Raw genomic sequence first — 72,089 nt, forward strand, 5'->3', positions numbered from 1 at the left:
GTGGTGGTACAGATCTGGGCCACACCCTCTGCTAGAAACCTACCTAAAGACAGTGGAAGAAGGAAGACTCAATCACAATTGTTCCACAGCTTGCATGACTTGCCAGCAAATCTGTTGGAACCTCCTCCAACAGAAGACCCTTTGAAACAACTAGTGTTTTGTGACCGAGAAACTAGTTACTGGATTCTTGGACTTCCCATTCACAGCTATCCTTTGAGGGGATATCTGGACTACAGACCGGTGGATGGCTGCCACACTTGACACTCAAAGAACTGCCAAGCCTAGAGGGCCTTTCAGTCAGGGCACCTGTGCGCTGAGAATATTTTCCATTGTGTTCCTCCTTACTACAAAGACTTGCCCTCTGGAAGCTGTGACCTCTTCTTGAAGAAGCAGAAGAAGATGTCGTTCGCCAGCTTTTTACCTGCACCTACTCAGCTATCTCAGGACCAACTTGGCGTTGAAGAAAGGGCAAGATCGCAGAAATCACTGCAGACCTCTATGGTTTCCTCTAGAAGGGAGCCTCGCTCCTATGGATCCAGGAAAGGCTGGATTCCTTGGTCGCTGGAGGATATCGGAAATGGAGATACTTTCCCTGAAATTCATGTGCCCCAGTTTCCTCTGGATATGGGGCAACAGAAAAAGGGGTCCAATGCTCTGGACATTCAGTTGGATGAGGAAGGGAAAGTTAACTATGGCGCCATTGCTCGACAGGGACATCCCAAAGACAAGGTCATTTATACCAAATATACTGACCTAGTTCCAAAGGAGGTTATGAATCCAGAGGACCTGGAACTGCAAAGGCCCGATGAAGAGACCATTAAAGCAACAACAGAAAGGACAAGAAGCGCTTTGGAGAAGATCTCTTCAAGGAAGATCGTTGCGGCCAAGCTTGTCCCTGCAGCTGAGAAGCTGCCTCCCGTTCAACATTTTCTCTACATGCTATCTCAGCGAGGAGGAGCATTCAGTTCAGGAGCTAAACAGGGTTGTTCGGTTCGTAGAAATGCAGAGAGACCCTATGGAGCCTCCAGGATTCAATAAGAAGATTCCCCAGAGACCACCCTGTCCTCCTGTCCCTGTGATGCACTCTCTTCCTTCGAAGAGAATGTAAAGGAACAGCAGGCGTGGAAGATCCTGCCATATATATCCAAGTGGAAGAACTCCAAGAGTTATACCATCCCACTGGATAAACGGCTGGCTGCCGATGGAAGGGGACTTCAGAGTGTCCGCATCAATGGAAATTTTGCCAAACTGGCCGAAGCGCTACACCTCACTGGAAGGAGTGTCCTTGAGGGGGTGGAACTGCGAGCCCAACTGGAGCAAAAGAGGGCTCAAAAAGAAAAGGAGAAACACGAGGAGAAACTCAGAGAAATGGCCCGGACAGCCAGAGAAAGGAGAGCTGGGATCTGAACTTAAGTGAAAGAAGAAGATGGAGAGATGAAATCCGTCATGACAGGCAGAAAGAGAGGCATGACCGGAACTTTTTCGGGGCAGCTCCTGACAAGAGGTCAAATCTACAGAGGAATGAAAACCGAGATATCAGTGAAGTCATTGCTCTTGATGTGCCCAAGCCTCTACCTTCCAAGTAAGTTCAGTATGACCAAAGGCTCTTTAACCAGTCCCAGGGAATGGACAGTGGGTTTGCAGGTGGAGAAGACAAAATTAACAATGTTTATGACCAGGCCTGGAGAGGTGGCAAAGGTATGGCTCAGAGTATCTACAGACCCAGTCCAAACCTGGACAAGGACATGGATGGCAATGACCTCCAAAACAGGATCAAGACCAACTGGTTTGTTCCCGGGAAGGCCTTTGCTGGTTCAGACCAGAGACAGAGAGGCCGAGGAGGAAAAGTTCAGTTTGAGGAAGATCCTTTTGGATTGCACAAGTGTTTGGAAGAAGCCAAACAGCACCAAGGCTCTAAAAGCCGCTCTGCTGGCAGTAGTCACCCCAAGGAATTAGAACATGAAAGCAAGAAGCAGAGGAAGGTGCAGAGGGACCACTTGAAACTCAATCTGACATATGTGACACATGACAGCCTGCTCTGGTCTCAGAGAGAGAAGCTGTAGCTAACCCTCCAGACACTTGAGACCCCAGGGAGAGGGGCCATCCTCTTGAAGCTTGGGGAGAGGGGCAAGAAGAATTGAGTGAGAGGAACCTACAGAGGGGAATGTGGGGGTGTGTGGACTAAGACTGGACTATGAAAAAAACTAAAAAGAAAAAAATTAAAAGAAAAGAAAAGAAAAAAATAAATAGTGATGGCCTAGAAACGCTAAGGAACAAGAAGAGCTTTAATGATAACACATGGGTCTCTAGGTAGTGAGAAAATAGAATAGATTTTGCAGGTGGACTGGGGGCAGGTTAAGATGGGACTGGCTTACAGGTTCAGAGTTTCAGTCCATTATCATCAATGTGGGAGCATGGCAGCATCTAGGCAGACACTATGTAGGAGGAGCTGAGAGTTCTACATCTTAATCTGAAGGCTGCTAGTGGAAGACTCGCTTCCAGGCAGGTAGAATTAGAAACTTATAAACCACATCCACAGTGACACACCTACTCCAATAGGACCAGGTCTTCTAATCCTGCCACTCCATGCAATGAGCTTATACAAACCATCACATCTTTTTTAACCAAATTTATAGCAACCTTTTTCAAGTACAGTAAGTCTAAATGTTTACATACATACAGTTGTAACAATAAGAAACCAAATGTATTTTTCTTATTCTTTTTTCCCTTTTATTGGATACAGATTTCTTTTCTCACATGATATATCTGAATATATCTCATAGTAGAGGGTGGTTGTCACTCCCTTTGTTCCTCTGAGTTACTCCCCACCACCTTTCCATCCAAATCTACTCAAGTGTAGTCTCTCTTTAGAAAAGGAAAGAGGCTCCTAAGGTAAAATAATATGATTTTTTATAAAATAATATGAAGTATATATAAATAATATATATAAAATACAATAATTAACCAATTTAATTTGATAAAACTAAATGATCAGAATTAGAAAAAATACAACCAAAGAAAAAAAAAATCCCAAGAGAAGACACAGAAAACAGAGTCCTCTTTTTCTGCACTAATGAATCCCATAAAACACTAACCTGGATGCGATAATCTATAAACAGAGGACCTTTTTATATCTGTGCATGTCTTGTCTCTATACTGATTTAATCTCTGTGAATTCATATGAGCTTTGTTAATGTTGATTTAGAGGGCCTTGTATTTCAGTGTCCTCCATCTCCTCTGCCTTCTCTTCCACGTGGTTCGCTAATTGCTGAGAGGAGGGATTTGAGAGAGACATGACATTTAGAGCAGAGTGTGTCTCTTCTGCTGCAGGAGTTTTCTTTTGTTGAACATGAATTGATCTAAGAGCTTATGATCATTATAAGTCATTTCATTACAATGAAATTTCTTAAGAACAGTAGTACTCAGTTTTATGCTAAGTCTCTGGGTTACACAGATTCGAGTTAAGGTCACCCAAATCAGTCTCTTATATAGGTTCTATTTCCTAGAGTGGGCCTTAAGTCAAATGAGATATTGGCTGGTTACTCCCATAAGATTTGTGCCATCATTGCTCTAGCATATCCTTGCAGAGTGATCCCCATTGGAGATCTAAGATTCTGTGACTGGAAAGGTGTTTATATTTCTCCTTCTGTAGCATGTAGTGTATCTTCCTATGCCTAAGAAGCAGCAATGTAGGGATGAAGACTGTATGTAGGAACCATCTAGATTTCTCCCTATGAATTAATTATATAGGTGTTGCCCTCAGGAATAGGGCCTTATAGTAAGTTTGCAGAGAGCAACCTGTAATTATGATAACAGCCAGGATTATTTAGAGATTCCCATGGAACCCATAGACCAACAACTCAACTACACGTAACCAATTATTAGTATGGGAAGCTTCATTTGATGCTAAAGATGACCAGTTGTGGCTCTGCATTTCTCATTATGTGGTGATTTCACTTACATTATGCTCATATATGTTTAGGGAGCTCATACTTTATTAAATTTCCATATGACACTTCAAATTGCCATATTTTTAGTTGTCCCTCTCTACATTCTCTCTATCATCTACAGCATGCCTCCTCCTCTCTGCTTGGTCTTCTGATCACAGCCCCCATTGCCCATCAACTAATAACTATTTGTTTTTTTTTTCTATTGAAATCTGTATGACTCTTTTAATCACTGACTCTATATCTAACCAGTGGCATTTTCTGAATTATAGCATGATTAACATTGAGATGTCGGCTAATATCCATATATAAGCAAATGCATACTATATTTGTCTTTCTGGATCTGGACTACCTCACTTACAAATATTTTTTTTCTAGTTCCATCTATTTATCCTCAAATTTCATCATTTCACTTTTTTTAATGCTTTAGAGATTCACCTATATATCAATTTACTACAATGTCTTTATTAATTTTTTTGGTTAGGGTACCCTAGTAGTTGTTTCCAATTACTGATCTTTATGAGGACAAGAGCAATGGCCATGTTTAAGCAAGTGCCTCTGTAGTTAAATGAAGAATTCTTTGGGTATATTCCCAAGAGGGATGTCGTAGTCATGGTTTCTATTCCTGCACTAACATCATGACCAAGAAGCAAGTTGGGGAGGAAAGGGTTTATTCAGCTTACACTTCACACTGCTGTTCATCACCAAAGGAAGTCAGGACTGGAACTCAAGCAGGTCAGGAAGCAGGAGCCGATGCAGAAGCCATGGAGGGATGTTACTTAATGGTTTGCTTCCCCGGCTTGCTCAGCCTGCTCTCTTATAGAACCCAAGATGACCAGCCCAGGTATGACACCACCCACAATGGACCCTCCCACACTTGACCACTAATTGAAAAAAATGCCTGTCTGCTGGATCTCATGGAGTCATTTCCTCATCCGGAGCTCCTTTCTCTGTGATAACTCCAGGTTTGCAAAGTTGACACATAAAACCAACCAGTATAAGTGATATAGTTGGATCCTGAGGTGAATAGTTTTCCATCTCCCTTCAAAACCACCATGTGGGACTGAAAATAACTCCAGGAGGTTTGGTAAGGTAGAACAGCTTGAGACTCAGAGACTCAGTGGGCGCATACCTGAGGCTTAGGTGATTCCCAGTGCCCTGCCAGACTCCTGACTTGGAAGACATGCCATGCTTCCTGTATGAAAGAGACATGACCTTTGGTCACATAGCCTCAAGACAGAGTTCGCCATGCTAATGAGGTACCTAGAGGCCTAAGCTTCCCTTCCCAGATATTTCTTCCTGTAAAAGGTTTTTAATCTCAGGCCCACTTCTGAAAATGGTGTACGATTTTATGCATCTATTTTTCACCATGCCAATAAAATGTTTGGAATCACAGACTGTCTCTTTGTTTGTTTGTTTGTTTGTTTTCCTTTGTTGTATATTTTCTTTATTTACATTTCAAATGTTATCCCCTTTCCAAGTCTCCACTCCAGAAACTCTCTATCTTATGCCCCCCTCACCCTGCCTTTATGAGGGTGCTCCCACCACCCACCCTGCCTGACTGTCTTTCACCAAGATCCACTGGGGGAGCCACAAGAAAGGCCTTCACCCACAGAGCCAAGCCTAATCTCCTGCAGAAGGCCTCTCTGTGCTCTCAGCCTCAACCATCGCCAAGCCTGCCTCCATCGAGATAAAGACTGTCATCTCCTTGAGATATGCTGGGTGGGGCTCCTCTTTCCCCCCTCCCCCAGCCCTAAGCTAGATGCTGTCCCCAGCCTGAGAACAGACTCAGTTGTCTGCTTTTCCACAACTCTCAGTGGCACCTGGATGTCTAAGAATCTGAGAACACCATGGTTCCGACCTTGTCACAGTCTCAGGGACTCTGGAACCAGCTCTCAGACAATGCTTTCCCACCCCTGGAGCAGTGTCTCAGAGCTTCCCTACAGCCCAGCACTTATCCTGGCAGAGATATGGGATAAACACAGTCAAACTACCTGAGTTTGTCTTTCCTAGTGGCTGTGCCCACTAGCAGATCTGATGTGGGCCAACAACCCTACACCACCACACTGGTATCCATAGTGACTGTATACATCTGATACCCACCAGAAATATATGATTGCCCCCCTTACTCCACATCAATGCCAGCATAACCTGTCATTGGTTTTATTGATCATATGCATTCTGATGGGTGCCAGATGAAAGCCTAAAGTCGTTTTGATTTGCATTTCTTTGATGGCTAAGTGTCTTGAACATTTCTTTAAGTGCTTCTCAGTCATTTAAGAGAAACACTCTGAATTGTAATAATTAAGAAAAATATCTCCTGCTAAGTGCCTTTCAGGATCTGCTGCATTTCTTCATCTTGTCTTTCATTGTGCTTATATGTGCCAAGAGAAAATAAATTTGTATTTGAATAATGTTCTGCATTTTATGCTTAAAAATGTGACATTTTCTCCATTATCCTGTAGAGATGCAACTATTTCTACAACACAACCTGATTACTCATCGAAATAACTTTGAATCAAGTCACTAACTTTTATTTCACAGAAAAAAGTAGGAAGTAGGGGAAAAACTGAATTGTAATAGAACCAGGTATTTTGGCAGTTTAGTGATGTTTAAACCATACTTAACCTTATTTTCGTTAGATATACACAAAAACTACACCTGTGTAGACACAGTAAAAAAGATGTTAATTCATGTTACTCAAAGACAAAAATTTGCTCCATCACTACAATAACATTCATCCAGCCATCTTCTACCCATTTCAATATTCAATTTCAATGATTATTCTTGACTTTTAAAGAATTATATAGATTAATACAGCTAGAAATTAGTGCTTGTTATTTTCTTCATATATTTATAAGAAATTCAGAGATTGTATTCACTTAAAAAAACAAATGCAAAATAGTTTTAACTTTAAGTCTAGAAAAGGAACTAAATTCTTGCTTATCAGTGTATATTCATAGATCGTAAATGTTGATACTTCTCCCAAACTGAAGAGACAGTAACTCAATAGTATCAACACCTAGAAAACCTATCCTAACTTATTTTTGTACTATCTTAAAATTTTATTCCAAAGACCAATAGAGCTCATTTGCAATACATTGTCTCATGTATGACATATCACCATCAATAATGCTTCCCTTAGATTTGCATTATACATTGTGAATTAACACTTATTTATTTAGCATTTACTTACCTAGTAGATGCTTCTGCTTTTGTTTAAATAAATTTTATTTAAATACTCAGTGTCATTTTATCTTATTTTATTTTTATATTCAAAATTTTTGTTCATTTTTATTTATTTTTTAGTTATTTTATTTACATATCAAATTTTATCCCTCTTCCTAGTTTCCCCCACAAGCCCCCATCAACTCCTCCTTCTCACCTGTCTCTATGAGGGTGCTTGCCCACAGCCCACAAACTCCTAACTCAGCATCCTAGAATTCCCCTGTCCTGGGCCATCAAGCCTCCAAAGGACCAAGGGGCTCCCCTCCTAGTGATGCCAGATAAGGCAATTCTCTGCTACATATGTGGCTGGAGCCCTGGGTACCGACTGTGTACTCTTTGGTTGGTGGTTTATTCCTTGGGAACTTTGAGGGGTCTGGTTGGTTGATATTGTTGTTCTTCCTATGAGGTTGCAAACCCCTTCAGCTCCTTCAGTCCTTGCCCTAACTTCTCCACTGGGGCCCCCATGCTCAGTACAATGTTTGGCTGTAGACCTCTACCTCTATAGATCTGGCTTTGGCAGATGCTTCTTAATCCTGTGCTTCTTAACTCACTTGGTGATTCACAGGATGCATAAAGGGCTGGGATGGGCTAACCAGAGCCATAATAGAAATAGTGGAAGACTTCTTTTTTGTTTTTTTTTTTTTTTTTTTTTTTCTTTTTTTTTTTTTATTTGATATAATTTATTTACATTTCAAATGATTTCCCCTTTTCTAGCCCCCCCCCACTCCCCGAAAGTCCCGTAAGCCCCCTTCTCTTCCCCTGTCCTCCCTCCCACCCCTTCCCAGTTCCCCGTTCTGGTTTTGCCAAATACTGTTTCACTGAGTCTTTCCAGAACCAGGGACCACTCCTGCTTTCTTCTTGTATCTCATTTGATGTGTGGATTATGTTTTGGGTATTCCAGTTTTCTAGGTTAATAACCACTTATTAGTGAGTGCATACCATGATTCACCTTTTGAGTCTGGGTTACCTCACTTAGTATGATGTTCTCTAGCTCCATCCATTTGCCTAAGAATTTCATGAATTCATTGTTTCTAATGGCTGAATAGTACTCCATTGTGTAGATATACCACATTTTTTGTATCCACTCTTCTGTTGAGGGATACCTGGGTTCTTTCCAGCATCTGGCAATTATAAATAGGGCTGCTATGAACATAGTAGAGCATGTATCCTTATTACATGGTGGGGAATCCTCTGGGTATATGCCCAGGAGTGGTATAGCAGGATCTTCTGGAAGTGAGGTGCCCAGTTTTCGGAGGAACCGCCAGACTGATTTCCAGAGTGGTTGTACCAATTTGCAACCCCACCAGCAGTGGAGGAGTGTTCCTCTTTCTCCGCACCCTCTCCAACACCTGCTGTCTCCTGAATTTTTAATCTTAGCCATTCTGACTGGTGTAAGATGAAATCTTAGGGTTGTTTTGATTTGCATTTCCCTAATGACTAATGAAGTGGAGCATTTTTTAAGATGCTTCTCCGCCATCCGAAGTTCTTCAGGTGAGAATTCTTTGTTTAACTCTGTACCCCATTTTTTAATAGGGTTGTTCGGTTTTCTGGAGTCTAACTTCTTGAGTTCTTTATATATATTGGATATTAGCCCTCTATCTGATGTAGGATTGGTGAAGATCTTTTCCCAATTTGTTGGTTGCCGATCTGTCCTCTTGATGGTGTCCTTTGCCTTACAGAAACTCTGTAACCTTATGAGGTCCCATTTGTCAATTCTTGCTCTTAGAGCATACGCTATTGGTGTTCTGTTCAGAAACTTTCTCCCTGTACCGATGTCCTCAAGGGTCTTCCCCAGTTTCTTTTCTATTAGCTTCAGAGTGTCTGGCTTTATGTGGAGGTCCTTGATCCATTTGGATTTGAGCTTAGTACAAGGAGACAAGGATGGATCAATTCGCATTCTTCTGCATGCTGACCTCCAGTTGAACCAGCACCATTTGTTGAAAAGGCTATCTTTTTTCCATTGGATGTTTTCAGCCTCTTTGTCGAGGATCAAGTGGCCATAGGTGTGTGGGTTCATTTCTGGATCTTCAATCCTGTTCCATTGATCCTCCTGCCTGTCACTGTACCAATACCATGCAGTTTTTAACACTATTGCTCTGTAGTATTGCTTGAGGTCAGGGATACTGATTCCCCCAGATTTTCTTTTGTTGCTGAGAATAATTTTAGCTATCCTGGGTTTTTTGTTGTTCCAGATGAATTTGATAATTGCTCTTTCTAACTCTGTGAAGAATTGAGTTGGGATTTTGATGGGTATTGCATTGAATCTGTATAGTGCTTTAGGCAAAATGGCCATTTTAACTATATTGATTCTACCGATCCATGAGCATGGGAGGTTTTCCCATTTTTTGAGGTCTTCTTCCATTTCCTTCTTCAGAGTCTTGAAGTTCTTGCCATACAGATCTTTCGCATGTTTGGTAAGAGTCACCCCAAGATACTTTATACTGTTTGTGGCTATTGTGAAGGGGGTCATTTCCCTAATTTCTTTCTCAGCCTGCTTATCTTTTGAATATAGGAAGGCCACTGATTTGCTTGAGTTGATTTTGTAACCTGCCACTTTGCTGAAGTTGTTTATCAGCTGTAGGAGCTCTCTAGTGGAGTTCTTTGGGTCACTTAGGTAGACGATCATGTCGTCTGCAAATAATGATAGTTTGACTTCCTCCTTTCCAATTTGTATCCCTTTGACCTCCTTATGTTGTCGAATTGCCCGAGCTAGTACCTCAAGTACAATATTGAAAAGATAAGGAGAAAGGGGGCAGCCTTGTCTGGTCCCTGATTTCAGTGGGATTGCTTCAAGTTTCTCTCCGTTTAGTTTGATGCTGGCTACCGGTTTGCTGTATATTGCTTTTACTATGTTTAGGTATGAGCCTTGAATTCCTGTTCTCTCCAAGACTTTAAGCATGAAAGGATGCTGAATTTTGTCAAATGCTTTTTCAGCATCCAATGAAATAACCATGTGGTTTTGTTCTTTGAGTTTGTTTATGTAGTGGATTGTATTGATGGATTTCCGTATATTGAACCAACCCTGCATTCCCGGGATAAAGCCTACTTGATCATGGTGGATGATCGTTTTGATGTGTTCTTGGATTCGGTTGGCAAGAATTTTGTTGAGTATTTTTGCATCGATGTTCATAAGGGAAATTGGTCTGAAGTTCTCTTTCTTTGTTGGATCTTTGTGTGGCTTTGGTATCAGCGTAATTGTGGCTTCGTAGAAGGAATTGGGTAGTGTTCCTTCTGTTTCTATTTTGTGGAATAGTTTGAAGAGTATTGGTGTTAACTCTTCTTTGAAGGTCTGGTAGAATTCTGCACTGAAACCATCTGGTCCTGTGCTTTTTTTGGTTGGAAGACTTTCTATGACTCCTTCTATTTCTTTAGGCTTTATGGGACTGTTTAGATGGTCTAGTTGGTCCTGATTTAATTTTGGTATTTGGTATCTGTCAAGGAAATTGTCCATTTCCTCCAGATTCTCCAGTTGTGTTGAGTACAGGCTCTTGTAGTAGGATCTGATGATTTTTTGGATTTCCTCAGTTTCCGTTGTTATGTCTCCCTTTTCATTTCTAAGTTTGTTAATTTGGATACTTTCTCTGTGCCCTTTGGTCAGTCTGGCTAAGGGTTTATCTATCTTGTTGATTTTCTCAAAGAACCAGCTTCTAGTTTTGTTGATTTTTTGTATGGTTCTCTTTGTTTCTACTTGATTGATTTCGGCCCTGAGTTTGATGATTTCCTGCCTTCTACTCCTCCTGGGTGAAATAGCTTCTTTTTGTTCTAGGGCTTTCAGGTGTGTCATTAAGTTGGTAATGTATGCTCTCTCCATTTTCTTTTTGGAGGCACTCAGGGCTATGAGTTTTCCTCTTAGCACTGCTTTCATTGTGTCCCATAGATTTGGGTATGTTGTGTTTTCATTTTCATTGTGTTCTAAAAAGTCTTTAATTTCTTTCTTTATTTCTTCCTTGACCAAGGTGTCATTGAGTAGAGTATTGTTCAATTTCCACGTGTATGTGGGTTTTCTGTTGTTTCTGTTGCTATTGAAGACCACTTTTATTCCATAGTGATCAGATAGGAGGCATGGGATTAGTTCTATCTTTTTATATTTGTTGAGGTCTGTCTTGTGACCAATTATATGGTCGATTTTGGAGAAGGTACCATGAGGTGCTGAAAAAAAGGTATATTCTTTTGTTTTAGGATAGAATGTTCTATATATATCAGTTAAGTCTAATTGGTCCAAAGCTTCAATTAGTTTCATTGTGTCCTTGTTTATTTTCTGTTTTCCTGATCGGTCCATTGAGGAAAGTGCAGTGTTGAAGTCACCCACAATTATTGTGTTAGGTGTAATGTGTGCTTTGAGTTTTAATAAAGTTTCTTTTATGGAAGAGGGTGCCCTTGCATTTGGAGCATAGATGTTCAGGATTGAGAGTTCTTCTTGTTGTATTTTTCCTTTGACCAGCAAGAAGTGTCCCTCAGAGTCTCTTTTGATGACTTTGGGTTGAAAGTCAATTTTATCTGATATTAAAATGGCTACTCCAGCTTGTTTCCTGAGACCATTTGCTTGTAAAATTGTCTTCCAGCCTTTTACTCTAAGGTAGTGTTTGTCTTTGACCCTGAGGTGTGTTTCCTGTAAGCAGCAAAATGTAGGGTCCTGTTTACGTATCCAGTCAGTTAGTCTGTGTCTTTTTATTGGGGCATTGAGTCCATTGATGTTAAGAGATATTAAGGAATAGTGATTGTTACTTCCTATCATTTTTGACGTTATTTTTTAAATTTGATTGCTTAACTTCTTTTGGGTTTGATGAAAGGTTACTATCTTGCTTTTTTCAGGGTGGAGTTTCCCTCCTTGTATTGGTGTTGTCCTCCTATTATCCTTTTTAGGGCTGGGTTTGTGGATAGATATTGGGTGAACTTGGTTTTGTCGTGAAATATCTTAGTTTCTCCATCTATGGTGATTGAGAGTTTTGCTGGATATAGTAGTTTTGGTTGGCATTTGTGTTCTCTTAGAGTCTGCATGAGATCTGCCCAGGACCTTCTAGCCTTCATAGTCTCAGGTGAAAAGTCTGCTGTGATTCTGATAGGTCTTCCTTTATATGTTACTTGGCCTTTTTCTCTTACTGCCTTTAGTATTCTTTCTTTGTTTAGAACATTTGGTGTTTTGATTATTATGTGACGGGAAGTATTTCTGTTCTGGTCCAGTCTGTTTGGAGTTCTGTAGGCTTCTTGTATATTCATGGGCATCTCTCTCTTTAGGTTAGGGAAGTTTTCTTCCATAATTTTATTGAAGATATTTGCTGGCCCTTTAAGTTGTAAATCTTCACTCTCATCTATGCCTATAATCCTTAGGTTTGGTCTTCTCATTGTGTCCTGGATTTCCTGGATATTTTGGGTTACAAGCTTTTTGCACTTTGCATTTTCTTTAACTGTTGAGTCCATGGTTTCTATGGAATCTTCAGCATCTGAGATTCTTTCTTCTATCTCTTGTATTCTGTTGTTGATATTTGCATCTCTGTCCCCTGATTTCTTCCCAAGGCTTTCTATCTCCAAAGTTGTCTCCCTTTGAGTTTTCTTAGTTGTTTCTACTTCTGATTTTAGATCCTGGATGGTTTTGCTTAGCTCCTTCCCTTGCATGTTTGTGTTTTCCTGTAATTCTTTAAGAGATTTTTGTGTTTCCTCTTTCATGAGCTCAGCCTGTTGACCAAAGTTCTCCTGTATTTCTTTAAGAGATTTTTGTGTTTCGTCTTTCATGACCTCAGCCTGTTGAGCAAAGTTCTCCTGTATTTCTTTAAGTGTTTTTTGCATTTCCTCCTTGTTGGCTTTTGTATTCTCCTGGATTTCTTTCAATGATTTTTGTGTTTCCCTTGCAAGGGCTTCTAACTTTTGATCCATTTTCTCCTCAATGTCCTTCATGTGTTCCTGTACCAGCATCATGACCAGTGATTTTAAATCCAAATCTTGTTTTACTGGTGTGATGGGGTATCCAGGACTTGCTGGTAGAGGAGAATTTGGTTCAGATGTTGCCATATTGCCTTGATTTCTGTTAGTGACGTTTCTGCGTTTGCCTTTTGCCATCTAGCTCTCACTGGTGTTACTTGGTCTTGTCAGTGCTGGACTCACCTGTGCAAGCTGCCCCTTCCCCGTTGGCCTCTGGTGCACAGCTTACACTCTGCACTGCCTATAGACAGGGTGCTGTTGTCCAGGCTGTTCAGATCCCGAAGCAGGCACCTGAAGGCTCCCGCTGGGGCCCGCAGGATTTATTGGAGCACACCGGCTTCTCCCAGCTGGCCGCCTGGAAGCCCCCACTAGCCTCTTGAGGGACCTGGAGATGTGGCGGCCACCCAGGCTGATCTGAAGCGGAGAGAGTTGAGCTGGGGGCTTCTGCCTGAGGCCTTGCCCCAGATTGTGTCTGTGGACCAGGTGGAACCCGTGTGCACCCCCAGGGAGCTCTGAAGGTGAATGTTGCTGTGACCTCCCCTGTGCTCCGCTCACTCCGCTGGGCAGCCGATTTCCCCAACCGGGCTGGCGCACACTAGGTTAGCCTTGTCGCCTGGGCCCTGAGTCCAGGCAAACGCCTGGGAGGCCAAGGTCCGAGCAAAGTTCCCCTAGGGCTATGTCTGTTATTTGGGTCCGCCAAGTGACCCGGATGGCGGGCATGCGCGTCCGCGCTCCGCGAAAGCACCGGGAGAGTCTGTTGTGCTAATAACCTCCTGGGCGGGTTGACACACAGATGGCCCACCAAGCCGCCCAGTTCTTGGGGTCAGTCCTGTGCCTTTTGGGGCCTAGACCCCTGTTTTGTTAGCCTCAGGCTACGCTTGTTAGCAGTCTCTGCCCTCCCGAGCACTCTGGCTCCTGTAGGCAAAATGGTGGCGCGTGCACCGGCCGGGGCAAAAAAAAAAAAAAAAACTCCTGGCTGGGTTGGCGCCCCGATGGCCACTCGAACAGCCCAGGGCCTGGGTGCAGGCCAACGCCCGTCTGGCTCAGACCCCTGCGGTGTTGGGCCTAGGATTATGTTTGTGTACCTCAGTCTGACCGATCTCTGGAGCCCGGGATCAAGATGGCGGTGAGTCTCTCCTGACTGGCGGGCAGCCGAGTTCTGAAGTGGCTTCCGTGCAGCGAAAGGCTCCGCAGAACCGCAGTTGCTTGCCGCCCGGCTGGTCAGCGAAGGTCAGTGGTCGTGGGCGCAGGGCCTAACTGGACCCTGTGTCGCCTTGGTTCCACCGCTGATGGCCCTTCAGCTGGAGCAGCCACTGCTACCGCCGCCGCAGCAGCCGCCAGTGGAAGACTTCTTAACAATGCAAACTGCCAGGATACACCTCAAATCTACGGATCAAACAGATGGGACAAAAGATAACTCATGTGTATATGAAACTATGAAGAACTGCTACAGAATACACATTCTCAGTAGAGACTATAAAAGCTGGAAATTTTCATCATATAAATAATTACAGAGTAGTTACTACATAAGGCTCTGAAGCCTGAACATCTTGATTTGATAACTGGCTTGCTTTTAATAGCTTGTACACTAGTACAAAGAAAAGGACTGTATTATAGTTGAATTTCTTTTTAAAGTAAGATTGAGATAATAATTCATAGAGCTTTAGAATATATTTTTATAAAGGTGTTTTATATGAGGATGTTAGAAATGTGAAGTTCACCATAATGAGAATGCACACATGAGACTGTGTGCATGTGTATAAAATGTGTGTACCTACATAGAGTGTGAAACCCATACAAATGTTTGTACAAGCAAACATTTGTAATAGTGTCTTCCTCTATTGGATTTTATTTTTGAGAAGCACTCCTATTTTAATAAAATGGCTGAGCAGTTAGCATTCAGAATCTATGCTGGCATTGCCCCAACTTGTGTTCTGTACACGGACTAGCATATTTACGCAGTAAATGTCTAACCCATGGAACCATCTCCAAAGGTCCTGGCATTCAAGATTTTTAAGATCCAACTTAAAATTTCATAAATTATATTTATTTTGATTTTAAAGCATGCTTTGCCATGATTTTTTCAGTTGCCATGTTAGATTTGTTCAAATTAACATGTGTATATACTCCTTGTCACATCACTGATAATATTTTAATAAGGGAATTAATGAGATGTTTAACTATTTTATCTAGGAGAAGAAAAAAATTGTTCCAAAAGAACTTAGCCCAGGGGAGAGATTAATTATAGCCTAGAAAATATGAATAGTAATTTAAGTAGAAGTTATTTTAAGGTAGAGAAAACTTTGAAGTAATGTATTTCAAATGCTCTTATTATCATAATAATGCAGCAGAATCAGGAACGAGGTGCTTTATTGACTACATCATCCTACTTCACAAATTATCAGGTGTTTTTATTGTCCGTTTATACAAATTACCTGAACTAAATGCATTTCTATTTGTAAAGCAAGTTTCCAATTTTCCAGTAGTAAAGATTCTCCACCCTCTTCCTTTGAATTTGTATCTTTTTTTCTTTTCCAAGGCAATCATGGCACATAAGCAATGCCATCTATATTTGCTGTCTTCCTCGATGGTTTCATAATTTATCTGTCTATAAAATGTATAGATTATGAGTTTAAGCAGGTATATTCAATTGATTCCTTAAGATTCTAATCATTCAGGGAAAAACAAAAGAGAATAGAATTGAATGGAATTATCAGTATAGTGATAGTACAATGAAATAAATTTATAAAGACTAAAAAAGAGTATTATGTGTTCATGAGAGTAGAAAGTAGGGGTGACAGGATGGTAACAGAAAATTTGAATCTTACATCTGGAAAGTGTCAAATAAAGCAAAACAAAACCAAAACTAGAAGAAAACCTACAGTCAGGAATTATGAAGGGAGGTGGTTTTATTTGCACATTTGACCCGAATTGAGAAATATAAGTCGCTATCTTCTTCCCATATCACCTATAAAAGCATTATAACTTTATAAAAAATAATGGGAAAAAAAGCCTACAAGAAAATGTACCTATGTTGATATAGCTGTGAGTTAGTGTAAGACTTCTTGGGGAAAGAGCCCTTCTCCTGATTCCAAGGATTCAGACACTGTTCTTGTTCACTTTACAAAGGTTTCATTGCACAGAACTTCACATTCTGCACAGGGTACCAGCTCATCCCCACCCTGGCACTCATTTTATTCTTCTAAGCAGTGTGTACTTCAGAATTAAAAATCAAGTAATTTTTCTTTGCAAACCACTTTGCATAGCTTTGTAACCTATTTTGTGTGTGTGTGTGTGTGTGATGGACTCAACCTTCCATTGGTCAACCTCAAACCAGTAGGTAAGACGATTAGGACAGAATCCCTTCAGTTATTTTTTTGATAGAGAATATTAAGGAGTATTTGTACTTCTTGGCTTTATGGATGAGACCCTATATATAAAAACTGCCAATTTTTGCTCAGAAAAACATCTTCAGGTCCAATTAGATTTATTTACACTAAAAGACATTTTTCATAAGTTGAGAAAAGGGATCAAGAATCTTCTAGGTTGATCAACAGTCTATTGATGAATTCAGTACTACTAAATCAAGTTCTTTACTAAAGTGATAAATCTCAATATAAATAACACTCTGAATAATATTGGTGATATGCCCATTCAGTTTAGTTTAATATTGTCTATATTCTCACTACTTCCACAGTACTTCTAAAATATGATCTAAATCTGAACATAGTGTTTCAAGCAGCCATGAAAACATAATTAAATCTAGAATCAGTTTTCAAACCTAGAAACCATTCAACCAAGGTAGAAAAGAAAGGAGACATTCATAGTTAATGAATGTTAATATAGGCTATTCAATAAAGAACCGCAAAGGCAAAAAGTAACCCTTACTTTTCATACAACTAAGAAATTATATGTATAAATATATATATTTATATATATACATATATGTATATATATTCACATATATATTACAAATGTATTTTGTTAAATATGTCTAAATATATTCACATACAAATGTGAATATGTATAAAATAATACATATTCATATAGATGTATATGTATATATAATGTCTGTATGTGCATTTGTGAATTTTGGAAAACAAACTTTATCATGTCTTTATAACAGTAAGCTCTTTTAGAACTTAAAAATTGCTACCACTAAACATATGCTGCTGGCTACCCATAGAAATAAAATGATATGTGCCTGGCTTTCTAATAAGTATTTTTTACAATAGGATATGCTATACAACATTTATGATAATTTTAGTAAACTAACAATTTTTAAAAATTTTAGACACAACTTAGCCCATTTTTCCTACTGAAATCAGACAAGGCAGACCAACTAGAGGAAAGGAATCCAAAGAGACAACTCCTGGTCCAGTTGTTAGAGGACCCATATGAAGCCCAAGGTGCCCACTAAATGTGCAGGAGGTCTAGGTCAAGGCCAGACATGCTCTTTAGTTGTTGGTTCAGTCTCTGTGAGCTCCTCTTTAGGTTTTCTTGTGGTGTCTTTGACCCCTCTGGCTTCCACAAACCTCCCCCTCAGTCTTATATAGTATTCTCTGACCTGCACCTAATGCTTGGCTCTGGGTCCCTGCATTTGGTACCATCAGTTACTGGATGAAGCCTCTCAGATGACCGTTATTTCTAATAAAGCAGTAATCAAATCTTGTGAAGTTCTATCAGATCTGACACATCCTTTTAGAAGATTATAGAAATTTAGATAAGAATGAAGATCCTAAGTTTCCTCCCACAAGTCCTTCTGCGGCTTCTTTTATATGTTTATTGCCCATACAAAATGACAAATGTGTACAGCTAGCCCTGGGTTGGTGAGATGGCACATGCTCCACACAAGTGGACCCTACCAACAATAAATAATTATAAACATCTTTGTGCATGCACATCTTAGCAGAGAAATAATCAGGATGAAAACTAAGGTCACAACACACAAAAAGAACCTCTTAAAAATTTAAAAACCTGGAATAAGGTTAAGGTCACATAATATGCTGCAACTTGCAGACATTTCAGTACATCTAGAACGCTTAACATGGGGTGGACTATCTCTGTGAGGATGACAAGTTTAGAAGCTGAGCACACTTGCACTTGTGCTTTGATATGAGACTGAAGTTGCAGTTTGCTGATCTTGATCACTTACATTTATTCTCAAGACTTTGTTCAAAACACTTGTTTGTTGGTTTGAAGATTATTTCCATGGTCTTAGCAGGTCCTATCAATTCTTTAGATTCGAAACTTTTGTATTTATACCCATTTAATGAAGATGAAACGTGGGTGTTGGAACTCTTCTCTCAAAAATGTGTTCCAAGTAGTTGTGTCTTTCAGATTCATATTATTGAGTTTTCAGCAATTCAATGGTGGTTTTGTGGTCCTTTTGCACTTATATTTAAAAGGACAGTTGCAAAAACACAATACAATCTAAATGTGCAAATAAACATTTGTACTTTTAAAATTTTTTGATAGACCATGAGAACAGATATTGAGAAAAATCACTACATCTTGCAAAGATTCATTTTCCAAAATACCATGAAACTTTAACTTAGCCAACATGATAAAACATAGTATATAAATTATAAGTCATTATATCAGATTTTATAGTTAAGGTTCTGCACATATATTATACATATCTCCATGAAGGCAGTAATCTTACAGCTAGATAGAAGGCTTCCTTGTCCCAATAACATGTGCTCTGAATTAATTGCTAACTTAAGCCTTTTCTTGTTTTCTTTGATCTCCCATGCTTGCAAGAGTGCCCCGTGACTGACATCACCTCACTAGACTGAGTACTAGCCTGGAGACATACAAAGGAAAAGAAAAAAGTAAAACCTGTCAGTTGAACATGAGTGATCAAAAAATGATTCAAAGTGGCATATTTAAAGTGGCAAAAGGTAATCAAAAAGTGACATATTATCACTGCCAGGTAAATGAATAGCTATCTGAAACCAATGTGATTTGAAATTAGAAAAGAGATTTTACAGTTTCATTCGAGCAGACAGACTAATACCATTCCTTTATAGTCCAAAACATAAAAATAATCTTCAGGTTATTATGACCACATTTTTGATCATTTATAATATTTATGCATTTTGGAAGCTCTATAGTGTGTTTTTAATGATATTCTCTTTGTAAAGCAACAAATAAAAGCTTCTCTCCCATAAGATCAAAAAGTATGCCCATCAGTTAGACATGCTTTTTTCAATAACTTCTTCATATTAAAGAAAATTATAAAATCCAGTAGTTTGAACAGTATGTATTTAAGAAGTACTCCGAAGTGTAGTTTGTAGGTTAATAATTTGTATTCATTTATCGTGATCCTTGGCAATGATTTGAGATAGCATCCTACTGCTACATTTAATTGCAGTTCTGGAAAGAAAGGATTAAGGACCGCCATCAAAGAACAAGGAAGCGTTGATCTGTTCTCCATGACTCTTTTCACCATGATCCTGTCTGTACCATTATCTTATCCTAAAGCACTCAAGAAGTGCTCAGCTTCAGCCTCTGTGGCCAAATGGATTAAAAATGTTAAGTAATCATTGTACTGCCTAAGCTCCTTACAGGAGAAAAAGTTCAATATTCTCCACTTCAGAATTAATTCATGCAATCTCCTATGTGAGCAATATTGTTTCCATTTTGCAGTGAGGTGACAAGCACTGTGACCTAGCAAGTCTCTGTCCCTCCAATTTCAAAGATTAAAGAAAATTTTAACGACAAGTTATTTGTGCAGAAACACTTACACTAATGAAAGAGACTTGTATTGAACCCTAAATTTTCAAAGTGCAATTCCTCCGGGAATGCTGGCCAGTCTTTTATTCCCAGCACCTTCCCTCTAACTGGCTCTTCTGACTACTCAGCTGTTTCCTGTGTCAAGTGCATGGATTTCTCTCCCCTTCCCTCTGCCCTTCAGGAGTCCTCATCTGCTTAACTGCGGTGAGTTATTTGACTTGCCCTACTCAGAAAAGTCTTTTCTTCTGGTGTTTTTGTGCTAAATTCTAACCTGAGTTCAGAACATTTTACAGTTATCTGATTAAAACCCAGTGAAACTAAACACAGGGGAGAGAACAGAATATAAAACAGCCAGATAACCTAAAGGAGATCAATTTAAATCTGTTTTTAAGCTTATTAATAATGTGGGCTCTGCCTTCTTCCTGCGTTAATGCACCTGCTGGGATTTGTAGCAATAGGCCAGCAGGAATGCTTCTGTTTGATATGATGAGTCTTGGAGCACCCCAGTCTTCCTTCCTCAACACCCCCCACCTTAGGCTTCTCTCCTTTACTTCTTTGAATTCCCTTCAGTGTATCTGATGCTCTGTGAGTACTTGTTTCTTCTCCTTCTTGAAGTTCAATACCCACCTGGCCATGGGAGAGGGGGGGGGAACTACATTTCTTGCCCTATTTAAGACATTATGTTTAATTCAGGGAGTAATTTTTTTTTAAGAAATTGCTTAGGACTAAATTACTTGTATTTTAACTTACATTTACTTTTCTGGTTTTTTTCCCCCTAAGTAAGTAATAAAATATATCTGTGAACAAACAAAATGACACACTTTTCTCCTCTAGCATCATGTTCCCCTTAGTTATGTGCTTTCTTGCAATATTAACAATGAAAAACTTCTAGGGGATCTTCAGATTGTTGGATGAAGGTTTTTTGCCTCCAAGACCAATTGCCTGAGTTCAGTTCTTGGAACATATATGATAGAACGAGAAAAGAATCTTTCTTGAATTGTCTATAGAGTATCATGTGCTCACTTTGTCAGAAATGCACATCTACACACATACCCCTGCACATGTGTACGCACATAGATATGCACACATAAGTGCACATACATACATATAGATACACAGAAACACATACACATTTGTACACACATACACACATATGTGCACACATTTGCACACTATTATTCTACAGGAATTAATTAATAATGAAAAGAAAATTTAAAAGCTTCTAGGCCAAGAAGATGAGTTAGCTGTTTAAGTGGATACCATGCAAGCTTGAGAGCCTGAGTTCACCTTCCCACCTAACCATATAAAATAAGGCATGTAGTATAACTCTTTTATGGGCAGCATAGACAGCAAGATTGCTAGAATTAATTGAGCATCCACCTTACTAGAAAATTTTGTTCCAAGTCAAATGGGAGACTTTAATCTCAACACATAATGAAAAAACAAAAACTGATAAAGAAAGAGAGTGAACGTCTGGCCGCTATACACCTATGTGTGTAAGTATCCATATAAATATGCATTTATAAACTCATATCCACATGTGCATATATGTCACATGTATATGTAAAGAGCTGGTTTCTCATAAGCTTAGTGTAAAGCATATGATATTGCTTTAATTTAAGTATGAAGTACATGAAAATATCAAACTGACAGTGATTAAATTTGAAAGGAATAAAGTTTTTCAGATCATGATTACAATTTAATATTTAAATCCAAATAATGTGTAGGACCTTGAATTTTTCATAAGCAGAGATACCTTATCAAAAAGCAAACAATGTCCACATTAGGCACATTTGTCATTATTTGACCATGTGTAAGTTACTTTTGTGTTGTTCATAGAGGAATGGGGCTTGGGACAAAAGAAATGCTAATAGTAACTTCATATAACTCACCAAGTAAAAGTTGTTTATTCAAGAGAGTAAAAAAAACAATAACTGGATTATGCTTGAATAAAATTTTTGTTGTTATTTAGTTAGTTATCAAAAAACAGTTTGAAACTGTTTCTACGCACTTACCAAAAAACTGATTATGAAATACATTATAAAGGTAGCACAAAAATTTCCCATAGACAACAGGGGTCACCTTTTATCACAGAATGTTAACTTAAAATGTCTTAAATGTTTAAAAAAATTATTTCTAAAACAATTTTTGTTAGATTAGGATTGCTAGTATGTATCTTGTTTTACTATTGTTTGCTTATAAAAATATTTAAACATTATAACATAAATTTTGGGAGAGTTAGCATAATGTATATGTAAAATATAAACAAAATTTAGTGAAATACATAAGTCTCTAGGAAAGAGTGAGATCAAATTCATATGATAACTTTATATTATTCTACACCTAGATGTCATGCATCTTGTTTAATGGTAAAAATACCAGTTCACTGAATTTTGGTGAATGTCTCTTACATGTTCTTTTAGTTTGACTTCCATCAGTATCAATGTCATTAAAAAGACATGTCATTCAAAACACTTTTGTGGTCAAAGCCTATAAAAATTAAGAACATGATTTTAGAGAGAAAAGCACTATCCTGTGGGACCACTAGAAATGATTCTCAATTTGGCGGCTACAATGAAAATCCAACTCACACTCTATAAACTTTGTCCTTGACAGGGACCTTCATCTTAACAGCTGGCACTCGATTTGGTCGTTTCTAAGTGGGTTATCAATTTATCTACATATATGACAAGAATGCTGACAAAATATCATATACAAAGCCAAACATCTCTGACCTATAAAGTAGAATAAAGATGTTCAAGGATGTCATTATGAATCTGCTGTCATTAGATTCAATAACAGCACAATTTCATTCTCCTTGTTGTGTGTGCTCCACTCTTACTATGCAACTGATGCTAAGGGAATGGACATATAAACAGATAGACTCTAAAAATATAAGATAATACCAAAGGTCAAAACATATAGCTTTATGGTCCTGGTTATAACAGTGCAATCATCTAATAATTGGCCAGCATTGGTCTATGCATTAATTTGTAAGTATCATCCTTGTATTATGGAGCACCCATAGAAAATAGAGTATAGATTAAACATTCGTAATTTTTTTTTTAATTTTTAAATGAATGTTATTTTTTTGCTATTTATATGCATGTGTCTCAGACCTACTCTCTCATGGATCCTTCCAAGTCAGGCTGCCCCGATCCCTGGCCCTGATTTGTCTGACAACTTCCCACATTTGTGCATGAGCACATCTTAACATTCAGGACTTAGAGATCTTAAATAAAAAAAAAAAAGCACTATGCACATGCTTTGATTCTTACATCTATCCGTACACCTAAGAGAAAGCACTTTTGATTGACCATATAAAATCACCTTGTCCATATATTCAAAAGTAGACAACCAAGCTTTGAGTCCATCGTATCTCAGAATTGATGAAGCTTGGGCAACAGGATCCCAGAATTAAGGTTAGCCTCAGCCACATAGTTAGAGCAATGCTGGCAAAGAATATACAAGATCTTGTCTAACAAACCAAAAACAAACCAAAAACTAGACTAATGGAATTTAGCACTTTGAAATTTTTACTCCCATTTTCTCTTAACATCAGGAAAATATCTGATATTAAGAACATAGAAACATATCTAGAAGAATATGTGACAAATAATCGATGCTACCCTCCTATCAACCCCTGCTGCTCTCCAAAGTGTATCACTCTCAGGCCAAGAATATTGTATATTTATAAATATGCATTTGCAGAAAGTTTTGCTTTCATGTGTATTTTGGTAGCCAATTTGGAAATACTTCTAAACCAAACCACTCGGCTCCTATTATGGCTTATATAATTTATTGCATTATCTGGCTGCATTAGCAGGAACATAAGTTCCCTAACAAAAACAAAGAATAACAGAAAAAGACACTGCTAATATTAATCTTGAGCATTTGCTCTTTTACTTTTTTCTTAAACATATGTCTATTAATTTAAAATTAGCAAAACATTTAAGGGAGAGATTCTTTCATCAATAAAAAATATAGTTCAAGCAAGAATATAAGAAAGGAATGAATGCACATCATTCTTCATTATTAATAATCTGAAGCAAAATGAATTATAGATAAGATAAACATCTTACATATTTGCCCATGTTAGAAAACATGTCTTAATTTTAAAATGACTTTGGAAATAAGTTTGGTTGTTTCTCAAAAAACTGGAAATAGTTCTACCTCATGACCCAGCTATTTCACTCCTGATCCTCCCAAATGATGCCTCACTATACTACACGGACGTTTGCTATACTATGTTTACATCAATTTTATTTGCAATAGCCAGAAACAGGAATCAACCTAGATGTTCCTCAACTTGGGGGATGCTAGGACACTGAGGCAGGAGTGGGTAGGTGATTATGAGGGTCAGAGAGTACCCTCATAGAGGCAGAGTGAGGGAAGAGAGGATAGGGGACATGTGGAGGGGAAACTGGGAAGGGGGATAACATTTGAAATGTAAATAAAATAACAAATAAAAATTAAAAAATAGATAAAGAAAATGTGGTACATCTACACAGTGGATAGTAATGCAGCTATTAAAATAAAGACATCATGAATTTTTTGGGCAAGTGGATGTAACTTGAGAATATCATTCTGGGTAAAGTAACCCAGTCTCAAAAATGTATGCATGGTATTTACTCTCTTATAAGTTGATATTAGTGACAAAATGTTCCTATATCCATGCTACACTCCATAGACCCAAAGAAGATAAATAAGAAGGAAGTCCCAAGCTAAGATGCTTGAATCAGTAGGAGTCAGAAGGAGGGAAGAAACTGGGTGGGAAAAGGGATGGGGAGGGTAATGGAGAGGGTTTAAGACCATGTGTGGGGAGGGACAGAAGAGATGACCAGATGACCATAAGAATGAATGGAAATCTGCAACTGGCTAGTGGGGGAGCATATAGAGGATCTGATAGGGACCAGAAATAGGAAAGGCACTCAAGAATCAATGCAGGTTGACTTTAGCTGACACTTACAGCATTAGGGATATGGAACTGAAGAGGCCACCTCCAGTAGCCAGGCAGAAATTCTAGTGGACTGATAGGGACACAAACCTACCCAAACAACTTTCAACCCCAAATTTATCCCATCTACAAGAAATTCAGGGAAAAAGATGGAGCAGAGACTTAGGAAATAACCAACCAATAACTGACCCAACTTGAGACCCATCCTATGGACAAGCATCAGTCCCCTGACACTACTAATGGTATTCTGTTATGTTTGCAGACAGGAGTCTAGCAAGGCTGTCCTCTGAGAGGCTTAACATAGCAGCTGCTGAAGACAGATGCAGAAGCACATCGCCAAAGAATGGATGGAGCTCGGGGACTCTTATGGAAGAGTTGGTGCATGGATTGATGGACTGGAAGGGGATAGGAACTCCAAAGAACAACAAAGTCAACTAACCTAGACTTTTGTGGCTCTCAGAGATTGTACCACCAATGAGCTTTCATAGTCTGGAGCTAGGCCCAATGCACATATGTAGCAGAGAGGCAGCATACGTTTCATGTTGGTCCTTAACAAGTGGAGTGGGGGCTATCCCAGATGCTGTTGATTGTCTGAGATATTTTCTTCTATCTGGGCTGTCCTATCTGGCCTCAGTGTCAGCAGATATGCCTAGGTCTTGCAGAGTCTTGTTATGCCAGGGTATCCCAGAGGATACCCAGGGGTGGCCTCTACCCTATTAGTGGAGATGGGGTTTGGGGAATGAATTTTGCGAGGGGTAACTGGCATGGGGACAGTGATCAGGATGTAAAATGTATAACAAGAGGAAAATATGTTTTGTTTTCCTTAGTTCATCAATATGTGGGAGAAATAATCTAATAATAAAACTAACTCACTTCAACATATTTTAAGCATACAGCTTTATAGTTCTAGTGATCTTTGATTATTTTATTTAAGAAGATGACATTTTATTTGCAACCTGACTACAACATATGAATTGATTTCTCATATCTGTCATGATCATAGATCAAATATCAAATATATGTACATCAGTAAAAAAAAAGAACTTTGTAATGTAAAATCTAGTTCTTAATACAGAGATTTTTAGAAAAATTAATATAAATTATCATGCAGTGGAAAATTAATCAGTAATTAAATGCTGCCAAATGTTGCCTAATTATGCACAAACCACTCTGCATAATACAGTGGTTTTCATGAACAAAGTTACTATCATATCAGTCTTCACTGTGGCACCTTAACAGCACTTATATTTTTATTTATTATGTCACCATAAGTCAGTAATAATAAACTATAATGCTTGGTTAATAGGCTAGTCACTTTGAAAGGCAAAGTTATCTAAATGAAATAGGAGACAATTACATTCTTTTATTTGAACCTTGACAGGAACCTAATATATCTATCTCCTGAGAGGCTCTGCCAGTGTCTAAGGAACACAGAAGTTGATGCTCACAGCCGACCATCAGACTGAGCACAGGTCCCCAATGGAGGATCTACAGAAAGGACCCAAGAAGCTGAAGGGGTTTGCAGTGCCACAGGAAGAACAAGACTGTGATCCTACCAGTACTGCTAGAGCTCCCAGGGACTAAATGATCAACAAAAGAGTACACATTGAGAGACCAATGGCCCCAGCCACATATACAGCAGAGGATGGCCTTTTCAGACATCAGTGAGAGGAGAGGCCATTGGTCCTATGAAATCTTGATGCCCCAATGTAGGGGAATGCCAGGACAGGAAAGTGGGAGTGGGTAGGTTGGAGAGCAGGGGGAAGGGGATAGGATACAGGGTTTTCAGAGGGCAATCGAGGAAAGGGGATAACATTTAAAATGGAAATAAAGCAAATATCTAATAAAAATATTCTGTGTATTTTTTTTCATAGTGGGACATACATGTTATTCTAGAAGTTATGATGCTTCTGGAGAATTTTCAAGAGAGAGTTGTCAAGAGTTTAAGGTCAGTGAGGGATTTGCAGTGACTACTAGGAAAGTAACAGCTATGTATTATAAATATACTTTGAAATGGAAAATTATCAATTAAGCAAGAAAATGAGAAGAGGATTATTCTAAATATTGAAAACAAAAACTACATATCAATATGTCAAATAATACTATTAGCTATTCATAATATGAAAGATCTTGAATCACAAATAATACTATAACCTTTTATATCAATACAATTATTTTTTGCTTATTCTGGTTTTACTATAATAAATACAGTGTTGCATAATGTAAGCAAAATACGTAGTTTCTAAGTAACACCAATATTTTGTAACTTTCAATCTGAAACTGAATACCACTCAAGTGAATACTCTTTTATTTCATTGTGTAACCAAGGGTCATACATAATGCAGTAGTGCAATTGCTAAGAGCAGGCTTAATCAAGTTAAAGTTTAGTAATATTGACTGTCAATTTGTTTTAACAGTTTTATTATAGAGAAGGTCTTCAATTTGGTAACTCTCATTTAAAATGAAAACAAACTGTTGCCTTGCTATATGTTTAAATTAAGAATGCTATTTTGTCCTTGACACATCCAAAATAAGAACATTATTCAACAGAAGAAGAACTTGCTTCTGTATCAGTTGGAACCACTGAAGCTTCCTGTCCTCTGTAGACACTGAACACAATTACACGATGAGTGGAAAAGGTGATTGCTTTTCACTACCTTGAAAGGGTATATGCAATAATTTAAAATTTCCTTTTTGGAAAAAAAAAGAGACTTTGCCCTTTTGAACCTGGCTTCAGAGAGTGATGACTGAGGAAATCTTTAATAGAATTGCATTTGGACATCGTAGGTTAGAACTTAACAATATTTCTCTGTTCCTGTGTATTTGACATGCCTTTGACAATAGAAGACCCTTTCCAATTACATGCTGATCTTTCATTCATGTGTTTACAGATGATTTCAAATGCAAGGAAGCAATATAAATATCAACTGCAAAAATTAAGGTTATCTTTTTTCTTTTTCTTTTATTTACAAAACATTTCTGTTCATAGAGAAATGCAACTTGAAAATAAGAGTGCTTCGTTTTACACTGCCATAGTCTCTAAGGACGAACAAAATGCGGGGTTTTATTCAAGCACGTTTAAATCTGACAGATACAGATAATATAGAGAAAGATTTATTTTCTTATTGCCCTTATTACACAAACTACAGCTCTCTCTCTCTCTCTCCCTCCCTCCCTCCGTCCCTCCCTCTTCCTTCCCTCTGCCTGCACTCCACAATACTTCACTAGAAAACTGTTTTCTCCATAGAGTACTTACAAGTTAGAGAGAGAGAGAGAGAGAGAGAGAGAGAGAGAGAGAGAGAGAGAGAGAGAGAGAACATTTAATTCAATCTGGACATTGTCACAATTAAATATTTATAAGAAGTTAAGATAAAGTACAGAAATTAGCATCGAAAGAGTAGAAAAATTCAAGATGCATGTATATACAATTTTGACAGAAAGTTTCTGTTACTCCACATCACTTTAACAATGAATATTTCTAAATCTCTCACATACAGAAAACTTCTTATTAATGATTAACTGATTACGTGATAATATTGAAATCTTCTCCTAGGCTATAGAAATACTGTTGAATTCCTGCCTGATTGAAAACAGATATTTCTTCTAAATGGAAGATTAAACATTTATTAAAAAAATGCCTTTTGGATTTTCATATGCCCAAATATAATATACTCTAAATACTGGGTTCAGAAAAGAAACTATAAGAAAGGGTTACTATTCCATAACCAAATAATTTAATTTCCTCTTTCATCAATCAGAACAATTTAGAATATTCATAATGTATATATTTTATAGATTTTGTCCTGTGAGAATAGTAAACACATTACCTTTGATATTTCATGAGGGAAAATATTTGCTTGTAATTGAATTAAATGTAACATTGAACCAAAATAACAAAGAGGAAAAGTCAGTAATGTCAAACTAAGGAAATGTATGTATACCTTGAATTAGGAGGTCTTGTATACCTTGCTTGTGTTGCTGGAGATGCGGCCACTGCTGTGACTTCTCCAGACTTGCAATGTCTTGTCATATGTGTCAGTCTGATTGGCCACTTTTGTTTGGGAAATACTATCTACTTAATAATTATCATAATCCAGCGTACACATTTATTTTGTTCTTCAACTAGTTCTAATTTTTGTTCCCATTGTGTCATTTTATATTCTCCTTATTTTTATTTATATGTTTTAATTTATATGTATGAGTGTTTATATGTGTATCATGTGCTGGCCTTGTAGACAGACAACATGGAATTACTGATAGTTGGAAACTATTATGTGGGTGCTGAAATCTGAGCCATGGTCCTCACAAAGAGCTCCAATTGCTCTAAACCTCTGAGTTAGCTCTTCAGCTCCAAATATTCACTTCTAAACAGCACTGAACAATAATATGGATCTTCGACTGTCAGTGATTTACTCTGTAAGGATCACAGGTGATGAAGAGATTCATGAATACCCAAATCCCACTATCACCATCCTGGCAGGAAGTGGAGAAGGCAACTAAAGCAAGAGCAAAAAGGACCACAGTACAGATTAAACTGTTCTAACTTCAGTTAAAAGAAATAACAAAATATCTTGGAGAGTCTGACCTAATCTTTCTCGAACCAACAGACACATTAAATTAAATAACCTGTATAATAGTGGATAGGATGTGCTAACTTCACTGTATAAAGCCTTCATTCTAAGTTTTTCCCTGTGGGACAATAAGATAGCTCTGTGAGTAAGGGTGCTTGCTACCTTGACTCCTAATAAAGTTGGATCCCTAAACACTCACAGTAAAAGGATATAATCAGCTTTTTCAGGTTGCCTTCTGAATTTTACATACACACACACACACACACACACACACACACACACACTCACACACACACACACACACACACACACACACACATCAGAGTTGGTTGCCTGCCTTTGGCTTCCCTTCCCGTAACTGGACAACCAGGTATGAAGCCAGAAGAAGAGCATGTGTTTAGTTCTGCTGCAACTTCCAGTGCCAGGATGGATTGGTACCCATCCCGGACTTCCCCTTCTCTGAGGAGCATGTGAGTGGGTAATGGTGGGAGGGTTTTGTGAGGACAGGATTGGGAGGAGGAGATTGGGAGGGTGAGCTACAATCTGAAAATAAAGTGCACAAATAAACTAATGAATGAAGGAGAAAAATAACAAAATCATAAATGATAAAAGCACAAGAATTCTATGACAACAGAGAAAAATCCTGTTTTGATAATGTAAGTAAAAATATTAGTATCCAGGAAAACAAACAAAACTCATTTATTTTACATAGAATTGTAGGCATGTGTTCAAGACAGTAACACATGTGATATGTATTAGGGACAAAACATGATAATTATAGACATGTGAGATCATCTAAGTTCATAGTACACTTTCACTATCAAAGTATATCTGCCATTTATTATTTATGCTTCAATGAAAAAAAGAAATATTCTTATTTTTTGTATTGTAACTTCCTCTTTGTTACATAATGGCTATAAAAGTTATTTAAATGACTTCACAATTTAGTAAAATGTAGTGTTTTAGAGTGTTTTTCTTGTTATGTTCTTGTATAATTTTACTCTATCATGTATTTGATTAGTAGCATTCTATAATTTCAGAGCCATTAAAATGGTCATTATTTATTCTAATGAGAAGGCAACAATAAACTCTTGAATGTTTGACTGGAGTGAATAGTTGATCTGTAGTTAGATCAATATCTGCTGTAATAATTCCATAATGGAGTATAAAAGAGGAGAACAATAAAGTAATCTCTTATTTTGTTTAAATCATACATTGTGAGATATTTTGAAGGTCCCAGTTCTATACTAATTTTTCTTTCAAATTGCAATGAGCTTTCTAATAATGTCAAAAATGTAATTGATATTTGTAAGTATTATGATAAATAAAATAAAAAGACTGAATTTACTGGTTGCTAATTATTTTCAATCACAAAGCAGAAGGATCTTAGAAGTGGTTAAATGATGCATGTCCTTATATAAAGACACTTGCTACTAGTCAACAATTGGTTGAAGTGTACTACCAGCATATTTAGGTTAGCTAGAAGAGAGACCCAGAAGTAAACCAACTAAATACTACTAACAATAGCTAACCATTTTAGGAATCATTATGAGAAACAAAAAACAAAAAACATATCCACTTAAAATGCTCCTTTTAATCTAGCAGAGAATCGCTTTCTAAAGGTATAATAAAAAATTGTATTTATACCATTTTTCAAGTTCCAAAATAAACTGCCACGTTCTAATAGCAAATATCATTGATAATGTGAGCGAACAATTACCTTTAATTTTTTTTTAAACTAGATGCCTTCATAGTGACATAGCAGTTGTATTTGAATCATGACAAACATGCTATATTTTCATATATTTCTGGAGCAGTTTTTGGTTGGGTTCCAAATAAAAATGACAATTTAAGAGTTTTCTGTTGTTGTTAGATAATAACATCAAGAGCTACAATCCATTTTTTGTCATATTGATGCAAAATAAAAGTCTGCACATGGTAAGAGAGAGCAGTTCCTAGAGGAGCTAGAATGCTCAGCTCGAGTAATTCATTACCCAGATTACAAGTCACTGGTTTATAAAGGTATCAAACAGAAAAATTAGTCACGTAAAAGAAGTGTAAATTTGGGCCATGTAAATGTATTGGACAAGGGAACTGGCCTCTGGTCAGTTCTTTTCCAGAGAGGATTATTGATACCCTTATAAGTCAGGCCTCTGGAACCTTTATCTCATGTTTTTTCATGTCACCGTAACCTAGTCAAAACGCATTATTGATTTTACAAGACCAAGAAGTATGTTGTGAGTGAGTATTCACTAAGAAAGAGATCTTAGGATATAAGTGAAATATAATAGGTTTGAGAGTTTAATCCTGGCAAGGAAAGAAAATGACACTGTCCCATAATACAAATGAGGTATAAAGACAGACAATCTAAACAAAGCCTGGTTGTAATGCAGTAGCTAGTCTAACAAAAACAGATACAGATGCAAGGTAGCTAGTTGCTTCCTCTCATACTACATCCAGACAAGACAACCTAGCTGGTAGAACATAACTCAAGTTTGGGCAACAGCCCTTGAGATAGCCCCTGTTGTGGTTGTTCAGAACTCACACGATGGTCAAGCTGCACATCTGCTATATATATATATATATATATATATATATATATATATATATATATATATATATATATATATATATATATATGATATATATATATATCATAAAAGATACAATATAAATTTATATATATATATAAAAGATACAAATTCAAATCCAAATATTTCTTCATTGGAGGCTTTTCTTCAATATTTGCCTTTAGAAAAAATATAAAAAAAATACTAAGTTTATTACTGGATGCCTAGTACATATTATATAGTTTTGTAGATAGCTAGGAACAATATTCTCTATGAGTGTTAACACCATGATGCAGTTAAAAATTCATGAAATTGTAACAAATATTTGCAAGGTAAATTACATATAGACAAATACCAAAGGACAACTCATATGAAACTGACTTTCAAGGCAACATTAATGTATGTGTATAATTTCTAAGGTGACAATTATATGATACATAATAACAATTATACATTTACGATTCCTGAAAGATGTTCCAATATGTGTATATTTAACATTTGGGGTGTCTCTGCTTTTGAAAATAAAAGCAGAAAAAGACAGAAGTGGAGGAGAAGGATTAAAAAGAAGAGATGAAGAAGAAGGAGGAGGAGGAGGAGGAGGAGGAGGAGGGAAGGCAGGAAGGAATAGAAATCAAAATGCATCCATCATTTTGTCATTCCTAAGACAAATTTCTTGTGAAATAACTTGTGTAAGAAAATATTGACATTAGTTCACAATATCAGAGATTTGTATCCATGGACATCTGAATCCATTGCTGTTAGGTTGATGACAGGCAAAACCACCATAGCAGAACTGGAGGCCAAAAAGGAGCTCCTTGTGTGGTGGCAGCCAAGAAGTACCCAGAAAAGTAGAGAAGATTAAATGTTCAAAGTCACTGGCCGCTGACCTTTGTGCAATGAGGCTCCACCTTCTCATTTTCCATTCACCAAATAATTCATCAATGGATTTAAGTATTGAATAAGTTAGAAGCCTCATGAGGGAGAATGAAGGGAAAATAAGGATAAAAATTTTAACTTAAAATAAGAGTAAGAAGAGTAGGTTTTTGTCCTGGTTTGCACTTTTGAGAGCCAGGTAAAAACTGTGTGACATTAAAAAAAATACTAGAGTATGTATCTGTACTAATTATAGCAAATATTTAGAGTAATTTCTAAGAGCATGGTAATACAAAATCTAGAACTTATTTCTATGTTTAAATATGAATATAAACTAGATAATTCATCAAAGAAGTATAGTAAACATTGTACTTCATAAGCTTATTATTTGTATATTACTTTTACAAGAATCTATGTGTCAATAGAATTATCTATATAAAATTCAAATTAAAGTCGTTTATGTTTCACCTTTGATCAATTCTTTGGAAGGGGCCTGATTAAACATTTCATATGTTATATATTTGGCCATTACGTTTTATAATTAAGATTAAATGATAAATGCTGTATTATTCTTCTTGAAAATAAATCGTCATTCACTTTTTAATACACCAAAACAAAGTAAGTATTATAAATTTAAAAAATCCAAGAATGAAGCCACAGTGTTTATAAAGTACAATATTATGACAAAGTTCCACTCTGTCTATAACATCACTCATTAATTCTGAGTCACGTATCACAACACTTATCATAGCTCTTAACCACTGTGCTGAGAAATGGAGCTTTCTGAATGATGTGGTTGTACTGATTTTTTTGTGTTTGTTCATTTCCCTCTTGAGAGGAGACAATTTCTAATCCCTTTCAAGTTTTTGGTAGATCTGTCTCTTTTGTTATGTAATGAAGCTTTCCTTCTGCAAATGAGTTTTTCAGCCTCTTTGAGAATAATACAGGTAATGGAAAGTGATACCCCACAGATATAGACATCCATTTACTCTTTCCAAACCAAAACTTATAAATAAAGTCAACTGGTATTATTCAGTCAAAGTTAATTAGAGCTACATGAATTACCATAGTCTAGACTAGCAGAATAATCATGTATTTGAGTCCAGTTCTCCAAATGTCATGTTTAAATATTAAATGCCATCCCATAGGCACATGAATTTGAATATACTGTTGTTATGTATTGTTTTGGGAGGTTGTAGAACAGTTAGGAGTCGACGAAAATTTGGAGTGAGTGGGTCACTTACTTATAGGCTGTGAGAGCTATACCCTATCTCTTTTCTGGCCTATACTTTTTATTTCTTTGTTCTCTGAAGGCTAATAGGTGTCAGTACAAGTTGCAGCCTGTCACTGTCCCTCTGTCAACATGTAGGAATGTATTCTTGAAATTTGTGCAAAAATAAACCTCTCTTCCTTTAAATGACTTATCTACGTATTCCATTGCAGTGCTAAAAAAGTAACAGCCCCTTGCTGATGGGAGCGTCTCCTGAGAAGCTCTACCAGTGCATGACAAATATAGAGGAAGATGCTCACTCCAACCATTGGACTGAACACAGGCTACTCAATGGAGGAGTTAGAGAAAGCATTGAAGGAGGTGAAGGGGTTTTCAACCCCATAGGAAGAACAAAAATATCAACCAATCAGACCCCCAGAGCTCCCAGCGACTAAACCACCAACCAAAAGTACACATGGAGGGATTCATGGCTACATCCTCTTATGTAGTAGAGGATGGTCTTGTCGTGCATCAATAGGAGAGACCCTTGGTCCTGTGAAAGCTCGATTCCTCAGTGTAGGGGAGTGCTAGGACAGTGAGGCAGGAATGTTGGGGGAGCACATTCATAGAAGCATTGTGAGGGGGAATGGGATAGGACATTTCCCGAGGGGAAATCAAGAAGGACGATAACATTTGAAATGTAAATGAAAATACTCATTAATAAAAGTAACAGTCCAAACTAACCAGTGGTGGAACACATCCATGATAGTTTTGTGGTGATGATAAGTTTTGGAATGACTTGCTATGCAAAATTTGTCCCCCCAAAAATGAGGTGAACAATCTTTCTGTGCTTTTTCTAGTCTCATACATCTTGCCTATTAAATCTATCTTTGAACTCCACAATTTCAAAATATCTTTAACAAAATTCATCTACAGATTGATACCCATAATGATGCTGAATTCAGTTACCATATGCAGATGAAAAAAATAACAGCTGCTCCATGGTGATATTCCAGAATCTCCTGGAAGTATGATCTAGGAATATCACATTGAGATATAAATGTAGAATGATACCTCATTTTGGTTCGTGCACTAAGAAATAACACAGAATTATCACTTTTTTTTCATTATGAAGTTCTGGTGGATGGCAGCTGCAATGGGAGGCAATATATGTATATATATATATATATATATATATATATATATATATATATATATGTATGTATATATATATGCAAATCAGTCTTGATGTCCTAAAGGAACAGAAATTTAAACTGTTTAAATAAAGACATGACAAAGCTAGTTTTAATGAATTGAATTGAGGATGACCACTTTATAAATTGCCTTTTACAGTGAAGTGACACTGTACAATAAAGTCCTACAAGTTACCCTTGAGATGGAGTTTCATCTCCCAAAGGTTTAGATCAATGTTAACTGTCACCTATTATGTATCATTTAATGGATATAAAGTGATGTGGGATGTGTCGTTTCTTGACAAGCCTTTTATAGATTTCAAGCCTAATACTATTTAATTTTGAATTACTGGTGAAATGGTGTGCAAAATTTTATTACCAGAGTTTTGGGTTGAGAGACGATATGAAGAGGAAGGATACTGATAATATCAACGTTTGTTACCAATGTGTCTGTGATATAAGATGTTCAAAATTTTGTAAATATTATCAAATATTTCTTTTTTATGTAAGTTTAACAGTAATTGAATAAAAGTTCAAATAGTGAAAATAACACTACCTTTTGTTTCTTACCTTTACCTCTTAAAAAAGGACTTCAATGGCCATTAAAACAAGGCTACACTGAAATTATCATAAAAAAGACCAATAGAGTAAATGACTTACAATTCCTATCTAAAACAAAAATGCAGTGGCCATATTCGCTGCCGGCCAGGGCAGAAGAGCTTCACTAGGTACTGTATCACCCTGAGCTTTAGATCTCTGGGGGGTGCAAACTTCCAGGGGTCTGCCTGCACCCAGGAACTGAACACATAGGCAGTTCATCTGCCAGACCTGCGGGTGTGGGGCCTGTGTCCTGCCTGGAGACCAGCAGAGAGAGAGAATCCGGCGGCCATATTCGCTGCCTGCCAGAGCAGAAGAACATCACTAGGTACTGTACCACCCTGAGCTTCAAACAATTCCACCAAATAGAAACAGAAGGAACACTACCCAACTCCTTCTACGAAGCCACAATTACGCTGATACCAAAACCACACAAAGATCCAACTAAGAAAGAGAATTTAAGGCCAATTTCCCTTATGATTATCGATGCAAAAATACTCAATAAAATTCTTGCCAACCGAATCCAAGAACACATCAAAACAATGATCCACCATGATCAAGTAGGCTTAAACCCAGGGATGCAGGGATGATTCAATATAAGGAAATCCAACAATGCAATCCACTACATAAACAAACTCAAAGAAAAAAAAAAACACATGATCATTTCATTAGATGCTGAAAAAGCATTTGAGAAAATTCAGCATCCTTTCATGCTAAAAGTCTTGGAAAAAATAGGAATTCAAGGACCATATCTAAACATAGTAAAAGCAATATACAGCAAACCGGTAGCCAACATCAAACTAAATGGAGAGAAACTTGAAGCAATCCCACTAAAATCAGGGACTAGACAAGGCTGCCCCCTCTCTCCATATCTTTTCAATACTGTTCTTGAAGTCCTAGCTAGAGCAATTAGACAACATAAGGAGGTCAAAGGGATACAAATTGGAAAGGAAGTAGTCAAACTATCACTATTTGCAGATGATATTATAGTATACTTAAGTGACCCAAAAAAACTCTACTAGAGAACTCCTACAGCTGATAAACAACTTCAGCAAAGTGGCTGGCTACAAAATCAACTCAAGCAAATCAGTAGCCTTTATATCCTCAAAGGATAATCAGATGGAGAAAGAAATTAGGGAAATGACACCCTTCACAATAGCCACAAACAGCATAAAGTATCTTGGGGTGACTCTAACCAAACAAGAGAAAGACCTATATGACAAGAACTTCAGATCTCTGAAGAAGGAAATCAAAGAAGATCTCAGAAAATGGAAAGATCTTCCATGCTCATGGATTGGCAGGATTAATATAGTTAAAATGGCCATCTTGCCAAAGGCAATCTACAGATTCAGTGCAATCCCCATCAAAATCCCAACCCAGTTCTTCATAGAGCTAGAAAGAGCAATGCTCAAATTCATCTGGAAAAACAAGAAACTCAGGATAGCTAAAACTATTCTCAACACTAAAAGAACTTCTGGGGGATTCAGTATCCCAGACCTCAAACTTTACTACAGAGCAATAGTGATTAAAACTGCATGGTATTGGTACAATGTCAGGCAAGCGGATCAATGGAATGGGATTGAAGATCCAGAAATGAACCCACACACCTATGGTCACTTGATCTTTGACAAAGGAGCTGAAAGCATCCAGTGGAAAAAATATAGTCTTTTCAACAAATGGTGCTGGTTCAATTGGAGGTCAGCATGCAGAAGAATGAGAATGGATCCATTCTTATCTCCTTGTACTAAGCTCAACTCCAAATGAATGAAGGACCTCCACATAAAACCTGACACACTGAAACTTATAGAAAATTAACTGGGGAAGACCCTTGAGGACATGGGCACAGGGGAAAAGCTCCTGAATAGAACACCAATAGCTTATGCTCTAAGATCAAGAATTGACAAAAGGGACCTCATAAAACTACAAAGTTTCTGTAAGGCAAAGGACACTGTCAAAATGACAAAATGTCAACCAACAGATTAGGAAAGGATCTTCACCAACCCTAAATCTGACAGAGGGCTAATATCTAATATATACAAAGAACTCAAGAAGGTAGACCCAGAGAACCAAATAACCCCATTAAAAAGTGGCGTACTGAGATGAACAAAGAATTTTCACATGAAGAACTTCTGAGGGCTGAGAGACACCTTAAGATATGTTCAACCTCATTAATCATTAGGGAAATGCAAATCAAAACAACCCTGAGATTTCACCTCACACCAGTCAGAATGGCTAAGGTCAAAAACTCAGGAGACAGTAGGTGCTGGCGAGGATGTGGAGAAAGAGGAACACTCCTCCACTGCTGGTGTGATTGTAAGATGGTGCAACCACTTTGGAAATTAGTCTGGAGGTTCCTCAGAAAACTGAGGACCCTGCTATACCACTCCTGGGCATATACCCAGAGGATTGCCCAGCATGCAATAAGGAAACATGTTCCACTATGTTCATAGCAGCTCTATTTGTAGTAGCCAGAAGCTAGAAAGAACCCAGGTGTCCCTCAACGGAGGAATGGATACAAAAAATGTGGTGTATTTATACAATAATGTACTATTCAGCCATTAGAAACAATGAATTCGTGAAATTCTTAGACAAATGGATGGAGCTGGAGAACATCATACTAAGTGAGGTAACCCAGTCTCAAAAGATCAGTCATGGTATGCACTCACTGATAAGTGGATATTAACATAGAAACTTGGAATACCCAAGAAATAATCCACATATTAAATGATGTCCAAAAAGAATGGAGGACTGGCCGCTGGTTCTGGAAAGACTCAGTGCAACACTATAGGGGAATACCAGAACAGGGAAGTGGGAAGGAGTAAATGGTGGAACAGGGAGAGGGAAGAGGGTTTATGGGACTTGTGGGGAGTGGGGACCCAGAAAAGAGGAAATCATTTGAAATATAAATAAAGAATACATTGAATAAAAAAAAAGAAAAAAAACAAGAAAAAACATAAATGCTATATCTTGAGCCAATATTTATTGTTAAACACATAGTAACAAGCATGATTATCATAACTATTATTTAACTCACACCTTTATGAAAAGGCACATAAATAATGAATATATAAAATTTTTATTTTTCAGTTATACAACATAATATTCATATTGTTGTTCAATATTCCTGAAGACCAAAAAAACCAATCCAATTCCTAGTTATTACAAAAATAAAGAAACCTATTATGACCGAGGCCTACCACAGATCACGTCTGATTTCATCTGTAGACCTGGAGATGACAGAAGCTGAGTTGATTGCCCTTACTACATGATCATAAATGTCAGAGTCCCATGAGTGCCAACAAAAAAATGAAAAATTCTGCATCTAGTTTTAACAGAGGTCAAGTTTTAAGAAAGTCCTCTTTCAGAATACACATGACACAGACAACGACACTTCTCTGTTGAGCAATAGAATTGATGCATACCAAACCTGGGGTCCTTATTTTCACTCTGCACCTGATAGTTAGGATTCTTCTGGTAATAACTGTGGATACAATAATCTGGGAAACTCCCAGACTTTTCATTCAGGCCCAAATGAATGTTACAATACAATGACAAAATGACTTCAATTGTCTTTCATACAGCTTATGAATGTCAAAAGAATTAGAGCAATTCACAGGGAAAACAAAAGACAAGCAGAGAAAACAGGAAGTAGTGGAAAAGTTAAGGAAGAAAGAGTGGTTGTGTCATGCTGGTTCTCTGTAATAGCAAAAGCAAGAGGGGCTAAGATAGAAACAAAACATATCTTCACCAAAAATATTACTTGCAAACATTTATAGCTTGACCTAGTCCTAAATTTGTATAAATATTATTGTATCATAAATATTTTCTCAAGGGCTGTCTTTTATAATGCTGTGTTTATTCTATACTCATTGGGGTGGCTTAAAATAGTCTAAATAAAAGATGCATTTCATAGGACTGCTGAAACATGGTAAAGGATTTCCTCATGTCTATGAAAGATATCGGTTATTGAGTTCAGGTTTTACAATTTAGGTTGCATCAAACTTTTACAATGAGCAAGCAGTGAGTGAATAAATTATTCCTTGGTATGTTGTACCTATGCCACATTAACATTATTGCCAGTGAGGGTGAAGAGATGCCGTTGTGTTTCCCATGGAAGCAGGTGGTTAGCAGGAGACACATTCTTATACGACATTCTATTAAAATAGATGAAGGATACCATTGTTAGAAGTACAGGGCATTCATCTAAATCCATATTTTCCAGGAATGTGACATAAGTGGCAAAACATGCTGTGATTTCTGTCAGGTCAAATTTTAGCCAACTCAGACTGCATCAAGAATGAGATGAATAGACAAAGGAATACACTGCCAGACCCATTTTTAGTGATAAACCATAAACAATATGAAATTCCTTTAGCAAAGCAAAAACTGCTAACTTTACCTTAAAATTGTAGGGACATCATGGTCTGGGAAGATGGCTCACTCAGCAAAAGCTTGCTACGCAATCATGAGGAGCAGAGTTTGCCTGGTGTGAGTAGTGTGTGCTTCCTTTTTCAGTCTTGAAGAAATTGGCAGAAACAAGAGGATCCTTGCCTGCCTAACCAGTGGGTAAGCTCTGTCATCATAGTGACGTAAAGTGAAAAGCCCTGCTTCATAACATAATAGCACAAAATAAGATTGGGAGATGGAGCACAGTCTCTGATGTTGGTATCTAACTTCCAGATGTACTTGCATCTGCAGGCACACTTGAACATGCATAAACACATGCAAAGGAACAGACAGAGATAATAACAGTTATGTACTAGTTTTTTTTTTACTAGTTTGACACAGTTCTTATGATTCAGAATGGCAAACCAATAACAGATGCATGTGAAAATGCTGGGAAATTATAAGTGTACTGCACCAGAGGGTGTTGTGTGAACGGTTGCTCCAATATTTGCTTATTAAAACTACCACAAACTTAGGAAAGCTGTTTGTTTTCAAGAGAGTACAAACATAGAATAGTTTTACAATAATGTTTCAATAACCACTGGCATGATTTTAGAAGAAAAGTCTTGGATTTTATTAATAAAACATAATATAGATTTATTTGGGTTAATATAAAAATAGGAAACATTTTGAGTCAAAGAACTAAAAGTAAACTTGCTGGAAAAGAGTCACTGAGACTCTTCCGAGTACTTAGTTGACATTATAAAAAAAAAATCAGCATTTAAATCATCCTTAGAAATCATTACTTGCCTAAGTGATTTTTTTTTTTTTACAATCAGAGATGAATCACTATGCTAAAGAAATAATTTAGTAAATTTATTTTATTCTGCATGATATAACATACTATTTTTTTTGAAATCTTGTTGATCACTTAAAATAAGTGAAGGGTAAGAACTAATAACCAGAAAAAAGACAACTCAAAAAATGTAAACAGTTCCACACTGTCACCCATAAAATTAGTGGTTGCACAAAGCTGCCACATTCCTTGGACTACAACATCCAGTCACTCTCTTCTCATAATGCTTGCACTTTGTGACAGAAATGACATCCCAGCTCTCTAATCCTTTACTGCAAACATGAGACTACTGAAAACACTATCAATATTGCTTTTGAGTTCAGAAACTCAAACTAACTAACAAACAAAACTTGTGAAAACTATAGACTTAGTGTTGTAGTCCTGGTGTGAAATTTCCGCTCATTGGTATCACAGGAAACAGACTAATGAAATTTCTTTCATAATCATCTTTCCTCAAATTTTAACATAAAAGGATGCTTCCAGTATAAAATGAAGATGATTGAAGATTCTAATCAAATGTTTTTCTAAAACATATATTTGACTAAATTGGTTATATGACTTTCCTAGATAATATATTGGAAGCACAATATTAAATATCTCTCAAAATGTACTGGTCCAGAAAGAGAAATGATGTCATAAAAGTGGAAAAAATTAATTCACATTAAAAATATATTTTATATTGCATGTAGCTTTCATAGGTGAACTAGAGATTATTCAAAACAGATTGTATAGACTAGTGTTTCTTAAGCAATAGTGACAGTATATCACCATGACTGGCTATATTTTTAATGGGGAAGCAGAAAATTAAAATACTCGCAACTGAAGATCAGTGATTTTTGGAAGGACCTTTGTGAACCCAAAGAATAAAATAAGGTGAAGGTATATTTTCTGCAAAGGTGTCCTGAAATATGATATTGAAAATAATATTTGAAGCAGCTTCTAAGTGAAACAAATGATTTGTCACAGAAACTATCAGGCTACATGGTTGGGCTAAATGAAGATGTATATATTTTTTGTTCTCTGTTATTTCAATTGTTATCCAGAATTGTATTCAGAAGACAAAAAAAAAATACTTTCAGTAGGAACATGTTAAATTCTATAGATTATACCTTACAATTAATTATCACATGGACTTAGGGATCATAACCTTTAGCCTGCAGACCAATTATGAGAGTCCATATTGTGTTTGTCCACCATTGTCTTTAAAAAGTTCATTAATGAAGTAACTGCCTAAGCTTCCCAATTGGAATGGAAAGGGCACTTGCATGAGAGGGGACTGGTAGGAGAGGCAGGTCCGATATTGGGTTTTGAAGTGAATAAATAATTAAAGGGTTAATTTAAAAATCTAGAAAAACAATTTATCAAGAAAAAGAACACTTGATTATTTTAATGCAGAATATCTAGATAAGTTCTCTTCAGATCAAGATAAACATTTCACAGCCTGTGATAGAATTGCAGACTAAAAGCAGAAGTGTTCAAATATATTGCCTGCTAGCCTTCAGAAAACTCAATGTATAAGACCTTTACAGTCAGTTAACATTTCTAACATTATGAGAGAATAACAATACATTGGTGGCATGGCAATGAAACTAAATTTAACTATAACAGAGAGAACATAAAATAAGATCTTTGGCTGAACTGACAAGCAAGTACCTCTACATGATGCGTACTGCTCTTGCTCAGAGTTCAATTGCTAACTTCCATATCAGGTAGAAAACTGACTACACAAAGTCTTGTATTTATGATATATGTATGTGTATATATATATATATATATATATATATATATATATATATATATATATATACCCTGCATGCATGAACTTACACAAACATGCACACACACACTTGCACCTAGGTATGAGAGAAAACAGAGAGATAAATGGGGGGGGGGGGGCTGTTGGCAGCTGAGAAAGTAGATGAAATCATGAGAAAGATGGCAGAACTCTAAGAACAGTATCACCTGAACTGCTTGATCACAAGAGCTCAGCATGAGGAAAAAATAAATAAATAAAATATTTAAAAATGTTATTTTGTTTGGAAAAAGTAATTTGCCAAAAAATTCTTTCTAAATTACCTATACAGTTAGATGTAACCAATACTTTCTAATAACCCTACTGAATCTAGGTCATGTTTACTAATGTGAACTTATGTTAGCATATGGAAGCAATACTTCTTTTGAAATATAGACATCTGTAGTTATTCAATTAGGGAAAACATGTGCTTTAGATAGCTCTGGGAAGGGGTGAGAAAAACTATGGAGTAGTTCTATACTATAAAGGATTTTGTGTTCCTATAAGTAACCTGGAATTCCAGAGCTTTCTACATATACCAATCTAAATATAAGTATGGAAAATGTAAAATTTCAGTAATTATTTATAAAAAATAGTTTTCTGGTAACACAGAAAGTATGCAGGGCTTATCCTTCTTGATGTTTTCCAGAAGAGCTGCAAATAAACCATATTTTAGTAGTTCTGAAGCACATATAGACCAAATTAAGGAGTCCATTAATGACCACCTCTACCTCATAAGTGCATTATAGATACAATGGGTAAAGGTAACAATCACAATGAAAATCATAGTTGTTTCAACACATAAATGCCTCTACATGTTGCATACTGATGCAGTAGGAGACAGAGTTCAGTTGCTAACACCTATAACATATAAAGAACTGACTCAAATTTCAAAATCATAAAGGGATTTTTCATGATCCACAGATTTGTAGATAGTTTTAGCCAAGCAGAAACAGTAGTTTTGGAAATAGGCCACAATTTTAGCAAGAGCAATGTATACATTCCAGAAGATTTACTTTGACAAGAAGCTCATCAAACTTAGGGAAACCTAAAAACATAACAAAGAACAGGTTTATGAAACACAGGTATCTGTAAAATGACAAGGCATTTTTTCTGAGTGCCAAGTTGAAAGAGGATGTGAGATAGACATTTTTAAGTACTGAAAAGCACAGAATTCAGTATGTGTGAAGACAACAAGAAACTAAGAAGTGGAGGCTAGAGTAGCTCCTGGATTAAGATGGTAAAACCAACCTAAGATGCAAATGTTATCAATAGAGAATCTTCCAATAAGGAAGCATTCATGATAATGTAATTGGTGGGGAAAGCAAGGAAAACACAATGTTCATTATGTCAGTCCACAGCAGAGATGGAAATGGTATAAGGTAGTATTTAAAATAAAGCATTGGTAAAGTGATTATGTGTAGCAGAAAGCGGGAGGCGGGGGCAACCCGATAGGTGTGTTCATTTTGGCTGTGGGTACCTCTTGAGGCACCAGAGGTTGAAGAGCATCAGCTGAGGGTAAAACTTTTGTCTTATGAGCTATTTAGGGTTGCTGTATAATAATAAAATGTTTAGTTATCTAAGTTACTTTGCTGCTGTAGCTAACCTCCCTTCTGTGTTCCTCTGAGTCCAGAAACTGCAGTCTCCAACACTTAGCACCTACCTCATCCTAAAACAGCCAGGGATTAAGTAAGGTTTCCTTGTTCTACCTCAGCAGGAACAGTGCTGCTCTAACTTTCAGCCTATTAGTTGAAGTCTCACGAAGAAAAAAGGACACTTTGAAAAGTGAATTTAGCATTTATTTCTAAGTTGTAAATATTTTCCTATGAAAGCTCTCTAAGCAAAAAGGGAAAAGTTGAAATAATCCTAATTGGGACAAGAGAAACTCACTCCCCTCTCTTTGTCCTCAGCACTTAAACATCTTTCAAAATACATGATTGTATGGTGAAACGTTTATCACAAGTTCACACATAAATTCAAAACATAAATAGAATAAGAAGTTTACAACAGAGAATGTTTACATACATATCCACTAGGAGTGATTATCTGGCTAAACATTCATCACCTGTCACATGAGCTCCACAGGCTCATGGAGAGTTAAAAATATGACTTAGTTATTAGTGAAGTTTTGTATAAGTAAACCTAGTTAACATTTTGTCTTCTGTCCTAGCACCTATGATAAATTGTAGTTCCCTTGTTATGGCGTTTCGTTAATGGTTTTACAACCTTTTGGAATGTGCTCTGAGTAATAGAAGCAGTTAACTGGTGACAGAGACTGCCCGAGTCCTCAGTGCAGTTTTGACTATCAGGAATGACCAAATAGCAGTCACACTATAAAAGAGCTTGATAAATACTGGTATAATTTTAGGAATTATTATAGGGTCATCATTAAGAATTAAGAAGTCATCTATTTTTCTACATCCATCACTAAAGACAGAATATCTTTCTATTTCTGCAGAGATCTCCTCACAAGGGTGGGTTAACACATATTGATTAATATATATGCTTAATAATAACAGGAAAAAGTATATTAATAGCAAGAATCTTCCCTAAAATTATTTTCTTCTGGACCTTGGCTATGGGACAAATCTGTGCTGGATTATTTGTTAATCCAAAGCAGACTCATCTCTCGAAGATCACCTGCTACTTATTAGGTTGTCCTATGGCTCCTGATACCATAAATTTAATGTTTTCCACATACTGCTCAGTAACTTTTATACCTATTTGTTTTAGTAAAATTAATTAGATGGGCTAAGAAGACTGCTCAGTGGTTGAGAATGCTGGTTTCTCTTCTAGAGGACCCAGGTTCAGTTCTTGTCAGCAATATGATAGTTCGCATCTATCTTCCCCTTCCATTACTTGGAGTTCTGTGCTTCCTTCTGACCTCCATGGGCACTGTGTGCACGTGGTACATGTGTCCATATTTAGATAAAACACTCTCAGAGATAAAAAATCTCAGTGGCATCTAAAAGTACTAATTAGATGCCAATGATATGCTAATTCATATTTACTATAAAATATAAATTGATAGTACATTCTGTGGTACATGGTTAGAAAATACAAAGACATATCGAAAGGAAGGAAAGTGACCTGGAAATATTTATTTGCACTCTGTAAATGATTATGGTTTTAAGTAGATTAACTTCAGTGAGGAGAAAAAATTAATATCAAAGTATTTAAAATGCATTTAAAATCATCTCTCATAATCATATTTTTAATTTTGTACTTTTAGTTAAAGATAGGAATATTTCACTGGTAGAACTAATTTGACAAATGCTGTGGATAATTGACAAAAGTAGTACTAATGAATTCTTTAGAGGATGGTCTGCACTTCTAGTGATCTCCATAGCTGTACTGAATACTGGCCAAATTAACTTAAAAGGAAAAAATGTTTCTTTTGGTTTATAGATTACAAGGTTCCACTTCGTGAACTTTTACCCCACTGATGTAAATATGGTAGGAAGGCAGCTCATGACATCAAGAGCAATTGAAATTACAGGATAAAATGCTTTTCTGTGGGGCTGAAGAAACAGCACAGTTCTTAAGAGCATTTGTTTTTCTTTTGTATATGCAAGCTCCATTCCCAGTTTCCACATCACGTAGTTCATGACATTCTGTAACCCATAATGCATCAGTACCAGCCATTTCTATGAAGAGTGTTGAAAAAGACTTTAAATTTACCAGGACTTTGTTGTTGATTGTGGGGTAATCATAGCTGTTTGTTGATGGTGGTTTGGTATGTTTCTCTGTGCATTCTCTGCCTTGGAAGCCACTCTGCAGACCTTTATAAAAAAAATTGTTGAATACTTTAAAAATAGTATAAAATATCAGCTTTGAGAACTAATATTTAGCCACCTTGAAAAAGAACCTAACAAACACTTATTTTCTCTCATTGCTCCCAGGAGTAAACAATGTTATCATGTGTTTGCTGGGTACTTTTAATTTACCGGCTATAGTCAACATTCAACAGTAGAATGGACTCATGTAGCTTTTTATGAGCTTCACATTTCTCTTATATTATACGTATGGTTACTGGTAATGATAATCCTTTGCTGCAATTCATATTTTGATTTTTATTTTCCCTTTAAATAAGCTGTTTGGCATCAGAACATGTACATTCAAGACTTGCAGATTTCTATTGTGTTCTCTAATCTACTGAATGCTATGAATCCCAGCCAAATACCCAGGAGTATTGCACTCAGGCCAGCACGAGAAAGTTATACCAGTGCACAAGTACCCTGGGGAAGAAAGAAGGCTTCAGCGCTGTCGCCACTGAAATGTGATTCCGCTCCTGAAGGCATTATTTCAGAAGATCTGTTGTAAACAATTAAACTAGTTGCACTCTCTTTTCTTTTATTTCCATCAAAATCTTGGTGATTTCTTTTTCTGATATTTCATCTTTTCATACTTCCCCTTTTTGACCCACTGTGGTGATTTCAATATCACTGGCACCCCGAGGCTCATATATTTGGATACTTGGTCAACAGGGAGGGAAGCTACTTGAGAGAGGTTAGGAGGTATGGCTTTGTTGGAGGAAATGTCCGCTGTGGTGGTCTTTGGGATTTCAAATGCTCAAGTCAGGCACAGCTCTCTCAAGTCAGACTCTCAGCTACTTTTCCCCAGCACTATGTCTGCCTGTGTGCAGCATGCCCAGGCCATTAAGATAATGGACTAAACCTCTGAAACTGTAAGCAAGTCAAATTAAATGCTTTTCTTTATAAGAGTTGTCTTGGTCTTGGTGTCTCTTTATAGCAATAGTATACCGGATAAGTTACCCACAGAAGCCTGTGACAGATATAATGTTCTCTGGTTCTATTAGGAATGACAGTGGTTGTTGAAATTTCAGTTTCTCATTTACATGAGGTCTACTGGCAAGATTCATGAAATAGAGACTGTCACGATTGATATAAAACCTCTTGTCACATCACCTTCTGGCCACATAATCAAGCTATCCAATCACTTTGTATGCTAGCTAGAAGACACTCTCCGGTGTTGTGATCTGACAATAGGAAATTATCACCACCGAAAGGTAATATCGCCACGATGGAGCAATGTCTTCCTGTGTGCTTTTAAACCTCATCATTACCTGAAGGAAGTAACCTAGTGAAAGGAGGGAAAAAAAGAGGAAAATGACTGCCAGAAATGGCAATAGTAGTAAGAGTAGAGATAATGAGAAAAGAGGGGCTGAGGAGTTCCAGAAGGTGACAAGGACATTGTGGCTCTCGTAGAGCTCAGTAAGAGAAACTGGGCGTTCTGAAGCCTGGAAGAGTTTCAGAGAGAGCCAAGGATCCTAGACATTTTAGGTTCGAAACATGTAAACATAACTTGTTTTCACAGGATAAGTGCTCCAGTAACAGAGTAGGTCTCCAACACTTCTTGGTGTAGAGATTCCAGAAATAGAGGCAAGATCCGGGACTGTAGATGTTGTCTTGTTACACAGTACTCGTAGTCAGCAATAGCTCAGTAATACAAAGACTTCTTCCAGGAATCAAAGTTGGCTGCTAAAACCCAGAGCCAGGAACATTGATCCTGGTTTCTATAGAATCGCACTTTGTCCAGTTAAAAAAGAGTTACTGCCATCACCTTTTATTTTTAATTGTAAAAGACTTCATGCAGTGCAGTCTGGTCAAGTTTTCCCCTCTCCTAATGCCTCCTACCTACTCTGCATCTCTGTTCCCACCCAACTTTAAGATCTTTCTTTCCTCTTCCTCTACATTAAATGAACATGCAAGCAAACAAAAACAAACCAAAATAATTTTTTAAAATGGAGAAAAATCACCCACAAGAAACATATGCAAATGCACCAAAATTCCATATGAACACAAAATTAGAAGCCATATTATACATGCAAAAGGCCACTGAGATAGATAAATAAATAAATAAATAAATAAATAAATAAATAAATAAATAAATGCCCCCAAAAAACACATGAGACACGAAGGCTACAAACAATACCACAGAATTTATTTTGAGTGGACATTGTATGTCCTCAAGTGTCTTAACTCTACCCAGTGAGACTCTATTGGAGAAACTAATTTTTTTTTCTTTGCTGAAAGATGTCAACTGGAGATAGCATTTTGGTCAAGGATGAGACTGTGTGTACTATCCCCTCACTCTGCATGCACAACCCACTCTCTGCACCAGGACCCCAAGGGACAGGAACGGGTAGAGTCTGTGGGTGTATATGTGTATTTCTGCTGTTTTATGTAGAAGACACAGTTTTCTTGGAATTATCCATCCCTCTGGCACTTCCACTCATTCTGGAGCCTTTTCCATTTACCTCCGTGAGTCTTGAGAGGAGGGTTTGATGAAGAAACCTCATTTAGGAGTGAATGTTCCAAAATTTCCCACTCTCTGCATATTGTCCTACTGTAAGTCTCTGTTTTAGCTACTATCTATTGCAAGAAGAAGCTTTTCTGATGAAGGCTGTCAGCCTTTTCTTTCATTCAGGATTGCAGAACTACAGAATCCATCCAATCTACCCATGTTACCTATCTGACCCATGCAAAAGGACACTTTTTAAATGCCTGGGCACCATCAGGGTTACAGAGATGGCAGAGCCATTTCTCAACACAGTTTAAGAAATAAAATTTTATTTTTAAGATATTTTTTCTCTTGAATTAAAAAGGTAGTAATTAAATTATAATACTTTTCGCTAAAATGCTTCATGTTTTATAGTGTGAAGTAGATTAACCCCATATCTTTGAAAAAATTATTTTAAAATAAATATATAAAGCTCTGAAAATGAATTTTAATTTTTTTACTTTTTTTTTAAATTTTTCTATATTCTTTGTTTACATTCCAAATGATTTTCCCTTTCCTAGTCCTCCCCTCCTCATAAGTCCCATAAGCCCTCTTCCTTCTTCCTGGTCCCCAATAAACCACCTCCACTTCTCTGTCCTGGTAATTCCATACAATTCTGGATCAAGCCTTTCCAGGACCAGGGCCCTCTCCTTCCTTCTTCTTGGGAATCATTTGACATGTGTATTGTGTCTTGGGTATTCAGAGTTTCTGGGCTAATATCCACTTATAAGTGACTGCATTCCATGTGTGTTCTTTTGTGGATGAGTTACCTCACTTAGGATGATACTTTCCAATTCCAACCATTTGCCTAAGAATTTCATGAATTCATTATTTTTAATTGCTGAGTAGTATTCCATTGTGTAAATATACCACATTTTCTGTATCCATTCCTCCATTGAGGGACATCTGGGTTCTTTCCAGCTTCTGGCTATTATAAATAAGGCTGCTATGAACATAGTGGAGCCTGTGTCCTTATTGCATGCCGGGGAATCCTCTGGTTATATATAGAAGTTCAAGTACTATATTGAATAGATAAGGGGGATAATGGACAACCTTCTTGAATTCCTATTCTCTCTAATACTTTTAGCATGAAGGAGTGTTGTATTCTGTCAACGGCATTTTTTAGCATCTAATGAGATGGTCATATAGTTCTTTTCTTTGAGTTTGAATATATAGTGGATTACATTGATGGATTTCCATATATTGAACCATTCCTGCATCCCTGAGATGATGGTTAATGAGCATTCTAATGTGCTTTTGGATTAAATTTACAAGAATTTTATTGAGTATTTTTGCATCAGTATTCATGAGGGAAATTGAAATTGGTACTCTTTCTTTGTCAAGTCTTTGTGTGGTTTAAATATTAGTGTAACTGTGGCTTCGTAGGATAAATTAGAATTCCTTCTGTCTCTATTTTGTGAATAGTTTGAAGAGAATTGGCATTAGGTCTTCATTGAAGGTCTGATACAGTTCGGCACTAAAAACATCTGGTACTGGACTTTTTCTTGGTTGGGAAACCTTTAATGACTGCTGCTATTTTTTTTAGGGATATGGGACTATTTAGATGATTTATCTGATCCTTATTTTACTTTGGCACTTGGAAACTGTCTAGAAAATTATGTATTTCATTTAGATTTTCCAGTTTGCTTAGTATAGGTTTTTGTAGTAGTATCTGATTTTTTAAAATTATTTCAGTTTCTGTTGTTATAACTCCCTTTTCTTTTCTGATTTTGTTAATTTGAATACTATCTCTGTGCCCTCTGGTTAGTCTGGGTAAGGGTTTATCAATCTTGTTGATTTTCTTAAAGAATCAGCTCCTGGTTTGGTTGATTCTTTGTATAGTTCTTTTTGTTTCTACTTGGGTTATTTCAGCCCTGAGTTTAATTTTTTTTCTGCTGTCTACTCCTTCTGAGTGTATTTAATTCTTTTTGTTCTATTGCTTTCAAATGTGCTAATAAGCTCCTAGTGTATGCTCTCTCCAATTTCTTTTTGGAAGCACTCAGACATATGAGTTTTCCTCTTAGCACTGCTTTCATTGTGTCCCATAAGTTCGGGTAGGTTGTGCCTTCATTTTCACTAAATTCGAAAAAAGTATTTAATTTTTTCTTTATTTCTTCCCTGACCAAGTTATCATTGAGTAGATAGTTGTTCAGTTTCCATGGGTATGTGGACTTCCTATTGCTTTTGTTGTTGTTGAAGATCAGCTTTAGTCCATGGTGATCTGATAGGATACACGGAATTATTTCAATCTTCTTGTATTGGTTGAGGCTTGTTTTGTATCCGATTGTATGGTCAATTAAATGTACACAGCCAATCATTTGACTGAGCACAGGGACGGCAATGGAGAAGTTAGGACAAGGACTATAGGAACTGAAGGGTTTGCAACCTCAAAGGAAGAACAACAATATCAACCAACCAGACTCCTGGGCCTTCTAGTGATTAATCCACCAACGAAAAAGTACACAAGGGCTACCTATGCCTCCAGCCCCATATGTAGCAGAGGATGGCCTTATCTGGCATCACTGGAAGCAGAGCCCCTTGGTCCTGTGGAGTCTTGATGACCCAGATTAGGGGAATTCTGGGGTGCTGAGGAGGGTAGGTGGGCTAGTGGGGGAGAGCCCTCATAGAGGCAGGGGAGAAGGAGGAGGGGATAGGAGGCTTATGGAGGGGAACCTGGGAAAGGGACTAACATCTGAAATGCAAATAAATAAAATGATGAAGAAAAATGAAAAGAAACAGTTTTTTTCTGAATTTATACTGTAATAACTAACATTTTTCTCACCATGGAGTGCTGTATTTCACTTTTATACATGTGCCAATAAACAAATGAGTATTTTCCTTCTAAATAATTTTTAAAACATTATTGGAAAATATAATTGATTATTGATACTTCTCAATGCTTTTGGAATATAAATTATTTTTATTTTTTTTTAATTTTCTACATTCTTTGTTTACATTCCAAATGATTTCCCATTTCCTGGTTCCCCCCTCCCCATATGTCCCATAAACCCTCTTCCCTCCACCCATTCTCTGATGAAACTTCTCTGTCCTAGTAATCCCAGGCATTCCTGCATCAGGCTTTTCCAGGACCAGGGCCCTCTCCTTCCTTCTTCTTGGGAATCATTTGATAATGTGAATTGTGTCTTGTGTATTCAGAGCTTCTGGGCTAATATCCACTTACCAGTGATTGCATTCCATATGTGCTCTTTTGTGATTGGGTAACCTCACTTAGGATGATATTTTCCAGTTCCAGCCATTTGCCTAAGAATTTCATGAATTCATTGTTTTTAATTGCTGAGTAGTATTCCACTGTGTAAATATACCACATTTTCTGTATGTGAGTACACTGTAGCTGTCTTCAGACACCAGAAGAGAGTGTCAGATCTCTTTACAGATGGCTAGAGAAAGGACACAAAGAGCTGAGGGGGTTTGAAGTCCCATAGGAGAAACAGCAATATGAAGTATCCAGTACCCCAGAGCTCCCAGAGACTAAACTACCAACCAAAAAGTACACATGGAGGCTGGACATCAATGAGAGAAGAGGCCCTTGGTCCTGTGAAGGCTGGATGCTCCAGTGTAGGGCAATGATAGGACAGGGAAGCATGCATGGGTGGGTTGGTGAGCAGGGGGAAAAAGAGGGTATGGGATGGGAAGTTTTTGGAGGGGAAACAGAGAAAGGAAATAGCATTCAAAATGTAAATAAAGAAAATATCTAATAAAAAAGCAAATGTGTCAAAAAAGGAATATAAAAATTTAAAAGATGGTTTGCAAAGATAATATTATAAAGTTATGTTTTAAAATTAGTGGTTAACTTGCATGTATAAGATTGATGCTTAAGTCAACAACTTGCTTCATTTTAACTCTGTTTCTGTAGCTAGGCTTTGGGTTCTTGGAAGTCATACTTAGGATGGCTATTAATTGCCTTCTTAATATGACTATCCTTCATGTTTATTATATATAGCAATTATATATTATTTAATTATATAGAAGACATGTATAATATATACAGAAAGAGAATATATATAAATTATTAGATTCATACACACACACTCACACACACACACACACACACATATATATATATATATTCCCTGATTTTGCAAGACTTTCAGAAGAAAAAAAGTAACAACAACAACAAAATAATTGCTGTGTTTGGTTGTTGGGTTAAGAGGTTGCCCAGATTACTAAATCGAACTACATTTTACATAGGAATTACTGTCACAACTGTAACAAATTGGGATGCTCATCTATTGTCAAACAATGTAGGGCCAAGGTTGGCAAATTAGTTAGTATTAGCATATAGACCTTTGGCAGGAAAGGAAGGCTTTCTACTTAGAGCTGATCGCTCTGCAGGATTGTCAAGGCGAATGTGCCACTGGTCTCATTATCTCATTTGTCTTATTTAGACTGAATTGGCAGTTATGTCTTCATGGCAAATGTTTGTTTTTACAAATGAGCAATGAAGCGGAATCCTGGAGACACAACAATAAAATGGCTTTACTGCAAGTGTTTAAGTCATTTCTGTAGCTAAATTATTGATCTAAAGCCATGGTGAAATTTTCTTTCACCATGTGATTTCATTTCATACTCTAAATGTGTGGCTATTTTGCCATCCAAAGCAGAAATTAGAGTTACTAATATATATTCAATTAAAGTATACAGGTCACTGGAAAGACTCAGTGAAGCAGTATAGGGCAAAACCAGAACAGGGAAGTGGGAAGGGGTTCGTGGGAGAACAGGGGGAGGGAAGGGGGCTTATGGGACTTTCGGGGAGTAGAGGGTTAGAAAAGGGGAAATCATTTGAAATGTAAATAAAAATATATCGAATAAAAAAATTATATAATAAAAAAGAATATGAAAACCTTGTAAATTGATGTGGGATATGGTAGAATTTATACATATACACATACATATATATATATGTATATATATGCATACACATGTGCATATGTATATGTATACCCAAATATCACACAAAACTAGTGGTCAACATATTTACAGGTTTACATCAATTGAAAATGAAAAATATCTAGAAAAACATCCTTTACATATAGGGATATTTTTCCGTTCATCATCTCTTAAACACCACAGCATAGCAAACACGCAGGATCCACACTGCATTTGATATTATAAGTAATACAACAATGCTTTAAATCACTAAGCCAGGAGAGTTATTAGGAGAGGAAATCTTTCTACAAGAAGTGCCAAGTTCTATAAAATGAGCAATGACAGAGAAAAAATATTGAAACCCCGCTGACCAATGCTTACATCTAACACAAACAGCGTACCTTGGAAAAGTGTGCAGTATACAAAAGACTATTAAATATGCTGAAAGTCTCTAAAGATAAGACAATTGAGTCTGACAGGACTTCAGCTCTCATCCATTCCTAATTACAGATGTATACATTGCCATTCACAAGTTATCATAGAGAGGAATTTTAACCCAACAACATAGATGCCCTGGCCATAATACAGGCAGGCCTTTAATCCCAGAAGACAAAGACAAGCTGCTCTCTGAAATCAGGACCAGTCTGGTGTATAACAAGTTTCAGGTAAATAAAAACTTTGGTTCAGGCTTGGTGGTATATGCCTTTAATCCCAGCACTCAGGAGACAGAGTCACACAAACCTCTGATTCCTAGTTACTCAGTTCTATTTTGTAATTTGAGCTCAGTGCAGTGGAGCCATGCTGTCAGTTGGGAGTTGAGTCAGTTGGGAGTCTGTGAGCAGAGAGGCAGTGCAGTGGAGTGGAGTTGCTGGTGGCAATTCGTTCAGTTCCTGAAGTTCAGAGGCTGTTTCTCTCTCTCTCTCTCTTTTTTTTTTTTTTTTTTTTTTAGTGTTCAATTCATCACATTTTTTTTAAAGTTTTTAATACAAAAAGCTCTTACACTCTAACTTGTAGCAAAAAATGTAATTTGTGCATTGTTCATAATACAGATTCTCAGGCATTAAAGAGAAGAATCATAATTGAAATCTAGACAACAGTTTTTATATTTTTTCTTATTTTTTAATTTTTCTGCCCTCCCCAAAGACCTCCAACCCTTCCTCCCACCCCCTGCCTCTACATATAAGCCCCTCCACATGACACACCCCCACATCCTCCACCCCCTTGGTTTCCCTTTGTTGGGGCCTCTATTGAGCCTTTACCTGACCAAGGACCACTCTTGCCACTGATGCCCAACAAGGCCTTCCAGAGGCTGTTTCTAAAGGGACAATTTTACAAAGACAGGTTACAGAGAGAACAAGCTAAACACAGGTGAAGACAGAATGAACCAAAGAATGAGAGAGAGCCACAAGATTAGAAAAGATTTCCTGAGTGAGTTTGAAACAAAGCAGAACAATTCCTTAAGAAGCTGTGAGAAGTAAGATTGCATCAGTCAGATTGGAGAGGAGTTTCACCAGAACAGTTGAGTGCAACTAAACAACCAGAGTCCAGGAAGAGCTAGACAGGAAGAGCTTATTCAGCAGTAAACCTCTGAGATGACAATTTCATCTGAGGAAATGAATTATTTTTACATTACCCGCTTCTACCATTAGTCTCATATCCTAGGCTAATGCCTTATTATAGGTCAAGGTTCTGAAAATCATAACAGGTACATTCCAGACCATGATTCAGGTTGTATCACAATGTAATAACAATATGATAATGTCATGTAATTTAGTAAATATTTCATCATTCGTGGTTTGGGCATCTACAGGAGGTCCTGAAAATAACTCCTCCAATTGGAATAGGGGATGTATGTATGCTTTTTCAGAATCTCAGATAATTAGTGGGAAAAAAGTCTAGCTCCTTTTCACTAAAAAAGAAAAAGAAAATTTGAAAACTTATGAAAGAACAGATTGTTACATCTCTGATAAAAAAATCACAAACATAGGTAAAAAGCAGTGCATATCCAAAGTCACAGGTTATTATGGGATGTGTATAAGTAATAGCTGGTGATATATGTACAGAAAAAAGTTTAATCGTAATGAACTATTTTTCAAATAATAAAAAATTTTCAATTACACCATATATCTAAAATGTTAATGCCATAATAAATCTCTAGCAGAAAAAGGATATTATAAAAAACATATTCCAGGCAAATATATAGATAGTGAATGTGTGGCTGCTTCATTTCCTCTTAGAAGGGGGAACAAAATACTCAAGAGAAGTAGAGGGAGGGGGGGTCTTGGAAGGAAGAGAGGGGGAGGGGAAAGGGGGAGCAGGATCAGGTATGGGTGATATTCAGAAAATTGAACAATGGTGTGTAGCAGTAGGGGATGGGGTACTGGGGGTAGCCACCAGAAAGTCCCAGATGCTAGGAAAACAAGAGGCTCCCAGGAATGACATTAGGTGAAATATCCAACAAAGCGAAGGGAGACCCTGTAGAAACCATATCCAGAAGTTAAGCAAGGCCCCTGGTTGAGGGATTACAAAAATGCAAGCGTGAGTAATTCTAGTAGCTGGAGCAAGGAGACATCCGAGGAATTTTAAAAAGTAAATAGAAATGGGGAAATGATGCAATTTTATTTTAATAAAATTTAAAATAAAAAGGACTAGCAGTGTCAATTAACCTGGACCACCGAGATTTCTCAAATACTGGACCACCAACCAGGCAGCATACACCAGATGATATGAGGCCCTCAACACATATACAGCAGAGGACTGCCGGGTCTGGGTTCAGTTGGAGAAGATGAACCTAACCATCAAGCAACTGGAGGCCTCAGAGAGTATGGAGGTCTGGTGGGCTGAGGGTTGGGATAATTGGGGACATTGTCATAGAGACAGGGGCATGGGGAGGAAGTATGGGATATGGAACGGACAAGGGTAGACTAGGAGAAGAATAAAGTCTGGAATTTTAAACAAACAAACAAACAAACAAACAAACAAATAAATAGAAAATGTCTATAGAGTGTTCTATCTAGGAGGAAGTCAGTATGCAACAACAGTACAAATGAATCTCATTTTCTTGCCAAACTTGAGTCATGATTAGAATCATGAGCTGATTCTGTATTGACCCTGACAAAGCTCAAGACAGAAATAAGAAGGGTCTGGTTAGAGCTCCATGGGTAAGACTGCTTGCTGCTCTTGAAGAGGGCGATAGTTCAGACTCTAGTTGTCTCCCAAGTGACTGAATTTCCTGATCCACAGAAATCAGAGGCTTTCTTCTGGCTTCTGAGGTTACATATATACACAAACACCTACATACACAAACATACATACACACACACACACACACAGAGCATACAACACCAGCAGATATACACAACAGCTTTTGTGACTTGTTACCCATGCTGATGTGGGCTTTTGGTGGTAAAACTGTGTCTGAGCTACTTTTGTTCCTATAAGTAACCTCAGTAAAATACACTGCTTACAACAAAAAGTCCAACAAGAGGCCTTTGCTTCCAGTACAAATTTTAGTTAATTTGAGTTCTCACTGAACAAGTTTATGATCAATGGTTGAATTCTATCTGTGCCAAAGTTACTGACTAGAATAGATTACCAAAACCAGATTACAATAGAATGAGAGTTACAAAGTTTGCTGGCCCAAAGGCTTCTTCTCTCCAACTGGGTGAAAATATCTCTCCTCATTATACAGAAAGCATATTTCAAAATACTCTGGAAACAGAAATTTGTAAATATTACTAACTATATTGCCTCAGAATAACAACTACATTATTATTATTCTGTTAGTTAATTTGCACAAAGTTATTTAAAAGATAATTCCTTAAGAGAGATTTAAAGAGAAAATTAAGGACTGCTTTTATATTCGACAGATGAGATACTCATTTGTCCTGGTCAGCCTTAGTGAGTTCTAATTCAATGCATCCAAATATGTAGAAAATTATACTACAAATATTCTCTGATAGGAAATAACCTAGAAATTTGAGAATGAGGTAAATGTTTTTTTTTTTTTTTTTTTTTTAATATTTAACAGACTGTTCAATGTCCTCCTACAAGCCCAGGAACTAATTGTGCAATCTAAAAGGTGTCCTATAATAACTTCAATGAGAAAGTCCTAAAAAGAAAACCTGATACTTTGAAATTTTTCATTGTGTAACTTCACAAAGAACAATGTCCATAATTATAGAAATATTTTGGTGACTTGAACATAGAAATTAGTGTAGTTTAGAGTGCAAAATGTCTTGAACATATTCGAAACTTAATTATAAGATTTCCCACAGTACTATAAAATGAATGTTCTAACGTGTCATACTCACTGAAGAAAGCAATGTAAAACAATATTAGCAGAAAATAAGATAATTGTGTCTTTTTATTTCAGAGTAGCGACTACATATTATGAAACAATTGTTCAAAATTTATAACTTTCCAGTCAATGCAAAATTTATATCTCTTAACCGAGTAGAGATGAAATATATCTTTGAGAGGTGAAATTTTTAATAACCAGAGTTTGTGATGTACACAGCTCAAAATAAGGTAAAGCTATAAATATTAATAGATTAAATATTAAAATTGTCACATTTTATGTTAAGTTTTTTTATATTTGTGAACTCTTGACCTCTATAACCTGCACATACGTTAGCTTGTGCACTAAAAGAAGTATTACTATGAAGAACATCTTAAAGTGACATATTATCTGTTGATCATGGACTCTCCTTACAGAAGGAAAGCAGTAGAGTTTAAAGTACTGGATAAAGGTTTAGTGGCTCAGATAGGTATGAGAAAGAAGCAATCACCAGCTAACGTGTCAAGAAGTATAACCACATGAAGAGGTGCATACTCTGAAGAGTCAAGAAGAGCTAGCCCTGTTTTACAACTTGATTTCTGAGGTCATGTCTTTGACCACAATTTCAGAAATAAATATGGATTGAATTAAGTCATTAGTTTATGGACATAATTACAGAAATAATAGTGAGAGTGAGGATGACTGTCAAGGTTTAGATTGTAAATACATTGTAGTCCTAATGAGTCCCTCTTTTCTGTAGCTTCATTACAGTTCACCATAATACCCCAATTACAAGGTGAAGATGTTTGTCCACAAAATCATAGTTAGAAAAATTTCAAGTGATTAAGTCCTGAAATAATCATACAGTACCCCAAAGCCTCCATACAGAGTAATAAAATGAATGGACATTAAAGAAAACCTTAAAATCTGTTAATAATTACTAGTTCAGAACATGAACATGCAAATGGAGCTGCTGTAGTAGTAAATTTATTTCTTATATCCATCTATGGTTAGTGGAAGACTATGTATAAAAACTGAAGATTTGTAGGTGTGTGATCATTACTGTTGAATATGCATTTAGTGTCAGGAAAATCTGATCTATGTTAAGAAATGCAGTGTCTCCTGAAGGAATGAAGAAGGGAGAGTACTCTGGGAGAAGGCTGTACATCCAGGTGGTTGGTTTGTTAGAGCAACTCATTTGTTTGTATTCACAATCCAGCCTTACTACCTATTAGTCCAGCTAAATTCTCATGCTCATCCTATTTGAAATGAAGATTTTGTTTAAAAAGAATAGAAATCTGTCATTGATTAACCTTTATACCAAGCAATGTGGAATTTCATTTAATGTGTATTAATCTTGAGAGCAATCAAATGAGGTATCATTGTCACCAATGAGGAATTGAAAAATAATTTTGAGAAGCTAACAAAATTAAAATATGAATGCGATTACACACTAAAATGTGTTTCGCCACTACTATATTTATACATTATACTCATACATTATATTTATATAATAGTCTTTGTGTGATGGCTTAAAATAAAAGTTTATAACAAGTCACTGCATTAGTGATTTAAATAGTTTAATGACATTCATTGACATTTTCATAACTGACATACAGCCACTAATGTGGCTAAGAGAATTTCTCTTATAACAAAAACAAAATAAAAATTTAATGTTTATTTTTAAACATAAATATAATGAGACCAGAATGTTTAATACTGTATCTCTGTGTTTGAAGGCTAGGTTAATACTTTTACAAGGGATTTTTTAAATTGGTCTTTTAAACCAAATACAATATTTTTTAATTTTTTTTATTTTTCTATATTCTTTGTTTACATTCCAAATGATTTTCTCTTTCCTGGTTCCCCCCTCCCCATAAGTTCCCTAAGCCCTCTTCCCTCCGCCTGCCCATTCTCCTATGAACCCCCTCCTACTTCTCTGTCCTGGCGCTCCCCTACAGTGCTGGAACAAGCCTTTCCAGGCTCTGGCAGCTCTCCTTCCTTCTTCTTGGGAGTCGTTTGATATGCGAATTGTGTCTTGGGCATTCAGAGTTTCTGAGCTAATATCCACTTATCAGTGACTGTATTCCATGTGTGTTCTTTTGTGATTGGGTTACCTCATTTAGGATATTTACCAGATCCACCCATTTGCCTAAGAATTTCATGAATTCATTGTTTTCAATTGCTGAGTAGTATTCCATTGTGTAAATATACCACATTTTCTGTATCCATTCCTCCACTGAGGGACATCTGGGTTCTTTCCAGCTTCTGGCTATTATAAATAAGGCTGCTATGAACATAGTGGAGCATGTGTCCTTATTGCATGCTGGGGTATCCTCTGGGTATATGCCCAGGAGTGGTATTGCAGGGTCCTCCGGAAGTGTTATGTCCAGTTTTCTGAGGAACCGCCAGACTGATTTCCAGAGTGAATGTACCAACTTGCATTCCCACCAGCAGTAAAGGAGTGTTCCTCTTTTTCCACATCCTCACCAACACCTACTGTCCCCTGAGTTTTTAATTTTTGCCATTCAAACTGGTGTAAGGTGAAATCTCATGGTTGTTTTGATTTGCATTTCCCTAATGACTAATGATGTTGAACATTTTTAAGATGCTTCTCAGCCATTTGAAGTTATTCATGGAAAATTCTTTATTTAGCTCTGTATCCTAATTTTTTTTTCAGATTTATTTTTATTCGATATAATTTATTTACATTTCAAATGATTTCCCCTTTTCTAGCCCCCCCCCACTCCCCGAAAGTCCCGCAAACCCCCTTCTCTTCCCCTGTCCTCCCACCCACCCCTTCCCACTTCCCCGTTCTGGTTTTGCTGAACACTGTTTCACTGAGTCTTTCCAGAACCAGGGGCCACTCCTCCTTCCTTCTTGTACCTCATTTGATGTGTGGATTATGTTTTGGGTATTCCAGTTTTCTAGGTTAATATCTACTTATTAGTGAGTGCATACCATGATTCACCTTTTGAGTCTGGGTTATCTCACTTAGTATGATATTCTCTAGCTCCATCCATTTGCCTAAGAATTTCATAAATTCATTGTTTCTAATGGCTGAATAGTACTCCATTGTGTAGATATACCACATTTTTTGCATCCACTCTTCTGTTGAGGGATACCTGGGTTCTTTCCAGCATCTGGCAATTACAAATAGGGCTGCTATGAACATAGTAGAACACGTATCCTTATTAAATGGTGGGGAGTCTTCTGGGTATATGCCCAGGAGTGGTATAGCAGGATCTTCTGGAAGTAAGGTACCCAGTTTTTGGAGGAACCGCCAGACTGATTTCCAGAGTGGTTGTACCAATTTGCAACCCCACCAGCAGTGGAGGAGTGTTCCTCTTTCTCCACACCCTCTCCAACACCTGCTGTCTCCTGAATTTTTAATCTTAGCCATTCTGACTGGTGTAAGATGAAATCTTAGGGTTGTTTTGATTTGCATTTCCCTAATGACTAATGAAGTTGAGCATTTTTTAAGATGTTTCTCCGCCATCCGAAGTTCTTCAGGTGAGAATTCTTTGTTTAACTCTGTACCCCATTTTTTAATAGGGTTGTTTGGTTTTCTGGAGTCTAACTTCTTGAGTTCTTTATATATATTGGATATTAGCCCTCTATCTGATGTAGGATTGGTGAAGATCTTTTCCCAATTTGTTGGTTGCCGATTTGTCCTCTTGATGGTGTCCTTTGCCTTACAGAAACTTTGTAATTTTATGAGGTCCCATTTGTCAATTCTTGCTCTTAGAGCATACGCTATTGGTGTTCTGTTCAGAAACTTTCTCCCTGTACCGATGTCCTCAAGGGTCTTACCCAATTTCTTTTCTATTAGCTTCAGAGTGTCTGGCTTTATGTGGAGGTCCTTGATCCATTTGGATTTGAGCTTAGTACAAGGAGACAAGGATGGATCAATTCGCATTCTTCTGCATGCTGACCTCCAGTTGAACCAGCACCATTTGTTGAAAAGGCTATCTTTTTTCCATTGGATGTTTTCCGCCTCTTTGTCGAGGATCAAGTGGCCATAGGTGTGTGGGTTCATTTCTGGATCTTCAATCCTGTTCCATTGATCCTCCTGCCTGTCACTGTACCAATACCATGCAGTTTTTAACACTATTGCTCTGTAGTATTGCTTGAGGTCAGGGATACTGATTCCCCCAGATTTTCTTTTGTTGCTGAGAATAGTTTTAGCTATCCTGGGTTTTTTGTTGTTCCAGATGAATTTGATAATTGCTCTTTCTAACTCTGTGAAGAATTGAGTTGGGATTTTGATGGGTATTGCATTGAATCTGTATAGTGCTTTAGGCAAAATGGCCATTTTAACTATATTGATTCTACCGATCCAGGAGCATGGGAGGTTTTCCCATTTTTTGAGGTCTTCTTCCATTTCCTTCTTCAGAGTCTTGAAGTTCTTGTCATACAGATCTTTCACATGTTTGGTAAGAGTCACCCCAAGATACTTTATACTGTTTGTGGCTATTGTGAAGGGGGTCATTTCCCTAATTTCTTTCTCAGCCTGCTTATCCTTTGAGTATAGGAAGGCCACTGATTTGCTTGAGTTGATTTTATAACCTGCCACTTTGCTGAAGTTGTTTATCAGCTGTAGGAGCTCTCTAGTGGAGTTCTTTGGGTCACTTAGGTAGACGATCATGTCGTCTGCAAATAATGATAGTTTGACTTCTTCCTTTCCAATTTGTATCCCTTTGACCTCCTTATGTTGTCGAATTGCCCGAGCTAGTACCTCAAGTACAATATTGAAAAGATAAGGAGAAAGGGGGCAGCCTTGTCTGGTCCCTGATTTCAGTGGGATTGCTTCAAGTTTCTCTCCATTTAGTTTGATGCTGGCTACCGGTTTGCTGTATATTGCTTTTACTATGTTTAGGTATGGGCCTTGAATTCCTGTTCTCTCCAAGACTTTAAGCATGAAGGGATGCTGAATTTTGTCAAATGCTTTTTCAGCATCCAATGAAATGACCATGTGGTTTTGTTCTTTGAGTTTGTTTATGTAGTGGATTGTATTGATGGATTTCCGTATATTGAACCAACCCTGCATTCCCGGGATAAAGCCTACTTGATCATGGTGGATGATCGTTTTGATGTGTTCTTGGATTCGGTTGGCAAGAATTTTATTGAGTATTTTTGCATCGATGTTCATAAGGGAAATTGGTCTGAAGTTCTCTTTCTTTGTTGGATCTTTGTGTGGCTTTGGTATCAGCGTAATTGTGGCTTCGTAGAAGGAATTGGGTAGTGTTCCTTCTGTTTCTATTTTGTGGAATAGTTTGAAGAGTATTGGTGTTAACTCTTCTTTGAAGGTCTGGTAGAATTCTGCACTGAAGCCATCTGGTCCTGTGCTTTTTTTGGTTGGAAGACTTTCTATGACTCCTTCTATTTCTTTAGGCATTATGGGACTGTTTAGATGGTCTAGTTGGTCCTGATTTAATTTTGGTATTTGGTATCTGTCAAGGAAATTGTCCATTTCCTCCAGATTCTCCAGTTGTGTTGAGTATAGGCTCTTGTAGTAGGATCTGATGATTTTTTGGATTTCCTCAGTTTCCGTTGTTATATCTCCCTTTTCATTTCTAAGTTTGTTAATTTGGATACTTTCTCTGTGCCCTTTGGTCATTCTGGCTAAGGGTTTATCTATCTTGTTGATTTTCTCAAAGAACCAGCTCCTGGTATTGTTGATTTTTTGTATGGTTCTCTTTGTTTCTACTTGATTGATTTCGGCCCTGAGTTTGATGATTTCCTGCCTTCTACTCCTCCTGGGCGAAATAGCTTCTTTTTGTTCTAAGGCTTTCAGGTGTGTCATTAAGCTGGTAATGTATGCTCTCTCCATTTTCTTTTTGGAGGCACTCAGGGCTATGAGTTTTCCTCTTAGCACTGCTTTCATTGTGTCCCATAGATTTGGGTATGTTGTGTTTTCATTTTCATTGTGTTCTAAAAAGTCTTTAATTTCTTTCTTTATTTCTTCCTTGACCAAGGTATCATTGAGTAGAGTATTGTTCAGTTTCCACGTGTATGTGGGCTTTCTGTTGTTTCTGTTGCTATTGAAGACCACTTTTACTCCATAGTGATCAGATAGGAGGCATGGGATTAGTTCGATCTTCTTATATTTGTTGAGGTCTGTCTTGTGACCAATTATATGGTCGATTTTGGAGAAGGTACCATGAGGTGCTGAGAAAAAGGTATATTCTTTTGTTTTAGGATAGAATGTTCTATATATATCTGTTAAATCTAATTGGTCCAAAGCTTCAATTAGTTTCATTGTGTCCCTGTTTAGTTTCTGTTTTCCTGATCGGTCCATTGACGAAAGTGCAGTGTTGAAGTCACCCACAATTATTGTGTTAGGTGCAATGTGTGCTTTTAGTTTTAATAAAGTTTCTTTTACGAAAGAGGGTGCCCTTGCATTTGGTGCATAGATGTTCAGGATTGACAGTTCTTCTTTTTGTATTTTTCCTTTGACCAGCAAGAAGTGTCCCTCAGGGTCTCTTTTGATGACTTTGGGTTGAAAGTCAATTTTATCTGATATTAAAATGGCTACTCCAGCTTGTTTCCTGAGACCATTTGCTTGTAAAATTGTCTTCCAGCCTTTTACTCTAAGGTAGTGTTTGTCTTTGACCCTGAGGTGTGTTTCCTGTAAGCAGCAAAATGTAGGGTCCTGTTTACGTATCCAGTCAGTTAGTCTGTGTCTTTTTATTGGGGCATTAAGTCCATTGATGTTAAGAGATATTAAGGAATAGTGATTGTTACTTCCTATCATTTTTGACGTTATTTTTTAAATTTTAATGCTTAACTTCTTTTGGGTTTGATGAAAGGTTACTATCTTGCTTTTTCCAGGGTGAAGTTTCCCTCCTTGTATTGGTGTTGTCCTCCTATTATCCTTTTTAGGGCCGGGTTTGTGGATAGATATTGGGTAAACTTGGTTTTGTCATGAAATATCTTAGTTTCTCCATCTATGGTGATTGAGAGTTTTGCTGGATATAGTAGTTTTGGTTGGCATTTGTGTTCTCTTAGAGTCTGCATGAGATCTGCCCAGGACCTTCTAGCCTTCATAGTCTCAGGTGAAAAGTCTGCTGTGATTCTGATAGGTCTTCCTTTATATGTTACTTGGCCTTTTTCTCTTACTGCCTTTAGTATTCTTTCTTTGTTTAGAACATTTGGTGTTTTGATTATTATGTGACGGGAAGTATTTCTGCTCTGGTCCAGTCTGTTTGGAGTTCTGTAGGCTTCTTGTATATTCATGGGCATCTCTCTCTTTAGGTTAGGGAAGTTTTCTTCCATAATTTTATTGAAGATGTTTGCTGGCCCTTTAAGTTGTAAATCTTCACTCTCATCTATGCCTATAATCCTTAGGTTTGGTCTTCTCATTGTGTCCTGGATTTCCTGGATATTTTGGGTTACAAGCTTTTTGCATTTTGCATTTTCTTTAACTGTTGAGTCCATGGTTTCTATGGAATCTTCAGCATCTGAGATTCTTTCTTCTATCTCTTGTATTCTGTTGTTGATATTTGCATCTCTGTCCCCTGATTTCTTCCCAAGGCTTTCTATCTCCAAAGTTGTCTCCCTTTGAGTTTTCTTAGTTGTTTCTACTTCTGATTTTAGATCCTGGATGGTTTTGCTTAGCTCCTTCCCTTGCATGTTTGTGTTTTCCTGTAATTCTTTAAGAGATTTTTGTGTTTCCTCTTTCATGAGCTCAGCCTGTTGACCAAAGTTCTCCTGTATTTCTTTAAGAGATTTTTGTGTTTCGTCTTTCATGACCTCAGCCTGTTGAGCAAAGTTCTCCTGTATTTCTTTAAGTGTTTTTTGCATTTCCTCCTTGTTGGCTTTTGTATTCTCCTGGATTTCTTTCAATGATTTTTGTGTTTCCCTTGCAAGGGCTTCTAACTTTTGATCCATTTTCTCCTGAATTTCTTTATGTATGACCTTCATGTGTTCCTGTACCAGCATCATGACCAGTGATTTTAAATCCAAATCTTGTTTTACTGGTGTGCTGGGGTATCCCGGACATGTTGGTAGAGGAGAATTGGGTTCAGATGTTGCCATATTGCCTTGATTTCTGTTAGTGATGTTCCTGCGTTTGCCTTTTGCCATCTAGTTCTCACTGGTGTTAGTTTATCTTCTCAGTGCTGGACTCACCAGTGCAAGCTGCCCCTTCCCAGTTGGCCTCTGGTGCACAGCTTACCTCCTGCACTGCTTGTAGACAGTGTGCTGCTGCCCAGGCTCTTCCGATCCCAAAGCAGGCACCCGAAGGCTCCTGCTGGGGCCCCGCTGGATTCACTGGAGCACACTGACTTCTCCCAGCTGGCCGCCTGGAAGCCCAGCTAGCCACTTGCAGGACTTGGAGATATAATGCTGCCGCCCAGACTGATCTGGATCCGGAAGCGGAGAGAGTAGAGCTAAGGGCTTCTGCCTGAGGCCTTGCCCCAGATTGTGTCTGTGGAGCAGATGGAGCCCGTGTGCACTCCCAGGGAGTGCAAACGGTGTATGCTACTGTGACCTCCCCTGTGTTCTGCTCACTCCGCTGGGCAGCCGATCCGCCAACCGGGCTGTAGCACACAAGGTTAGCCTGGCCGCCCAGTCCCTGAGTCCAGGCAAAAGCCTGGGAGGCCAAGGTCCGAGCAAAGTTCCCCTAGGGCTATGACTGTTAATTGGGTCTGCCAGGTGACTAGGATGGCGGGCGTGTGCGCCCGCGCTCCCTGAAAGCGCCGGGAGAGTCTGCTTTGCTAACTATCACCTGGGCGGGTTGACTCACAGATGGCCCACCAAGCCGCCCAGTTCTTGGGGTCAGTCCTGTGCCTTTTAGGGCCTGGACCCCCGCTTTGTTAGCCTTAGGTTATGCCTGTTACAGGTCTGCCCGCCTGATCTCTCTGTCATCCTGCAGGCAAAATGGAGGCTGCAGGCTCGCAGGCCTGTGCAAAAAAACCTCCTGCCTGGGTTGGCACCCCGATGGCCCCCCGACCCGCCCAGGGCCTGGGTGCAGGCCAACGCCCGTCGGGCTCAGACCACCGCGGTGTTGGCCTCGGATTATGTTTGTGTACCTCAGTCCGATCCGTGGAGTACGGAACCAAGATGGATGCGCCTCTCCTGATTGGTGGGAGGCCGAGTTCTGAAGTGGCCTCCTTGCAGGAAAGGCACCGCACAACTGCAGCTGCTTGCTGCCCGGCTGGTCAGCGAAGGTCAGTGGTCGTGGGCACAGGGCCTAACTGGTCCCTGTGATGCCTTGGTTCCACTGCTGATGGCCTTTCAGCTGGAGCAGCCACTGCTGCCGCTGCCACTGCCGCCGCCGCCGCCGAAATCTGTATCCTAATTTTTAATAGGGTTATTTGGCTCTCTGGGATCTAACTTCTTGAGTTCTTTGTATATGTTGGATATTAGACCTCTATCAGATGTAGGGTTGGTGAAGATCTTTTCCCAATTTGTTGGTTGCCGTTTTGTCCTTTGCCTTACAGAAACCTTGTAATTTTATTAGGTCCCATTTGTCAATTCTTGATCTTAGATCATAAGGTATTGGTGTTCTATTCAGGAACTTTTCCCCTGTGCCCATGTCCTCAAGGGTCTTCCCAGGTTTCTTTTCTATTAGTTTCAGTGTGTCTGGTTTTATGTAGAGGTTCTTGATCCATTTGGAGTTGAGCTTAGTACAAGGAGATAAGAATGGATCAATTCACATTCATCTGCATGCTGACCTCCAGTTGAGCCAGCACCATTTGTTGAAAAGGCTATATTTTTCCACTGGATGTTTTCAGGTCCTTTGTCAAAGATCAAGTGACCATAGGTATATGGGTTCATTTCTGGGTCTTCAATCCTATTCCATTGATCTACCTGCCTGTCACTGTATCAATACCATGCAGTTTTTAACACTATTGCTCTGTAGTACTGCTTGATCTTGATTCCCCTGGAAGCTCTTTTACTGTTGAGTTTTAGCTATCCTGGGTTTTTTGTTATTCCAGATGAATTTGAGAATTACTCTTTCTAACGCTATGAAGAACTGAGTTGGGATTTTGATGGGGAATGCATTGAATCTGTAGATTGCTTTTGGTAAGAAGGCCATTTTACTATATAAATCCTGCTGATCCATGAGCATGGAAGATTTTTCCATTTTCTGAGGTCTTCTTCAATTTCCTTCTTCAGAGACCTGAAGTTCTTGTCATACAGATATTTTATTTGTTTGGTTAGAATCACACCAAGATACTTATCTCTGCTTGTGGCTGTTGTGAAGGGTGTCATTTCCCTAACTTCTTTCTTAGCTTGCTTATCCTTTGAGTATAGAAGGCTACTGAGTTGCTTAAGTTGATTTTATAACCAGCCACTTTGCTGAAGTTGTTTATCAGCTGTAGGAGTTCTCTGGTGGAGTTTTCTGGGTTGCTTAAGTATATTATCATATCATCTGCATATAGTGATAATTTGACTTCTTCCTTTCCAATTTGTATCCCTTTGACCTCCTTATGTCGTCTAATTGCTCTAGCTAGAACTTCAAGTACTATATTAAAAAGATATGGAGAGAGGGGGCAGCCCATTATTCACCATGATCAAGTAGCCTTCATCCCAGGGATGTAGGGATGGTTCAATATATGAAAATCCATCAATGTAATCCAATATATAAACAAACTCAAAGGAAAAAACCACATGGTCATTTCATTAGATGCTGAAAAAGCATTCGACAAAATTCAGCATCCTTTCATGCTAAAAGTCTTGGAAAGAAGAGGAATTCAAGGCCCATACCTAAACATAGTAAAAGCAATATAAAACAAACAGGAAGCCAACATCAAACTAAATGGAGAGAAACTTGAAGCCATCCCACTAAAATCAGGGACTGGACCAACATACAATTAAAACATAATTTGGACAAAGCATGTGCACCATTCACATATTTTATATACTTAGTTAAGAAGTGTGTTATTGATCTGTGAAAGATATATATGGAAGAGCTTAAGAATCTTCATGGGCTAATAAAGAACACAATTACCTATTTTTCATTACATTCTTTCTCATCTTGTACTTATACATGTGCATTTCTGTTCTCTCCATTCTTCAAAAAATACCTTTTTTCTTCATTATTATTATCTGTAATCTAGTAGGTGGAATGATGGTGTGGGCACTTCTGATGCTATGGTATTGTTCCCAAATTGGTTCTCGCCTTGTCAGTAAAAAAATCTGAGGGCCAATTCCTGGATGGAAGATACAGATGGGCCTTCCAGGTCTCAGTTGGAAAAGGGAAACACAAGGAAGAAGAGAGGAGTTTCTGCCATGCTTTGGAAGAAGAAGTACCCAGCAATCATGGAAGGTCTGGTGGGGCAGGGTGAGCTGGGGCCTGTGGCCACTACTGCATATGGGTGGCCAAGGATGTTTGACTAGGGCCAGGTGAGACTAATCACTGAAGATTAGGGCAGGTGGAGAGAAGGAGACAATAAATTGGTAAGAGCATGGTTTTCCAGGCAGGAGATAGTAATGCCCAGCAAATGTGCCAAGAAGACAATTTGTAAAGGAACTGAATGTGTGTGTATCTTTGATCTGTGTGTTCAAAGGAAACTGGGAAGGGGATGGCAGCATGGGCACCTACAAAAGCAAAAGGCAGGTAGAGCAAAAGGGACACTGGGTAAGAGCAGGTAGCTCAGCTGGTACTTGAGTAAAGATGGTATCAATAAAACTACACAAAAGTGTACATATATTATATATGTGTGTGTATGTGTGTGTGTGTGTGTGTACATATATACAGGTTATGTTGGACAAAAATAAAATGTTTTTACATTTAAATGACTAAAATAATAATAGTAATAGCATATGGAGTCAAATAAACACTCTTCAAAAAAAGAAGGTAATCTGTCCATTAAGTTCAGCTGCATATATAGTTAGCCCTTTATATCTATTGTTCGTTCCACCATGACTTTATCAATGCTAGATGTCAAACATACAAAGACATGTATGCTTTCAGCAATGAGGATAAAGCCTAGAATTTTCACATACTTAGCAAGCACTACCTCAGGTCTACATCTTCACCTCTGGTTACATTTTTTAAACTTTTTTCCCCTTATTTTTATATTGTAAGGAAAATTAAAGAACATGGATATGGAAAGAAACATAGAAAAAAATTAAAGGACACAATGGAATGTATGCAATGCCTGAGGTCTCTGATGAGCATCTCACAGGTAGTTCCCTGTGAGAATTTATAATGTTCATTTATAGTAAAAAGTTATAGACTTTCTGTCATTAATTTTTAAATAACATAATAAAACATTTACTTAAATTACAGTGTATATTATAAATAATCAGGAGATGATCAACTGCAGAGAAAGTATGGTGGAGGAAAGTCATATAACACTATCAGTATTTTAAAAATAGGGAAACATTTTATAATCTTGTTTTAAATATTATATAAAGATATGGTAAACAGATAGTAGATAGATAGATAGATAGATAGATAGAGAGATAGATAGATAGATTGATTAAGGGGAGTTTCACTAAGCAAGGTGATACTTCTTCCACTAGGAGTTTTAACTTTATAGGAAAAAAGACGTAATCTATGAGAGTAATTTTGTAAATATATTGAGTAAAGTATTTTATGATAACATTTTGGGCAGTTGTCCTGTCCAAATATATGCATGTGATTGTGAAAAGTGTCTTTCAACATGTTTTCATAAATAAAAAATAATTAAATGAATCAGAGACTCAAATATAATTATTTTCAAAGTATATATATATATATATACTTCGGGATGATTTAATATGAACCAAGTATATCATTTTAATGTAGGAATTTTGAGTTGGCAAGCTAAATATAAGTAAGGATAACAGTAAATAAGCATCTATTAGAAGATAGGTAATATCTACTATTTGTGTATATCTGGGCAGAAGTAAAGGAGTCAATCATTTCTCAGTGTGATAGAACTATTTCTTTCAGTTCAAAGCTATCCTGTTTGGGATCAGTAGAAGGTACTTGTACTGATGAGCTTCTCTTTGGAACTCTAGTATTCATTTATCTAGAAACTGTACAATTTACTAAGTGAAGAATTTCACACTTTCTTATGAAGAAAAATCAGCAAAGGAGTTATCAGAGTGTTCAAAACCAAATGAGACAAATACGGATTTAGCAACAATGTTCACATTTTTAACTGCTAACAACTTTTCTAATTTAAAAGTCTTTTTTTTCTGATAACTCTTCTGGAATGACAAAGAAATTCTTCCCATCTGCATTACATGTCTCTTGTCTCTTTTAGGATGAGAAAAATGTTCCTTTAATGTGTTGACGCAGCTGAAGACAGACTCACTAATTGACTCATGTTTTCTATTTATGTGTCATCTATGTCTGAAAATTGAACTGGGACTATGAAGTAATTTCACTTAGGCTATTGAAAGAGCTGTTGGATATTGTAATGTGTAGTCACCAGTGAATTCACTTGAATTTAATGCTGCTGTATGCTAGAACTTAACATTTTTTATATCCTATTACTAATCTACTGAGAAGGTCAGATTCATTTGCTTCTCAATTTGAGATTCAAAGGGTCACTTGTTTCTGATTAAAGATAAACATTGATCTTATGTTGAAAAAAATGTTTTCTAATGTGTGTTACTTTGTTTCCTAATATGACTTTTAACTATAAAAATATAGTGTAACCAGGAAAAGCCTTTGTTACATATCAATTCTCTTCTAGGTATCAGTATTAAATATTTATCTTTTCTTATGTACTTTTATTTACTCAAAACCAACCATTACTTTTACATCATTTTCTTTTGTTAAGTTGTCTGTGCCCTGCCCCCACCCCCATCCCCCACTCCCCAACATCCACCCCACCTC

The 72,089-nt window shown here is 37.5% G+C and overlaps 1 pseudogene; it reads left to right on the top strand.

Annotated features, from left to right (window-relative positions):
- The first annotated feature begins 399 nt into the window (after positions 1–399).
- LOC127691160 (SNW domain-containing protein 1-like) lies at positions 400–2,063 on the top strand (annotated as a pseudogene).
- Positions 2,064–72,089: the final 70,026 nt, after the last annotated feature.

Source organism: Apodemus sylvaticus, chromosome 8 (assembly GCF_947179515.1).
Source record: "Apodemus sylvaticus chromosome 8, mApoSyl1.1, whole genome shotgun sequence".
Taxonomy (NCBI): domain Eukaryota; kingdom Metazoa; phylum Chordata; class Mammalia; order Rodentia; family Muridae; genus Apodemus; species Apodemus sylvaticus.